General features: G+C 40.4%; 3 protein-coding genes across 3 annotated transcripts; all 3 read right to left on the reverse strand.

Annotated features, from left to right (window-relative positions):
• Positions 1–156: 156 nt before the first annotated feature.
• On the reverse strand, positions 157–30,430 carry LOC122647188. Its single transcript, XM_043840645.1, has 5 exons — positions 30,292–30,430; positions 22,846–23,340; positions 1,468–1,559; positions 419–582; positions 157–330 (listed from the first exon to the last, which is right to left on the reverse strand). Exons 2-4 carry the CDS (start codon positions 23,221–23,223, stop codon positions 480–482), a joined length of 573 nt encoding a protein of 190 aa, XP_043696580.1. The 5' UTR covers positions 23,224–23,340; positions 30,292–30,430; the 3' UTR covers positions 157–330; positions 419–479.
• A 20,278-nt stretch (positions 30,431–50,708) lies between these two features.
• LOC122647190 lies at positions 50,709–51,401 on the reverse strand. Its single transcript, XM_043840648.1, has one exon. The coding sequence runs from the start codon at positions 51,399–51,401 to the stop codon at positions 50,709–50,711; it is 693 nt and encodes a 230-aa protein (XP_043696583.1).
• Positions 51,402–53,359: 1,958 nt separating this feature from the next.
• Positions 53,360–54,877, reverse strand: LOC122647191 (tryptophan decarboxylase TDC2-like). Its single transcript, XM_043840649.1, has one exon. It carries the CDS (start codon positions 54,875–54,877, stop codon positions 53,360–53,362), a length of 1,518 nt encoding a protein of 505 aa, XP_043696584.1.
• Positions 54,878–72,089: the final 17,212 nt, after the last annotated feature.

Consider the following 72,089-nt stretch of genomic DNA (forward strand, 5'->3'; position numbering starts at 1 on the left):
AGCTGTTTCTGCATAAGATCCACCCAAAAAGACATTTCTTCTGTTCCTCTTTCATGAGTAACACAGGTTGCAGCCCTAGGGACAAAATGGACAAGAAATTCTCTGCGTAGACTCAAATCCTTAATTGAATGATAAGCCTGGTGTATCGGAATGAAATCAACAAGCATGTCCATCAATCTACCAGTTATATCTGGTATTGTGGAGAAAAACTGAGAGCAAGAAACTTTTGCTGGTCCAAGTTTTGTGATTGCAGCAATGCAGGTCAGCGCGAGCATAAGAAGTGAGATATCACTAGCATTGCCTGAACCCTTAGATAATCCTTTCCTGCATCTGGTGATAAAAGATGTCTCTTACACAATTCAATCTAACTCTATAAATGTAAAAGCTTACAGATGCAACAACATAAACTGTTACATACACTGTAGTAGCTGCAGTAAAACGAGGGTCCCTTTCAAAATGGTTCACAAAAGTTGTCACAACTATTGGAAGTTGATCAGACCAAAACCAGTCATATGCTTCAGGTTGCTTGGCTGAAATTCATCCTTAATTAGGCTCTCCAAAGAAGCACATAAGCACAATAAACTGCATTAATGTAACAGGTATCTTGCATTAGAAAGCCTATATCCATCAGAAAACTAGATAAACAGAACAATAGTGAAAAATAAGCAACTAAAATGATGAATAAAATTAACAGCACTAGGATGTTACGTCAGGGAATGGCTAATGCAAATCTACAAAAAACATTTCCAGCCATGCTACTGCTTCTCAGATACTCAGGTTCTGATGGGATTCTAGAATCCGATTTCTGAGGTTGGAGAAGCATAATTTGAGAACCCTACTCTGAGGCACATGAAGCATTCCACCGAACCTTTGATGGGCACCAGAAGCTCCCTTCAGTACCTCGATTCTCGCTTCTTGGTCACTCAGTTTCCAGAATCTGTGCATGAGAAGGAACACAAACATGCCACTTGAACTGTCCACTCTCCTTCTGGCCCAGAAGCGAGAATCAGGAATGTGCCCCAAGATCAAAATAAGAATCTAAAACATTGGTAACTGCATTGCCTTTTGTAGTTGTTTTACAGCAATGTGTAGTTATATACTATTAAATGTCAACCTACATTATCACAAAGATTTTAAAACCTAGATATGTTATAATATAGTAACTTCATATTTTTATAAACAAACTAGAAAACTATTAAAGTAAACAACCTGATTTGTAAGTATCAACAAGACATATCTTCACACATTGAGAAGAGAGCGTTATCTAGAAGTTAAGTGAACACATTCAGGAGAAGGTTGCAAAGGAAATCAAGAAGCAGACACAAAAACGGAGAGCAATCATTGGCAAGCCTATGGGTAGTTGTATAAGTAGTAATTCATGTCAGGCTCCAACAATGCAGAAAATATACTGAAAATATTCACTCAGAAACTTAGTGCATATAACAGCAAAATAGAAGGATAACTGACCTCCGTTGAACAAAAATGTTAATATCCCTGTCTCTTACTTCTCCTCTGGATGATATCTCACTCACTGCTTGCAATAAGGAAAATACAGCAGCCTGAGAAAATAAATTCATGAAGTTTCAGAAAGGCTAAATATTCTTCAAGGTAGCAATGTTAAATAATTAACTTAGCCACATCCTAAAGCTACATAAAGTATCAACACAGAGTTAAAAATCCAACACTCATTAAACTTTCCTATGCAAAAAGATGAGTCTAGAAAGATATTTAACATTGCTCAACAGGAATATAGAGAAAAAAGAATTATATACTGAGAGAAAATAAACATTAACTCCAGAAAAGGAAATTCCTAATTGATCTTACTCAGGTTTTTGTTTTTCTTTTGATTTAGAAGGTAAATAAGAATGTTGGAGACAGACATTAAGTCTATGTAAGAAACAGGGAAGTGTTAACAATAATGTCAGTAGGACATGTAGAATTGCCTGTTATGTTGCTATATAATGGGTAGTTCAGTCATACAAATTATCAATTAGGCAATAAATGAAGTATCATGTATTAAAAATAACTTACATTTTCAGTTCTATAATTCTCTCTTCCGCTTTCTCACCCAACACCCACCCTCTTACTCAATCTCAAACCATAAATCCTAGGGTTTGTCTTTTTGATACCACCTTCACCATTAAGAACATGAACACAGTGACTAATTGCAAAGAAACATATGGCTGTTTTTTGGATTATGGAGATTAAGGGCTTGGAGCAATATTTGGATGCTAAATTTAGGGGAGAAATTTCAAAAATAGGAATTCCACAAGATATAATTGTTAAACCGTGGGGTGTTATTGATGTATATCACGATAGGGGCCTATCGTGGAAAGTCTTCTAGAGGTAGTGTTTTAGTTTATTTGTTTCCTTCTTTGTTTCTCTCCTAACTAGACTAGGATACTAGGATACTTTGTTATTTTCCTAGTTTAATTAGGTAATGTAGTCCTAGATAGGTAGGAGACCTACTAGGAGCCAAACAACAGGATCAAATAACAAAAGGGCCTGCTGGTTCGAATGGACAGCACTAGGATTTAGGTCCATTCCTAGGGTTAGGGGTTGGATATTGGGAAAGGGATTTATAGGGTATTAATGGGCAGGTCTAGGGGGTCAATATGGTATAAAAATAATAGGATTTGGGAAGGTTTTAAAATTCTGCAGTTCTGGACAGAATTGTATTGCAGGTTTTGGGTTTTAATGGAGTGAAGGAATGGAGGGGTTGTAGTGGAGACTAAGGGCTACGTCTAAGGTCGAGTGTAGGGAGAGGTGTGGGGGATGTAGGCTGGAAGTAGGGTTCGAAATTAAAACCTAAACCTGGAATTATAAGGGAGTCCCAGTTGAGGTAGGAGTGCAGGTTGAATGGAAAATTAGGGTTTGATAAAAGGAGGGGGGTGTGGATTAGGTTAGAGGATGAGGAAGGGAAGGATATATGTGGAAAACTAAGATTACTTACTGGTTTGATCTCCTTCAGAGGCAGTAGCAGCAGCAGCAGCTTGAAGAAGCTCGATTGAATAAGAAGAAGGACCTCCCTATCTACAAGATGCAAGGAGTTGATCGGAGTCCACCAATCCCTTCACCTTAATATTACCCACAAGGTAGCCTTGATATTACTCACAAGGTTCACTCAACAGAGCAGAGCAGCAGCTATAGCAGCAAACAAAAGCTTTTTCATTAATTAAATTCGTGTCCAATGCTGGCCTCCCTTACAAACTTATATAGAAGATTCAAAAATAGACTTAGACACTAAAAAGGAATGGCCTAACCCTATTCCTAACCTATTAGGTAACTTAAACTGACTAGGAAACTAGAATACTAAAGGAAATAGACTCAAAACATGGCTGGACTTACTTACATCACATGACCACTTAAGTTGTCACATGACAACTTAACCAAGTCACATGATCACTTAAATTGAACCAATTGGATGCAACCAATTTCAACCGGTTCAATTAAAAAACATAAAAATAAATTAAGTATTGGGCTAATCCCGTATGCAACCTATATACCCATATTTTAGGCCCATAAAAGTGGCCTATTACATTAGAAACCCATGGGATCAAAGGCCCAACATATATGTAACCCAACCCTAGACTTCTTCCCAATGAAACAAGCCTTATTTGATGATGAATCTGCATCATTAGGTTGCTGTTTGACTTCTAGTATATCGCTCTCTACCCTTTGTAATTATAAATATAATACGATAGTGGAGAGGGGTCTGCATCGGCTGTGAGTTTTCTCCTACAGTCTCCTCTCTCTCTTTCTTCAAAGTGGTTACTGATTACTGGTTTTATATTCTGATATTGTTACATGGTACCAGAGCTCATATAACTAGTAAACCTCCACTCAAAAGCTGTTTTGATAGTCTATTCAAATGCTACTCTCAGTTCTGGTTGCAGCACCTTATGCTGTCTACATATTTTTCTTTGCCCTAGTTAATGATGATATGAATATAAACTAGGACAGTCTATGTCTTATCCAGTGCTACTCATGAAGATTTATTGACCCATAAATCAGCCTTCATGCATATAATGGTTGCAGATTCCAGTTCTGGAATTTTTCTTCACTCACTCGAGATCTGAAATTATTTCTCATCCAGCCAGGTAATGTTACTATTTTTTTGAGGACAGATTGAGTTCATATACAGGTACACTCGATCCCAATATTAGGACCATCGTCTGCTCTGATTTTCTGAAATCAGTTTTCTACTATATAGTTGTGGAAGATCTTTTTAGGTCATATTTCTGACCAACTGCTACTTCAATTGGTTCTGATCTAACCAGCTGATCAGGTTCAACTTTTGGGATGTCAATCCCCTACCCTAAGTGCATCTTCGATTTTATTTTCTTGTCTATCTGACCTGCTGATCCTGGTTTATATGAACAAATCTGAGATGTACGGCCCTGTTTTTTGGGTGTGGTTGCTACCGGCTGCTGTTTTCATCACAGAATGCTACCCGAGTGTGTTACTAATTCCTTTGACTGCAGCTTTAGATGCTATCCTTGATAACTATTTTACCTGTGTGCATGATGGCTAAACCTAAAGTACCTGTTGACAATGTTCATATTCAGATTCAGATTACAAGTATTAAACTTAATGGTGTATCTAAAACTACATGTTATGGGCTCAAGCTGTCCAAGTCTACATCCATGCCAAAGGGAAGATGAAATACCTTACTTCTGACTCTCCATCTGCTCATTCGAAAGATCCTACTGCTGTTGCAGCCTAAGAAGAATGGATGTGTGAAAATTCCATACTCAAAATTTGGTTGTGGAATAGTACGGACCCTGCTATTGCCGCCAACGTCATGTTCCACACTACTGCAAAAAGTGTTTGGGATGACTGAAAAGAAAACTTCTCTCAAGAGAAGAACATATCCCAAACCTATGAGCTTTATGATTAGATGTTTAATTTCAAGCGAGGGGATAAGTAATCATATGAGCACTTCAGCAGCTATAGGGGAATTGTTGAACAACTCCAGATCCATCAACCTCTTACTACTTATCTGGAGCAATTGAAACTTCAGCGCGGTGAGTTCCATGTTGCAAAATTTCTGGCTGGTCTCCACTCTGACTACCAATCTATTAAAAGTCAACTCCTTGGAAGTGAAAAAGTACCTTCATTAAATGAAAGATTCTCTCATCTTCAGAGTTTGGTTACTTCACCAAAGATACAACCCTCCCCTACTCCTCGGGAAGGATCGGCTTTTGTTGCTGGTCGGGGATAAGGTTCCTCCTTCTCTGGTAGAGGCCGTGGCCAATGGAGAGGTCGTGGTACAAGTGGACAGCAAATTGACAGGACTTCTTGACAGTGTACTTTCTGTGGCGAGCCTAATCATATTGTTGACACATGTTGGGCTAAACATGGTTGACCAGATTGGGCAAATGAGTTATTAAACATAGCTATTACTAGCAGTTCTATTGAGCGAGTGACTTCTGGTGACAACACTTGCATCTGCATTTGGGGCTTCTTCCACTGTTTCTCTGCCTCGAGATGATTATAATCAGTTACTAAAGCGTCTACAACAACTCAAGACATATTCTTCCGCTTCCACAGCCACTTTAGCACACACAGGTAACTTAGGCTTCCTTACCACCACTCAGTGGATTATTGACTCCGTGGCATCTTCCTATATGACTGGTAAGTCAGACTTATTCTTTTCCATGTCCTCCGTTAAAAATTCTGCTCCAGTTATCCTTGCTGATGGATCCTCCACTCCTGTAACAGGTCATGGAACGGTTTCTCCTACCACCACTATGACACTGTCGTTTGTTCTTCATGTTCCGCAGTTACCACTTACCATTAAGCCATTTGTCTGTTAGCCAAATTATTAAGTCACTCAACTGTTCTGCCACTTTCTACCCTTCTTATTGTGTTTTTTAGGACCTTCAAATAAGGAGGACGATTGGTAGCGGACTTGAGGAAGCCGACTTATACTATTTGGATTGCACCAGACCGCCAACTATGGCTGCTACATGTACTAGTAGACCCTCTCCTCTTCAATGGCATCATTTCCTGGGGCATCTATCCTTGTCCAAGCTTCAGTCGATGGTTCCAAGTTGCAAATTGTCTCCTGTCTTGAGTGTGAAGCCTATGAACTTGGGAAACATCATCGGTCATCATTTCCCTCTCGTAGTGGGTCTAGGAGTTGGTATTTATTTTCCTTAATTTATTTTGATATTTGGGGTCCCTGTCGTGCTAGACTACCAGTAATAGATTAAGCTATTCTTATTTTGTTACTTTTAGGGATGATCATTCCCAGTTGACTAGGATTTATTTGTTGAAATATCATTTTGAATTTCTAACTATTTTTTTTAAAAAAAATATCATGAAATAAAAACTCAGTTCGATGCTTCCATTAAAATTTTTTATTCAATAATGCTCTTGAATATACTCAGTAGAGAAACTCTGTTTGAAGCTTCTTTTAAATTTTTTATTTGATAATGCTCTTGAATATACTCAATAGGGAATTTCTGAGTTTTGCTTAGCCAATGGTATGATTGATCGAACAAGCTAATCATATACTTAGGGTAGTCGAACGTAAAAATAGGCACTTGTTGGAAATTGCTCACTCACTTATGATTCATATGCATGTTCCTAAAAGATTTTGGTGCAATGTTGTCCTCACTGCTTGTTATTTAATCAACCCGGATGCCCTCTTTGATTCTAGATACATTAATAAATTATCCCCTGGCCAGGCAAATGTATTTTCTTGGTTATTCTAGGACTCAGAAAGGGTATGAATGGTATGACCATGTTACTTATTGGTAGTTTGTAACATTTGTTAGTGTTGATATCACATTTTTTGAGAATACATCTTATTATTCTTTACTTGTTGCTCCTCCAACACCCTCTACCAATACTGATTGTACCCCACCCATTCCTGCTTTTGTTCCCTTTGATGATGCTCTACTGCAGATATATCAACGGCACAAGAAGATTGTGCCTTCCACCTCAGCTCTAGTTTGTACCAAGCCTACCATACAGTTATCATGCTACTGAGGCCATCATCGACTTACCAATTGCTCTTTGGAAAGGTACTCGGTCTTCCACTCAAAAATCCTTGACAGCCTATCCTATAAAAAATTATGTGTATATTACATCTTCCATCTCCTCTTCATGACTTTGCTCTTTCATTGTCTACTAACTCTATTCCTAAGAATCATCATCAAGTTTTATCTCATCTTGGGTGGAAAGTAGCTATAGAAACGAAATGGGTGCCCTGTTGTCTCGACATACATGGACTTTGGTGGATCGGTCTCCAGGTAAAGCTTTTGTGCAATATGGTGGGTTTACACCATAAAGTACAATCCTGATAGCTCTGTTGAACGTCTCAAGGCTCAGTTGGTAGCAAAGGGATATACTGACATTTGATGTTGATTATTTTGAAACCTTTTCTCCCGTTGCTCGTCTAAATTCTGTTCGTGTACTAATCTCTTTGGCTCTGAATTTAGACTGACCCCTCTATCAGATGGATATAAAAAATGCATTCCTATATGGTGATCTACAGGAAGAAGTCTATATGGAGCAACAACTTGGTTATGTTGCTCAAGGGGATAATTCAGCCAAGGTATATAAACTACACAAGGCCATCTATGGGTTGAAGAAATCACTTAGATCTTGGTTCGATAAGTTCAACTCCGTTATTACTTCTTGTGGGTTTTCACAGTGTTACACGGACCATTCTGTGTTTGTATGACGCCAGAGCTTTAAGGTGGTTGTATTGGTCATCTATGTAGATGACATTTTCATATCTGGGAATCATACCTTTGGGATAGCAGAGGTAAAATGTTGTCTACATAAGCATTTTCAGATGAAAGACTTGGGTGCCAAAGGTATTTTCTTGGCATTGAAGAACTACGGAGTAAGAAAGGTGTTAGTATATGACAGAGAAAATATGTGTCAGAAGTTTAGAACTAGTTATGGTGAAGACTTTGAAGATAAGCACCGGTATAGATGACTAGTAGGAATGGAACAAGAACTTGCTGAAATCTAATATCTTGCTATTTTCAAAAGGTGAGACGAGATGGAAGGCGAAATGGAAAACTACAATGTTTCGGTAGAGATCTCGATCTCAGTTCGACCAAGACTGAACCAAACCCCTTGGTCTCAGTGCTCTCGGTTGTCTCGACAATGAAGCTCCAAGAAACTTGAAAATTTTGGTTTTGATCCCATTTTTCAAAGATATGTCAACAATCATCCAATTTGCAAGATCTACAACAAATCCAAAGAAGTTTGAAGAAGATTTGAACATTCCAAGGTAAACCATTTTTCCCCCAATCTCTTTTTTTCCAAAAAATATGTTCAAATCTTGGTGGTTGGGTGTCAAGTTAATATATGTTACACAACTTTGGTCAATCTCTGAGTCATATCTAGAGGCTAACTTGCTCCGAAACTATGGCTTGGAATCATAGAGGTATATGTTAAGATTGACGTATTTTACACTTTTACATTTCTAATGCTTATTTAAGTAATTAAGTTGTTTTTCATTAATTGTATGCTTTGATTGCTTTCTATTACTAACTCATGCGTAGAATAGGGCCTATTAATAGTTTAGTATGTCGTAGCCTACCAACCTAGGGTCCAAAGTCAAACTCCTATTTGGACTTGGATTTTGGAAAATTTGATAGTGCCATTGTGTTTAAATGGCTCAAACTGTATACCCAATTTCAAGACCAAACTAGGTCAAAAACCCCATGGAAACCATCAAACGAGTTCCAAAAAAAAAAAAAAAAGTGCACCAACTTGCAGAGATCTCAGCCCAACTCTATTTTTTGGCTGCGCGAAACCAATACCAAAACCGAGTTCTCGAACCATGCCAGTAGGAAAGCTTATTTATCTGACTATACTAGACCAAACATATCCTTTGTTGTCAGTGTAGTTAGTCAGTTCATGCAGTCCCCAAAGAAGATTCACTGGGAAGCAGTGTGTTGAATCTTTAAGAATCTGAAAGGGGCTCCAGGCGCCCTCATCAAAGTGTTGATTTGGTAAGGTTCTCTAATGTTGAATGGGCTGTTGCTGATAATGATAGAAGGTTTACTACAAGTACTGCACATTTGTTGGTGGTAATCTAGTCACCAAGAGAAGCAAGAAGCAAGCAACTATGGTTAGGTCCAGTGCTGAGGCTGAGTATCGAACTATGGCTCATACTACAGCTGAGTTAATGTGGTTGAGGTCGATGCTTCAAGAGTTGGGTTTTTCAGTGGCTCAACCTATAAAAATGTTTTGTGATATAACCAAGCTGCTATCTACATTGCTAGCAATTCGGTATTTCAAGAGAGAACCAAGCACATTGAAGTTGATTGTTATTTTGCGAGAGACGCAATTATGAAGAAGCTGATTGTTACTCCTTTTGTTTCCTCCGCTGATTAACTTGGTGATGTTTTTACCAAGCCTCTATTTGGACCTGCTTTCCGGAAAGCCTATTCCAAGCTAAGCATGGGTGGCTTCTATGCTCCAGCTTGAGGGGGAGTGTTAGACTGTGGGGTGTTACTGATGTATACCACGGTCCACGATAGAGGGAGTAGTGCTATTGTGGAAAGCCTTCTAGTGGTAGTATTTTAGTTTATTTGTTTCCTTCCTTGTCTACTTCAGTAAAGCCAAACTCTTTTCCGCCAAAAGCGGATCAAACTCAACCCCAAGGAGTTGTTTATTTGTATTTGAGTTGTTGTTTAGCTCTATAGTTTAATGAAAAAGTCCAAAATCATCTCATTTATCACGGGGGGAGCAAAGACCCAGATGATCTTCTGATCGTAGACCACCCTCCCTGATCTCATGGAATAGCCTAAATTGAATGATCGAGGTTCAGAGCTTGGTAATTGAAATCCGTCGAGATCCTTGTGCAGTTAGACAGAAGGTAGACAAGTTAGAGAATGCCCTCAAGAATATCAAGGGCATGAGGTGTAGGCAGGGTTTAAAGTATCGGTACGTATCGTATTGGCCGATACATATTGGTATTGGTCGGTACAATACAATACATACCGATACATTTCTTTTTTTACAAAAAAAAATGGACCGTCTCAGATGGTATCAAAATACGGGCCCTTACGATACTATGCAATCGATACATATCAATACCATCGATACGTCCGGTAAAGGGTTTTGTGGGTCCTTTAATATGTATCGGTATGTATCAATACATATCGATATGTATAGGCCGATACGGCTCAATACATACCGATACCATCGATACAAACCATAAAAAAGCCATTTTGAGTCACAGACTCGATACAACACACATTCTGGAGGAAAAAAGAAGGGAAACACTCAAGTGAGAGTCTGTTTGGAGTTGGGGCTTCTAGTCAAGGAGTCCTACAACATCATCCTCTACATCATCCAACAAGTTGATATCAGAGATTGAAGGAGAATTCACTAAAAAAGGTAGGTTTTCTGAAAAATGGTAAAGACACACATGGAAATACACTTTTTTGCTCCAAAACTGTATTTCCATGTGTATCTTGGCCATTTTCATGCATATCTGTGGTGTACAACACGTATCTCCTATACGATACGATACATCCCTTAAAATCACCTTTCTGATACGATACACGATACCCGATACCGATCCTTTAAATAGTTAAACTTGCATTGTTTTAAGCATCTTAATGTATCCGCCGATACTAACCAATACGTATCTTAGTTTTAAGGTACCGATAAGATACCTAAAAGAAGAATCAACTGTATAGGGTCGATACGTGACCCGATATGGTTGATTCTTATCGATACACTTGATACATCACTTATAAACTATATAACTTAATCAATGACTCAAAACACTTACCAAGAGCTCCTGTATGACATTGTAATCAATTTTGTTTTGGCAAAATCAACTTAGTTCCTTGTTTCTACTGGTAAAAGCAACTCTAGTATTATTGATTTCATCATCTAAACAACCTGCAATCAAGGATTGAAACCAGATTTGGGCAAGAACAGTTTTATATCAAAACTTTGAATTTTTTTTTTGTTTTTGTTTGCAATAGATCACTAGGTTAGCAAAAAACAACCTGAATGATTGCATCAAACTTTTTTCCTTTTTTTTTTTTTTTTTCCAATAAGGCGTGTATCTAAACCTTAAATCTTCCCCAGACTGAAAATGACATTTTTTTGTATCAGTATAGGCAAGAAACTTCAACTTTTAAACATAATCAATTGAATGCCCTTGTCTCGTCATTCTTTGTTCTCCTCTTCATACATGATATATTTTACATATTATTTATTTATAGTGTTTTATGCTTCAAAACTGTATTTCGCATGTATCCTAAACATTTCCATGTGTAACTTTATTGTACCTTGCCTCTCTTCTATACAATATGATACATCTCTTAAAATCACCTTTCCAATACGATACCGATATTTTAAACCTTGTTTTTGAGTGTACATTAGAAGCCCCAACTCCAACAGTGTGAAAAAACTTGGATAACTGGAAGATTTGAGACTCTTAGTACTCAGTTTCTCCTCTTTTTTCTGCCAGAAATCAGAATCGAGTTTGACTCAAAATGGGGTTTTTATGGTTTATATCGAGATGTATCAATAGTATCAACCGTAATGGTATGTATCAAACCATATCGGTATGTATCAAACCGTATCGGGTGATACATATCTATACGTATTAATACACCGATAATACCCTTTTATTGGATGCATCGTTAGTATCGATGCGTATCATATCAGCTCGTATCGGCCGATATAATTCAATACCAATCGAGACGAAGTATTTAGAGAGAGAGAGAGAGAGAGAGAGAGAGAGAGAGATCAGTATGTATCGTATCGAGACCGATACCAATACGTATCGGATGATCCGAAATGATACGGGCAGATACTATAAAGCATGTATGTAACCCAACCCAAGGCAGCCAACACTTGAGGAAGATAAGAACTTTCTTTACATCAAAAAAAATAATCTTTAACCTAGAGTCTATACTATGATATTTATGTACTCTTTGAGTTGAACTACAAGACCCAGTGATTTACTTATTTGAAGAATCAACCCTTCTTGATTCACCCTTTGGAAAAGAATGCAGATTTGCAAACCTATGTAAGACAATCTTGTGCGCACCATCTCAATGTAGTCTCTTTGGGAATTATTATAGAACTAAAAGTCTAAAACTCGCGAGATCTCGACGAATTTCTCGGTATTTCAAGACCTCGAGACGAGATCTCATGCGATACAAAAAATTACCCCAACTTGAGCAAGATCTTGACCCGACCAAGATCTCAACCCAAAATCCTTTATATGAGCCAGATCTCGACCGAGAGGTGAGATTTCGGCGACATCTCGGTGGTTTTGGTCATCTCGGTGGGAAATCTTGGTATACAGACATCTATCCATGCAAACCTTGGTATACAACACTTATTTGACACTTATTTATGCTTAATATCATTTACTTAAGATATTATTCATAAATAAGCAAATACCCCCTATTTGAATCCAATAAAAATAATTAAAAAATCAAATTCCAAAAAGAAAAAAAAAATTCAACCCCCTAATTAAAGAACAAAAACTGGATTTTGGGCGGTAGGTGCAATTTTCAACTTTCTAATGTTGGAGTTTTACTCAAATCTAAAAATTCCATAAATCTTAATATGTTAAAACATTGTTAAAAATCAAAAGGGCGGTTAAATATTCATTTGTTTTGATGTCCAAAAAAATATTTTCATTCAGAGCGTTTTTGACAGCATTCGCGCACACCAAATTAAGTTTGACCGGAACATAACTCCTTCAACATAAATCACAGTTAAGAAATCTTGGACTGATTGGAGAGCATTGTTTTGAAATACAAAAACAGTCACTTAAATGGCATTAGGCATAAAAAAGTGTTTGTCCTGGTTTCTGGCATAACTAAGTGTCTGTCTTGGTTTCCCACTAAGTGAAACTCATATTTGGACTTTGATTTTTCAAAATCTGATAGTGCCATTGTGATGCAGATTCATCACTCAATAGGGCTTGTTTCATTGGGAATAAGTCTAGGGATGGGTTACATACATGTTGGGCCTTTGATCCCAGGGGTTTCTAATGTAATAGGCCACTTCTTTGAGCCTAAAATATGGGTAAATAGGTTGCATACGGGATTAGCTCCCATACTTAGTTTTATTTTCATACTTAGCTTTTTATTTGGTGTTTTAAATTGAATCGATTCAACTAATGGTTTAATTTAAGTGATTTTATTAGTTTTTCTTTTAGTTGTTTAGTTAGGCTGGATTAGGACTCTAATTTGAGTCAATTTCAGTTTTCTACTCAGTTTAAGTTAGCTAATAGTTTAGGGATAGGATTAGGCCTTCCTTTTTAGTGTCTGAGTCTATTTTTGAGTCTTCTATATAAGTTTGTAAGGGAGGCCAGCATTGGATACGAATTTTGATTAATAAAAACTCAGCTTTATGCTTGCTGCCTTTGTTGCTGCTATTCTCTCCTATGAGATCCAGTCTTGTGAGTCATATCAAAACCCCCCTTGTGAGTCATATCAAGGATTGAAGGACTGGAATCCCCAGTGACTCCTTGCATCTTGTAGATCAGGAGGTCCTCTCTTAGCTCTTCTTCAATCTGCTACTGTTGGAGATCAGTGTTATTCAAGTAAGTAGTTTATTTAATTCTGCAATTACCTTCTTCTTCTAATCCTCCAACCCTAGCCTTCACAATCTACCCAACATTCCCTTCAGTAGACCACTTCCAAACCCCCCCTCCATCCATCAAACCTAGCCCTCCATTAAATCTGCAACTTCCACCTTCGAATCATAGCTTAGTTTCTAAGCAACCATCATCCCACCATCAGATCTGTCCCAAATTTTCAGCATACATCCACCACACTCCCCCCTACACTCGATCCTACTTTCAGCCCAATCAGACCACTCAAACCCTAATCCCCCTCATCTCCCATAAAACCCAAAACCCTAAAAACCATTCTAAATTCTGTCTAGCCCTAATTAACCATCAAAACAACACCAAAGCCTGATCGAACCACCCCCCAACTGCCAGCTACACTCGACCAGAAACCCAACCCTAAAGCCCTTTCCTAAACCCTAGAATTAGCCTAAAATCTGAAACCTAAAACCTTAACCCTAACCCTAAAACTGCAGAAACTTCTAAACCTATCCAAACCCTACTTTCTTTATACCATAATAATCCCCTACACCTGCATACTAAAACCATATATAAACCATACCTGAATTCTTAGACCTAACCCTAGTTTTACCCTAAACAGACCACATCTGTAAACAGTTACAGAATTCTGATTTCACCTGGTTCCTATTAGGCTTTGTCTATATAGGACTACATTAAATTGGTATCAGAGCTATGGCGGAGGGAAGCTCCAACCAAGCCTCGAAAAACCCACCTCCATTCATTTTTAAGACCCGAGTTTGTCTACCCAATGGGAGCACAGCCATATTAATTGTTGATGAGAGGAGACATAACAACATTATTTCACAATCCGTGGTGGATATGTTGTCCCAGTCAGGAGAGATTTGCATCATGCCTACAGGTCAAGTCTTTGTTGAATTTGAGCATTCCTCATACTCCGACGGCACTTGGTATCAGCCGGTACCATCTCCAAGGAGCGTTATTGCAGTAGGTTGTAATTGGTTGGACGAGCGACAATGTTGGATTGAACTTGAAAACAACTCGTGTGTCCTACCTGATCGACACTATCTATACCATTGTTTTACTCTAAAAAGGTTACAACCAAAGGTGACCACATCGACAGTACAGCCACGGGGACTACTGAACATGTCAACTCAAACACAAGTAGCATCGACTATGTTTGAAGTTTCACCAATGGCGGATGCACCAACAAAAGATTCTACTAAGGCAGTTTGTGTTGAAGAGATTCAAGAACCTATAGCTAAAGAAATTCAAATAGACCAAGCTGCACTAGTAGTTGAGATCATGGTTGAGAAGCTCGGCCATCAAATTGATGTGGAGGTCCAAACACAATGGTAGAAGAAACTACTGAAGAGGTCTACACTGAGGAGAACAAAGTAGACAAGGCTGAGGACATGGAAGATGAAGTGGTGATTGAGAACACTCCACAAGAAATCACCGGCATCCAAGATGTTGTTCTTGAAGAGGTCGAGCACATAAGAGTTTGTTATGCCACTATGGCTCTTTGAAGAGAAAGCTCCAAGCCTTGAAGACTACATCCCTAAAGTCTACAAGCAGCCAGAATTCTGCTTGGGAATGGTCAAAGCTGCTACTCACATGTTGTTTCCCCCTCATCACTACAAAATTCGAGGACGAATTTTTTCAAGATGGGGAGAGTTGATGCAGATTCATCACCAAATAGGGCTTGTTTCATTGGGAATAAGTCTAGGGTTGGGTTACATACATGTTGGGCCTTTGATCCAATGAGTTTCCAATGTAATAGGCCACTTTTATGGGCCTAAAATATGGGTAAATAGGTTGCATACGGGATTAGCTCCCATACTTAGTTTTATTTCTGTACTTAGCTTTTTATTTGATGTTTTAAATTGAACCAATTCAACCAATGGTTCAATTTAAGTGATTTCATTAATTTTTCTGTTAGTTGTTTAGTTAGGCTAGATTAAGACTCTATTTTGAGTCTATTTCAGTTTCCTACTCAATTTAAGTTAGTTAATAGGCTAAGTCTATTTTTGAGTCTTCTACATAAGTTTGTAAGGGAGGGCAGCATTGGATACGAATTTTGATTAATAAAAACTCAACTTTATGCTTGCTGCCTTTGTTGCTGCTATTCTCTCCTATAAGATCCAGTCTTGTGAGTCATATCAAGACCCCCCCTTGTGAGTCATATCAAGGATTGAAGGACTGGAATCCCCAGTGTTAGATATATAGGCCAGAATACCATAGGCTATGGTATTCTGGTCCTTTCCTTATTCTCTTATGTTTATTCTTTCTTTTCCTTTGTTTATACTATGTAGGGGCATATTTGTCCATGTAATTTTGCTTTATTAGTATAAATAAAGGGCTTAGGGAATCAAATTGATTCACTTAAGCATTAACCAATTCTGTTTTGATAACATGGCATCAAAGCCACGATATGTCTGATCTGTTTTCAAAAAACCCCACCCTCCCATCGTGTTATCCACTCTTTCCCTTCTCTCCCGATCTTTTTTCTCCCCCTTGTCCTTGCTTCTTCTCCTTCTCTAAGGGCAGCACTGCAGAGGTGATCAGATGATCTAGTTTTCTTTTTTCATGACCTATTATTCCTGTTCGATGGCTGCTGCTGGTTCTTTCCTGCGGTAATTGGAGTTTCCAATTTTTTTTTGAAGATCAGGCCCTGTGATTTATTGAGACTGTTTCTCCCTATATTGGAGACCTTCTGCGACAATGGACTGCTGCTATCAAACTTCATACAGGTGCTGAAGACCCCTTCTCCCATGCGATCTCTTCCTTTCAGGGTTTTTCTCCAACAACACCCTGTGCATTATCGATATTGGGACTGGGGCTGATTGTGGCTGCTGTTTCACTTTGGATTTTTTTTTTTTTTTCACCTGAGCCATTCCCTGCAGGCTCTTGGACAGATTCAGACAGGCTTCTTCTGCAGCAAGTTTTTTTTGGGTTCCCCTCCCCACATCGATTTCTCTTTTTTTTGGGTTTTTTCTAAAACCTTAACACAATCGATCTTGGGGGGGTCTCCTCTATTGCTGCTGCATTTTTTGGGAGTGTGTTTCTCATCACAGAGGGGCACTCAGCTCTGCTCTCAGTCCTTGGTTTAGCTTTTTTTTGGGCTTCTCTACATCACAGCCCTTCCCAGCACTATGGGTGACTCCACTGATATTTCGACTGCCACCTCTGATCAAGGTAACCATGATAAATCTGATTATCGTGATCTTCATCCTAACCCTATCAAGTTAGATGGTAGCAACTACCTGCTATGGTCTCGATCTGCATCTTTTGCTATTGCTGGAAGGGGCCTCACTGGCCACATTGATGGCTCTATACCTATGCTGACTGCTCCAGGTGCTGCCCAGACTAGATGGCTTGCCAACAATGGTATTCTTATGCCCTATTTGGTTGGCTCTATGACTTCAGACCTTGCACAGGGATTTCTCCTCCTTGATACGGCTTTTCTCAGATTTGGTCTGCCTATAGGGAGACATATGGACAGCTTGGTAATGAACTAATGATGCTCCGGTTTATGAACTTCGCAAAAAGGTCCTTCATACTACTCAAGGGGAATTGATTGTCTCTAAGTATTATGCCACTCTTTGCAGCCTTTGGCAGCAATTGGACCATTTTTCGGATTATCACCTTGATACACCTGCCAACGTAGCTGCATATAAAAAACATGTTGACAACATCAGGGTTTATGACTTCCTGGCCGGGTTGAATGTTGAATATGACCAGATTCATGTTCAAGTGTTGGGCCATTCTCCTTTTCCCACACTTGAACAATCTTATGCCCTGGTCTCTTCAGAAGAAAACCGCCGGACTGCTATGTTACATCCTCCTGTTTTTGACAGATCGGCTCTCCAGACTGCTTCCCCGGCTCTTGCTGCACCTATTGGTACTTTATCTGTTGGTGGTTCTACTTCTGGCCCTGTTACTTGTGACCATTGTCACAAGCCTTATCACACCAAGGACAAGTGTTGGAAGCTTCATGGGAAACCAGCTGACTTTGAAGCCAAGCGGGCTGCCAAGAAGAAACCGAAAGGCAAGGCAAATCAATCTGAAACTGTTCCTACGGCCCCGGCTACAGACATTGGTCTATCCTAGGACGATCTACAGGCCTTCCTACGTGTGCTAAGGTCTTCCACTACTGCTGCTGCTACTGCCAATTCCTCTGCTCCATCAGCTTCAAATTTTGCTCGGTCAAGTATCCCATTTGGTGGTCATTGTGCTTCTGTGGCATCCCATCCCTGGATCATTGATTCCGGGGCTACAGATCACATGATTGGCTCATCTAGCTTTTTACATCGCTATTCTCCCAGTTTTGGGAAAGACAAGGTCAAAGTGGCTGATGGTTCCCTTTCTTCCTTATCTGGAAAAGGAACCATCAACTGCACTTCCACCCTTCCTTTGTCTTCTGTTTTACATATACCTAATTTTACTCTAACCTACTTTCCATTAGTAGTATTACTCGTGATCTTAACAGCAAGGTAACCTTTTTTCCTTTCCATTGTGTTTTTCAAGATCTGGCATCTGGGAAGACGATTGGATTGGGTAAAGTACACGGTGGTCTGTATCTGCTTGATGATGGTCGTCTCTCTCCACCGGTTCCTTCTCCACTACATCAGAACTCCTTGGTCTCTTCTGAACTTTACCACTGGCACTCTAGATTAGGTTACCCTCCATTAGGAATTTTAGCCGATTTATTTCCATCTTTGGTCACCAAATGTAATAAGGATAACTTTTTTTGTGAGGCTTGTGTTCTGGCCAAACAGACACGTACAACTTATTCTTTATCCAATAAAAGGAGTTCTTCTTGTTTTCATTTGGTGCATTTGGATGTTTGGGGCCCTAGTCGTAAGACCTCTATTTCTGGCCATCGTTGGTTTGTCTCATTTATTGATTGTCATTCTCGAAATACTTGGGTTTATCTTATTCAAACTAAAAATCAAGTTTTTTCTTGTTTTCAACATTTTCATAAAATGATCCTGACCCAATTCCAGACCACTCTTAAGGTTTTACGGAGTGATAATGGTTCTGAATATAAGGAATCCCAATTTCAACAATACCTTGCTGATCATGGGATTATACATAGACTAGTTATGTTGATACCCCGGCCCACAAAGGTGTGGCTGAAAGGAAGAATCGCCACTTATTGGAAGAGGCAAGAGCATTAATGTTTGCTCGACATGTTCCCTCCCAATATTGGGGTGATGCTGTTCTCACTGCCGCTTACCTTTATTAATAGGTTACCTTCACGGGTTCTGGATTCTCGTAGCCCATCTGACATTTTACTTGGAGATTCGTCCTTTGTGGTACCTCCCAAGGTCTTTGGCTGTGTCTGTTATGCTAGGGATACTAAGTCCCCTGGCAAGCTTGAACCCCGTGGGTTAAGGTGTATTTTTTTGGGTTATTCTCCAACCCAGAAAGGTTGCAAATGTTACCACCCTCCTATTCGTTGTACTATGGTCAGTATGGATGTGGTTTTTCATGAAACCCTTTTCTATTATTCTTCCCCACCTCTTCAGGGGGAGAGTTCTAGTGAAGATGTGGTTCATACTCTTGGGTTTCCCCTCCCTTCATCACCTATAGCTACTGACTAGCCCTCCCCGGCTGCTGTCCAGCCTCCCGTGGCTGCTGTCCAGCCTCCCGTGACTACTGTCCAGCCCCTCGAGGCTGCGGTCTAGCCTCCCGTGGCTGCTGTCCAACCTCCCGAGGCTACTGTCCCTTCACCTGAGGGGAATCCATCATAGGGGGAGATCATGGAAACAGGTGGTGGTAATATTCCTATTCAGGGGGAGCTGACTCCAGTACAGAGGACCATTCGTAACTTTCAGAGGACCATTGACAATTCCGCCATTCTCACTTATAACCAGAGATGTTCTAATAGAGGGCAGAATCAGTCCACTGCAGCACCGATACCCATCCAGTTGCCGCCTCAGGATCCAAATCCTCCTTCTGGTGAGCTTTCCTCTTCTGATCTACCCATTGCACATCGCAAAGGTACCAGGACCTACACTTTACATCCCATTTCCCGTTTTGTTTCTTATAGTTCTCTTTCTCTTTCTTTTCGTACCTTTGTTTCCTCCCTTTCTTCTGTTTCCATTCCTAAAAATTGGCAGGAAGCATCTACAGATGGGAAGTGGAAGGCAGCAATGTTGGAAGAAATGAGAGCATTGAACAAAAACAATACATGGGATCTTGTAGCTCTTCCTCTAGGATAAAAACCAGTGGGTTGGAAATGGGTGTTTGTGGTCAAGCAGAAGGTAGATGGTACAGTGGATCGGTACAAGGCACGTCTAGTTGCTAAAGGCTTCACTCAGACATATGGCATTAACTACCAGGAGACTTTTGCACCGGTAGCAAAACTCAATACTGTAAGGGTATCACTATCCTGTGCAGTGAACCTTGGATGGGATCTTCAGCAGTTGGATGTAAAGAATGCCTTCCTCCATGGTGAACTAAAAGAAGAAGTATATATGGACATTCCTCCAAGTTTTTCAAGTCCTGCTACCAAGGGTAAGGTGTGTCAATTGAAGCGTGCACTCTATGGCTTGAAGTAGTCACCTAGAGCTTGGTTCGGTAGATTTCACAAGGCTATGCTTTCAGTGGGCTACCAGCAAAGCAATGCTGATCATACCTTGTTCATCAAACGTGTGGGTGATAAAGTTACTCTCCTCATAGTCTATGTTGATGATATTGTAGTGACCGGCAATGATGGTGATGAGATCAACAGGTTGAAGTTGTTCCTCGGCCGTGAGTTTGAAATTAAGGATCTAGGGACTCTGAGATATTTTCTAGGGATAGAGGTTGCTCGCTCTTCAAAGGGCATATTTCTGTCTCAAAGAAAGTATGTCCTGGATCTACTGCCTGAAACAGGGCTGCTAGGGTGTCATCCTTCTGACACTCCCATAGAAGCTACGACAAGACTCCAGGAAAAAGAAGGCACACCAGTTGACAAAGGTCGTTATCAGCGGTTGATGGGCAAACTTATCTACCCGTCTCACACTCGACCCGACATTGCCATTGCAGTTAGTATGGTCAGCCAGTTTATGCATGACCCTTATTCTTCTCATATGGAGGTAGTCCTTTGCATCTTACGATACTTGAAGTCTGCTCTGGGACAAGGGATAGTTTTATCTCCCAATGGTCATCTGAAGGTTGAGGCATACACTGATGCGGATTGGGCTGGTTCAAGTGATAGGAAGTCCATCTTTGGATATGGTCACCTAGCGTAGTAAAAAATAGAATGTGGTAGCAAGGTCCAGTGCTGAGGCTGAATTCCGTGCGATGGCTCATGGTATCTGTGAATTGTTGTGGCTTAAGGGGCTGTTGCAAAATATTAGGGTTGCTGTCTAACTTCCAATGATGTTATATTGTGATAATAAGGCTGCCATCAGCATCGCTCATAATCCTGTCCAACATGACCTTCCTAAACATGTGGAGGTGGACAAACATTTCATCTAGGAGAAACTTGAAGTTGGACTAATCTGCGTTCCCTATGTGAAGTCTACTGATCAGCTGGCTAATGTATTCACGAAGGGGCTAAGTGGCAAAGTGTTTCATCCTTTTCTAGCCAAGTTGGGCATGTGTGACATTTTTGCACCAACTTGAGGGGGAGTGTTAGATATATAGGCCAGAATACCGTAGGGGTATTCTGGTCCTTTCCTCTTGTTTTATTTTCTTATGTTTATTCTTTCTTTTCCTTTGTTTATACTATGTAGGGGCATATTTGTCCATGTAATTTTGTTTTATTAGTATAAATAAAGGGCTTAGGGAATCAAATTGATTAACTTAAGCATTAATCAATTATGTTTTGATAACACCCAGTGACTCCTTGCATCTTGTAGATCGGGAGATCCTCTCTTATCTCTTCTTCAATCTGCTATTGTTGGAGATCAGTGTTATTCAAGTACGTAGTTTAATTAATTCTGCAATTACCTTCTTCTTCTAATCCTCCAACCCTAGCCTTCACAATCTGCTCAGCATTCCCTTCATTAGACCACATCCAAACCCCCCTCCATCCATCAAACCTAGCCCTCCATTAAACTTGCAGCTTCCACCTTCGAATCATAGCTTAGTTTCTAAGCAACCATCATCCCACCATCAGATCTGTCCCAAACTTTCAGCATACATCCACCACACTCCCCCCTACACTCGATCCTACTTTCAGCCCAATTAGACCACTCAAACCCTTATCCCCCTCATCTCCCATAAAACCCAAACCCTAGAAACCATTCTAAATTCTGTCTAACCCTAATTAACGATCAAAACACCACCAAAGCCTAATCAAACCAACTCCCCCCCCCCCCCCCACTGCCAGCTACACTCAACCAGAAACCCAGCCCCAAAGCCCTTTCCTAAACCCTAGAATTAGCCTAAAATCTGAAACCTAAATCCCTAACCCTAACCCTAAAACTGCAGAACTTCTAAACCTATCCAAACCCTACTTTCTTTATACCATAATAATCCCCTACACCTGCATACTAAAACCATATAAACCATACCTGAATTTTTAGACCTAACCCTAGTTTTACCCTAAACAGACCACATCAGTAAACAGTTATAGAATTCTGATTTCACCTGGTTCCTATTAGGCTTTGTCTATATAGGACTACATTAAATTTGTGTTTAAATGGTCCAAAATAGGCTGAGTACCAAGTTTCAGCCCCAAAATAGGTCTAAAACCCAGTGAAACCAGCCATCGAGTTGAAGAACAAAAAAATACCCCAACTCGGAATTTGGTAGGTCGAAACCTGTACTCGAGACGAGTTTTACTTCCTTGGGTATTATATGCATTTCCTTCATGTGCATCTTTGTCCATGATCTATGCATCTATTGCATGCATTTGTGACATTTAATTAATCAGACCATGGTTTAGTTATTAATATATGAAATCATGAGACATGGTGTTTTAAAGCATCTGAAAATAAGAATATATAAGACTTGATTTTGGGGCATTTCCGATCACATTCCTAATATTCTGCCAATCAATAGATTTAAGGAATCCTTGATCAAAATCAGAACTTGAGTCCAAAATTTAAAAATAATCCACATATGCCTTAAGAGACACAAAAACAATAAAACTCAAATTTATTCAGACAAAATTGTTGTATGAACATGATCACCTTGTGGATCGAAAATGAAAGATATAGCAACACTATGTTATTTTAAATGCAGGATGCATTCACAAAAAGCCAAAAAGTAATAAACATGTTAGTAGCATCCATGTAACAGACAAACTGCCAAAGGGTATAGCAAGGCAAAACCTGATAAGATAGTGCTTTCACCCACGCATTCCTATCTACACCAAACCAATCAGTAGAAAACCAAAAGATCTTCGACAATGAGCTCTGTTCTCTGATAGCCAACTCAAACACCCTGGGTGCATCATGTAAGGATTGAATCAGTCCATCGTTGTAATCTTCACCTTCCAAAGATTGACGGAGTTTGATCCTCATTTCCTCCACATCACTGCTGGAACTTTTTTGGGGTGTTCCATTGACTGTTACACCATCATCAACAGATGCAAATAACGCACAGTGCCCAACCCTACTTACTTCATAGGAGAATGAATTGCGTGCTCTAAAGCCCACCAATCTCCAACTATTACTGTGTTTATCATACCCAAATAGGACATGTCTCATGCAACATCTCTTCCTTGGATTGCGAAAGTCGCATGGTAGACTTCTTACTTCAGATCCTCCTTTTTGCAGAAAAAATGAATTCTAATTGTTTTTTGTGTAAAGCATGGACATGGAGAGCTGCACAGACAAATCAAGGATGAGCTGCAAGCATGGAGATGGAATATAACTACAGCATAGGCATATATCAGGGCTGTCAAGAAATGTTATTGTGGACACATTTACACCATCAACAGAATAATTACCTCAAGATGCTGAGATGGCCTTTGTATTACTCACCACATGGGCCACAGATGCTAAAAATCCAGTAGTTTAAAACTTATTTATTCCCAGTGTATATAAAGACTCACATTGAAATTATTACATGAATACTCATACACAGCATTGATAGAAATGGAACTAAGGAAGTCACCAATAGAATGGTGAAATAAGTTTAGTCCTCCAGTGCTAAGGATTAGATTAAGATACCTCAATGGCAAGACTAATGGTTATTTTCTCCCTTTGTTGCATTTTTTACTTGTTAGTGACAGTAATTTTAATTGTCAGTTTATCGCTTCATGAAGTTTTCCTTCATTTATTTCCTAAAAAACAAGGGCGTCTAGTTATTTCCGTATATTATTCACAAACATTGGAGTAAATACATCCATATTTTGTAGAATCCAAATCGTACATAATTTCCTATATGACAAGAATCCTCTCCAACAAGAAGCACCAGAGGTCATTATAGTATTGTTAAAAAAAAAAAATAAGAGAGGAAGCAAAACCAAGTCAAGATGATACGGATCTCAATTAGACATTGGGTTACTTAGGTTACTTAGAGATAATAATGTAATTTGTTCTCTTTTATCATTATCTAGTCAGAGCTGTTAATAGCAAGTAGGAGTTAAAGTTTGTTTCAGTTATTGACTCCAAGTAAGAGTCAAATTTTATTCCAGTTTTATTTTGGTTTTCTTGTTTGCAACTCTTCAAATAGATGCTTGTAGTCCATTGTTGAGGTTGATTTTCTCTGCTTCTCAGGTCTGATTTCTTCCATGTCTCTTTTCCCTTCCTCCTTCTACTCATTCCTAGTTCTTCTATGTCTACTATTGTTTTTTCCCTTCATTGTTACACTGATATTCTGTCCTAGATGGTACCTGGAAGGCTGCAACCAACCAGATCTGAATCGAACTCAAGCCAGTCCTTACGGTTCCTCCTGAAATTTGGAGCGAAGGTCATACACCTTAGAGCGATTCACACCCTGGAGTTTCATTCCCAGATTTCTCATTCTACCAGGAGTTACTGCCTTTCAACTGAGATTTTACCTCTGACTACCACTAGGTTCAGTCGCAGAAATTTCCCATAGTCTCATATCTCATTTTCTGGTCTGATATTGCTTGCATCTAGTAGGGACCTGAGTTATGAATCCAATCTCCAAGCTCCAGCTTGGTTGGATGCTTATTGGTTGAGTTTCATCACTTGAAGCCAAGAGACATTGACGTTGGTACAAATTCTAGAGGTTGAAGAAGACAACCTAAATCGGGTGATTTATTCAAGAGGCTTTCTACTGTAATGCCATAAATACCCATGTGCTTTTTGTTAATTCGAAGTCTGTCCATAACTTATAATTGCTTCCAACTCTGTCCCCATACAAAAAATATAGAAGACCTTTGTGTCCTAACCCACATCCACCTTCCAAAGTAGCCCTTTACAACTACGGTTATTTACCAAATTGGCATTCTCCCTTGCTACCTTTGATATATTTATAGAACTGCCATTATTTATCATATTTGAGTTATCTAACATTTGGGGGTGAGCCCATATCAACCCCTTCTTCTTGCACCAAAGATCGTACCATTTCCGAAGGAACTGAACTTACATCTCTTTTCCATTCCCATTCAAAAGTTCTAATGTGTTTCCACCCCCCCCCCCCCTTTGAGAGAAAATTTCCATAGGCCCATATTTAACTATTCATTTTTCTTTCTTAAGAACAAAGAAAAGGATGAAGCAGAGACTACAAAGCAACGTTCAATCAGAGGGAGAAATCTAGACATGAAAATCTTCGGCCAAAATAATGGAGCCCCAATACTGAGTATAACAAAGTCATGCCTCCATAGCAATGTTCAAGGTTTCAGTGAAATTTCGCAAAACATTGCAAAATATTTTAGTTTTGTAAGATGTCAAAACAAAACTCTATGCGATATGTAAAAAGTGCAAGGTTTCGATAGAAATTTCGATAATGTGTGTGGTTTCGGTATGGTTTGGACCAAAACGAGACAAACCTTTAATATAAAATGTATGGATTCGAACAGAATGAGTCGAAATTTCGACCCATTTCATTGGTTTTGTTTGTGGAAACTTGACTTTTCATAATTTTTGCCAAATCAGTCCCCTACAAGTGTGGAACAAGTTGTTAGGCAGTAGTGGAACGCATCAAAAGCAAAAATTTACTACAATTGTGGAAGTTTTGTGTGAGATTCAAAGTTGAAGGTATATTACTTTTCCTACAAATGAATTTTGTCAAAAAAATCGGATAAATACTTGGCGCCTTGGCGGTTGGCGTACAATGTATACTAAAAACCTAAGGTCTGAAGTCAAACTATCATTTTGGGTTTGTTTTTATACGATCTAAAGTATCCACTATGTTTAGAGTGCCTAAAATAAGGTTTCCTAGAAGTTTTGGGACCTAATTTGGCCATTTGACAGAAATTTCATGGCTTCACGAAATATTTCCAAAACCTAGAACCTTGCTCCATAGACACCCAAAATGGAGGACCATGCAACTAAGAAACCAAACACTTGGTGAATCACTTTATTTATTTGAGCAGATTTGTATCAAATAATCTGATGTTCTACAAAAGTTTAGCAGCAGGCAAATGGAAGTAGATTCTGTAGATCTGTAACTTTATTTGAGAATGCAGTCACCTCCATTCTTCAACAGTGAGTCTGAGATTGCCATGGGGAGCCCAAACTTACCATGAAATGGGAACAAATACTAAGAGAGAAGGGGAAATTTAGAACATAGTTGATGACTTGATGTTATCACCATCTGATTGCATAGGTAGCCCACGTTTGAATTTACAGGCCGCTTGAAATAAGATGATCAACTGTGACTAATTCATCCCCCACCAAATGGTGAGTCATAAGAGATATGAATATAGAGCTTCATATGAAATGGGCAGGAAAGGTAAAACACCATCACACAACCAAAGAATGTATTGAAGAAAGATATTAACTGAAATGTGAACCCACAAGTTCACAGACCTCCACCTTCTGTCCCTCTCTCTCCCATCCACCTGGACCTTATCAAGCATTCAAGCCCAGAGAGTAAGGATGCAAAAGAATCCACCACCCAATCATTTAAGTTATGCCACAAAATTTGCAAACTTCAACAGACCAGCCGTTCTCCTCATAGAAATCCCAAAGTGGTTAGGAAAGCATTGGGTTTTCCAAACTTAGACCTGGTTCAATACCGCCACCTTCTGATAAGCTGACAATAGGTCATGTGAACCTCTCTAGTTTCCCATCCAAAAGGCCTGAAACAACCCATGCTAGCAATGACAGGTCCTCTCCTTCCTGCTAGAACACTATTCCCATTTATCCATCAAGGCATTATTCATCCTTATCATCGAACAGACACCACTCTTATAGACTCATAAGTTAAGGCCCAAACCACTAAAACTGTATATCCCAGAGTTAGTGATAAATTATTCCATATAAACTCCTCCTGTAAGGATTCAAATGCACTCAGAAAGAAAGCTCAGTATGAGCAATAACGGCATGATGTAGATTGAGAGATTTGATAAAGCAGTTAAAAGTGAACATCAGATTTGCCCATTCTGATAAATAACCCCACTATGGCAGTGATGCAGGTGCACTACCTTGGATCGACCCAAACCCAGTTGAGTATCCAGATGGAGATGAACTGGGTCCAGAATGAGTTTTTGGAATTTAGCAAGATTTTAAGAATTTATGTTATTTGGGGAAATAATGTCTTTTAGTTTATTTCATTCTGTTAGCTCCGTAGGATATTTGGTTTCACAATTCCTTCTTGGTTTCCTTTTTTGAATTAGTTTCCTAGTTAGAGAGTTAGTCTTATTTTTTGGAGTCTTTTAATTCTCTTTATATATGGTGTAACTACCCATCATTGAATAGATTTGAAAAGATGAATTGAGTCTGTGTTTGTTAAGAGCCTACGTGGCTGATTTTGTGCATTCCTCCCCCCCCCCCTCTTCTTCTTCTTCTTCTTCTTCTTCTTATGCGTTCTTCTCTCCCCTACAACTCTGATTTCTTCCAGGCTTCCCTCTTCTCCTAACCTACCCGAAAATATCCACCGTTTTCTTTGTCTATTAAGCCTCACAGCTATGGGACTTCTTATCAGTCCCACAGAGAGATGAGAAGTGAGGGAAAGAGTGAAATTACAATCTCTTCTGGAATAGAAGACCTCCCATCCACTGACTACAAGACTGCAACCTAACACCCGAGTTAGCCTGACGGTCAGCTAAATGAGTCGCTTCCCTCTTCACATGATGAAGAAGAACTATCAAAATATTGAGAAATGTGGGCCCTCCATCAGGCAGCCAATTCACAAGTATTATTAGAAGACAAATTTCGGTCAACTTATATAATGAAGTATCTATGATAAGGGACAGAGCAAATGCAGGGAAGAGTAGGACCTTCCCAAAACAGATGCATTCACACAGGTGTCACTGAAGAAGCTAGCGACTCTTGATCAAAGTGAAAGAAAAGGTTTCTTGCTGACCACAAGATGTATCTATGTTTCAAGGCTGAGGAGACTATCCACTATATGTTTCTTGAATCAGAGTTGGAAGTAGGTGTATAGTCGTATTATTTAGGTCTGTTTGGTTATGGCTGGGTCCCCATCCTGCAGTGAAGTATATATTTACAAAGTAGCCAGATATTCAGACATCCCCTATAGTTAGTTTTGTATGGAAAATGATCCCTCGAGAAATTTGCTAGATATACTGTTGAATGAAAGAAATAGAGAATATTTGAACATAAGATGAGAAGAATCTCGCAGTTATGAACAGATGTTGGTAGTTGGTTAAGGACTGGGAGTTTGTGAAGCAAAGAAGTTAGAATTTTGAAGTTGTCCCAAAGAATGACTAAAACAGCAACTGGCAGAGCATTTTGGAAGTATAATTGTGAACTACAGATACGTATATCTAAAATTCTTTATTTTTTGTACTTAGCTGCATAATTCACTAGTGATGCGGAACCGGGTCACAAAAGCCTATTTGGGTTCGCCATGGGCCCACCCAAGTGTTAAACAACTCAAACACCAGGGACGATGACATTCTCGTACTGATATGGAACAATATATGACTCCTTTTAAGCTAACAATGGAATCAGGACATGTAGGTAAAGAAAAATTAAAGTTCAATGACTATCTTGGAACAAACTTTTACAAAAAACAAAGGGACAAAACATAATTAATATAGTAGAAGGGGTAGTTTCAGTAACAAGATTAAAAGGGGTTAAAGAGAAGACATATCGTGGGGGTTGTCTTCAACCTCCAACCAAAAACTGGAGGCAGAAAACCAGGGGGAAGGGAGCGTATTTCAGCTGTGAGATCTCAGACCCAATCATGGAGAAATTTCACGGTAAGCTTTCTAAATCGTACTCCTCTTGGAAGTAACTAATATTGAACCCAACGGGCCAAGAAATAATAGGGTATTGATTTCTGCAGCTTGATGTAGCGGAAGAACAGAACCAGAACTGAAGTTCAAGTTGGAACTTCCAGTCCAGGCAACTGGTCTCAGATTAGGCAACTTGGATCGCCCTAGTGTAAGTAATTAAACCCCTATATTTCAGCTCGAATTGATGGAGTCCCAAAGACTTCAATCCAAGGGTTTAGGGCTGCTACAGACATAGTGCAGAATAGACTGACAGACAAAGAAAAGAGAATAAAAGAAATAAAAGATAAAAGAGAAAGAGAGGGATCACATGGAAGAAAGGGGGGGAGTTCACACAAGCCAGCAGGCTTCAACCAAACAAACACTCAATTCATTCTTCAAAATCTATCTATATCATCGGTTACAAATCAATATATTAAGAGAACTCCAAACAAGAAGTATAAATCAACTCAATTAAGGAAATTACTATCTCCCTACTTCTGTAGCTATCTCAAACAAATAATTAAGAGATTACATATCACCCTAACAAAGAAAAAATCTAATTTATCCTACCAGACCCAAATCCCAATTCGGGCCCAATTCTCGGTCAGAGCTCTCAAACAAGTTCGTTCAAGTCCAACGAATTGCTCCTGCATCAACCAGTATACATGTTTATGCAGAATTATCCTTAGCTAATGAAATTCTTATTTCCGTTTTCAATCAAAAAATAAACAAAGAAAGGCTTTTCTATGCTTAACTTCTTACTTTAATTGCGGAGGCTCGTATAACCACGATAATAATAGTCTTCATCATTACCACCCAATAATGTGATCGAATCCTTAATAGCAATAATGCTCGCAGCCATTTACTACACAAGGTTTGTCTTCTTTCTACTCTGATCCCCACCCACCAAGAAAACAAATAGGGGAGGGGGATAACTACAACAGCAACAAGAAGAAGAAACCCCCACTCCTGCTGTAGTCAATATAAACATATTAGCACATCCACAATATTGTGGCAGGTCTGGCTTAGAAACTAAAGTCTGGAGCCATGAAAGTAAAATCATAGGTCCTCCTGAAAGCTCCTGCCCAACAGGTTCGAATTACAACTTGATACATTCTGTTAAAATTATTTTCAATTCGATGGGCAGCCTAGAGTTTAACTGAATGTGAACTCATGATGATCATACAACCGCAGCCATTATACAGAAAATTCCATCAGAACTCCGCCAGATGTAATAAATGTATGTTAGTCGAGAAGAAAAAGGGGAAGTATTTAAGTTAAACCAATTGAATTACAACCTACCGTACGTTTGCATGACCTAACTGAATGGAGCTAGACAAAGGAGAACCAAATTACCGTAAAAAAAACATTAAAGCAGAGTAGAGATTAATAATCAAAACTAATAAAAACCCATAGAGGAAACAGAATCGAACAACAAGGATGAGAGATTTTGGACCTTGAATATACGAAGCTCTGTTGCGGCAGTTTAATCGCCATGTACGAGTGCAAGAACCCAAAAGAATTCAAAGAAAACTTTCTAGAGTTCTATTGAATGAAGATAAGTCGGAGATATTGAACAAGCTCCGAGTCTCTGACTCGAATGGATTATTCGAGCTCTAAATTCCTGGACGGCCCACCTAGGAAGTGCTTTCTGCACGGCTTAAATATACACCACACATATCCACACTCCGGTCCCTGCTACGCACGAATACACATGAGGACCATATCGTATTTAATCAATACCATATCTTCTTTATTTAATAAAAAAAAAAAAATCACATTATTTATACACGTGGCAAAAAGATAGTCATACAGAAGATCATTCAAGGATGGATTTTACTCCTCTCCATTTCCCAATCTATTATTTCTTGTAATTTCTCCCCTGAAAACACGACACGTGGCATAATCAAATCTAATGGTTTGTATTTAAAATCCAATTTTTATATCCTAACTAACCCTGGTTACACCAACCCCTAGACTAACCAGAGTTGGTGTAACCAAACCTACCCCTAAACCATGGTTAACGTTTAGATTCAAACTCATAGCCCTAGCTCGTTTGCCCCCATCTTTCTCTCTCCTATTTGCCTCATTCACATTAAAACCCGCCCCCATCTCGTCGGAGACGTCGAGGGTAAGCAGAACTCGGTCACCCCATCTCGCCATAGAAGGTGCTGCTCCCTTTCTCTGTGGAGCACTCTTACGTCGGCGCAAGAGCACGCGACGGAGCACCCTCACGCAGCCTCTGGATTTTCAGGCGATGGCTCTTTGCCTCTACAACTTCAGGCAACATCTTCCTCACTCTGCCGGAACAACCTCAACTACTGCGAAGAAGCCGGAGAAAAATCCTTAGGTGGTGAGTGCAAATCCGAACCCTTTCCCCTGTTTTTTTATTCCTTTTCTTTTTTGCTTGTCATCTCTGACGTCGACATGGATTTTTCTCCTCTTCTTTACTTTACTGTAGACATATACCCATTGTATTCTAGGGTTTCCAGTCTTCCTTAGTAATCCCATCGCATCTTTTTGATCAAAAGTTTTGAGCGTCATTCTTTCTCTCAAATTCCTTTATCCGTTTGTCATTCCTTCATCCTGGAGCCATGGCACCGAAAGCTAAGAAAAGACTACCTAAAGCTGCATCCTCTTCCTGAGAGAGTCATACAAAAATAATTAAAAGAACAAAAAATGAATTAGGAAGACTTCTATTTTAGCAAAATCCAGAAGAAGATGGAGAAAGTGGAGAAAAAGTTTTTCAATCCAAAGAAATAAAGATTAGAAAATGGCTCCACGCTTCTGTGTTCTCTTCCTATCGTGATGTTCTAATCTTCTTTAATGAGCTGTTTTGTTTATGCATATTGTTGGAGGAATTTTGTTTCACTGCTTTTTGCAATTTACAGGATTGATATTGGTCTTTGGTATGGTTCAATTGAACAATTGGCACCCTACGATTGGGTGCCCTTCCCCTAAAAGAAAAAAAAAACTTATCAGGCTTGAAACTAGTCACTATACCAGATGCATGAGGGCTTCTCTAATTTTATGGTGTTAAATAGGCACAATACTTTATTTGCTCACCTGTTTGTTGGATGGGATTTTGCTTCTGTTAATATCTTGGAGGATTGGTTGATTTGTTAGGGTTGGTTTGGGATTCTCAATCATTGGTAAGTTAAATAAAGAGTGTAAAATATATTTTTGAAACTGCTAGTTTTCCATTTTTGAAACTGCAATTTTTCCATCTAGTGTTGAAAGAATGCATTTTATTTGATGGTTATATCAACTGTTTGTTCCCAAGATGGTAGCTTAGACTTTGATTTTGGTTCCTTCGTTTGACTAATGATCTTTATGTCTACAAGATGGTGGCTTAGACTTTTTCTTTTTTATTTTTTATGGATTAATTTGGATCTGGTCTTTCAGAACTGGATGTAATGGTGAAATAGTTCATCTATTTTATGAGGATTGGATGATGAGTAGATTAGGGGATGCAAAATGAGAATCTGAGACTTGTGATTTTCCCTAAAAGTGGAATGGTCATTTTGCTGGTCAATTGGATGTATTGGTATTGCACTTGGCGGACTAACGAACGGTACCACGATTGGTGGATCCGATCGTGCGTCCACTCACAGTCTCCTCCGAGATTTTAAAGGGTTTCTTCTCTAGCTTAAAGCTTGGAGTGCCCCAAGCTCTCAGGGATGGGGAGGGGTGTCTAAGCCTTCCTAGGGTCACTAGATCCTGGGCTCACCTCATAGATCCAAGATCCTACAAGGTTTGGTCTCAATTGAGTCCAAGGGTTAGGTTTCAAGGTCCAAAACCAAAGGTTCACCAACCATGACTGCAAATGCAGCTCATGGGAGCTCAAACCAGGTCTAGGTCAGCTCCATTAGAGCTCCAACTAGGGACCGAGCTCCACCTTGAGTCCTGAATGGAACCCTAGGTTAGCCCAAGCTTAAGGAAATCATCCAAAATAGAAGGGAAATGGATAAGTATCAAGCTTGGGGTCTTACCTTGGTGAGATCCTTCCAATGGAGAAGTAAAACCCAAGGCTAGGTGAGCCCTCTTGACCTCCTCCCTTCCTTTCCATCTCTTCTCCTTCACCTTCTTCTTCTCCCTATGTCCGGTCAGCAAGAGAAGGAGATGTGGGGCAGCTAGCCATTTTGGCATAGCTCCCATCTTCTTTCCTTCCCCTCCTATTCCTCTCCCGCTTCTACTTCTTCTCTTTCCTTCCTCCTCCTCCTTCTTCTTTTGTCTCTTCTCCTCCATGGTTTGCTTGGGAGGGGGAGAGATAAGTGAATGGGAGGGGTTTCCTTATCTTTAAGGGGTAGAAGGGCCTTAGGTTATGTTTGGTTAGGGGTCCTTAGAATGTAGTTAAACCCTTAGGCTTAAATGGGTTTTGGGTTAAGTCTTAGGCCATGTTTGGTCCATGTCATAACCATTAGGTCCATTTAGTTAGTTAGGTCATGTTCTGGTTGGGTCGAAGCCTTATTAGACCTATTAGCCCTTAAGCCTTGTTTGGTTTAAGTTAGGTTATTAAAACCCATTATTTAATTAAGTTAGGCTTTGTGGACCCACTTTCATGGCCCACTCAACTAACTAATGGTAAGGGCAGGGGTCCAAAGGTTCAATTAGGGTATCTGGGACACGGGGGTGTGGGTCCCATGAGAGAAATTACCAAAAGGACAAGCAACAGCACGAGCGGATTCAGTTCGAGTGAGTCTGTTTGTGATTTCGGTGCTGCTATCAAGGCCCAAACTTCAAGGAAAGTTGTGGGGTCTTGACCCACACTTCCAGGACTTCGAGGGAACACTTATAATAATATTGTAAGTCTGAGGTTACAGGTGTTGGCCAGTGCCACTGTGGTATTGTCCCTTAGGTAAAGGTCTAAACTGCCCCGGGGTATAGGGGTATATTTGGGGTGCGGGTGTAACATCCCCCCAACATTATTAAAAATTTCATCCTCGAAATTTGAGGCAACCCGGTCTCAAGGGTGAGGGTTCATTGAACAATAATACCCCTATTTACCTAGTACATCGGCTGAGTCAAAAGGTCGGGTCAAGATGAGGCAGTGCCTACATGACATAGCAAGTCAGATTCTACCATTCCTTGCTCCTTAAAGCGTCATATCACTATAGGGGTATGGTTCACAATAACCCTGGCTCCAATTGATTTTAGAGCCGGTGGTCACAATATACCAGTAGGTCAAAGCGGTATCACCCAATCTGGAAAACCTAGGGAATTTTCTGTTCCTTGTGGCTTAATTTAGGGTATAAGGCACCACTCTGACTTTCACTACTTTGGTCACACTTGGGTTATAGGACTCAACCTGTCCAGTCCCCATCATAGGGTTCACCTTCTGAATGCTTTCACTTCTGGTTATCTCATTACCTCACCCAACTTTAGAATGATTTGGAATATTGATGGAAACTCTTATTGTTCACTCCCAGTATGGAGGGAACGCATTTGGTGATCCATTACCCCATTCATATCTATCGTTGGAGAAGGTCTTGTTACATCCTTCATTTTCAGCTTTCAAGGCCTTTAAACCTATCACACAGTTACTTCATAGGGAAAAGTCTATTATGGTTCTCTTTTGAGAGTTAAACAACCTCCAATGATTTTGGTCTGAGTCAAATCATTTTAATAAGTTTTAAAAATTCATTTACCCAGCCATTGCTAAATTCATTAACTATTTTTTTCCATGATCAACATGACCAAGGGTCTGGGCTTAACTACGCGATCATAGTAAGGCCAAGGTAGGATTTATGCTGGTAGTACCAGAGAATCACTCTAGTCACACAAGTCTAAGGTCCTAAGGATATATATATATATATATATATACATATATATCATACCAATACATAGGCAAAAATTTAAGAATTACATTCATACTCCTATGGACATATCTGTCATCTAGGTCAATTCACAAGAACAAAAGTCCTCGGGTACAATTTGCTAAGTCTTTTTGGAGGGTTAACTCGCGGTGTAGGACTCCCTCCATGAGTCTAAACAAGGTTTGGATGAACCAAGTAAAATACAAATAGAGTCGTCACTAATTTAAGGTGTCATGAATGACCTCCAATACACGTGGCCTTTATGGCTCCTTTAAATGAACCAGTCTAAGCCAGCCTATTACTTCCCTTTCTTAATACCTACCCACAGGTTTAGGCTTCCTATCCATAAGGTTTGGGTGCTTCAAATCACAGGGTCTAAGGATCTTCATCCCCAAGAGTAACTCTCCTCTCTTTTAGGTAAGAGGGAAATCACGACGGTCATTAATGCCTGTCATTTTTTATTGGTTGGCTAAGTCGGATACAAGTTCTAATCCCTTCCGATTCAAGGTATTAAATGGATTTAGGTGGCCCCCATAATTGGGTCACGCAATAGGGGTGTTCAATCTAGGGTATAGGCACCAAATCAACATCTATGGGTGTGGTCAAAAGGTCTCAAAAATCTGGGCTCAAAGTCCTAAAATAAATTGAGCGGACTCATGAGCGGTATTAGTACTCTGGGTCCGTTCGTGGCTCCTCTATGAAGTTAGGGAGAGTGGACTAATGGGCGGATGCGAAGCGTGAATCCGTTCATTTGTCCATTCTCAGAAGGTCGACGGCCTAGGGGATTTGAATCGAACAGATCTACGGATGGACTCATGGATGTGGATCCGTTCGTTGATCCGGTTAGCTTTAAAATGATTAAAAATGCGGGGCGGATTAACAGGCGGAATCACGATAAGTGGGTCCGTTCGTTCATCCATTCGTAGAATTTTAACAAAAACAGAGCCGCGAGTTTAAAACTCATTTTTGGCTCCAAGAGGAAACATAACCGCAGGGGGGGAGAAAGGCTCTACAGGATTCCCTTGGGTGGATTTCTTGAAATCTCAAACCTAAAAAATCACTCCTCACTTAATCAAGGTAAGATTTGTCTTCTTTTTTTTCTCCTTTGTGTCTTTTCATCTTCTCTTTCCTTTCTTCTTGGATTTGTGATGAATCATTCCAAGTGTGTGATCATGTCTTGATCTTGTTTGCACCTTCATGGCCATGTACACCAAGTCCATGCCAAAATTGATTTAGGCCAAGTTTTTTTTGGATTTGAAACAGGCTCTATTGATCAATGGCACTATAGGGGCAACTTCTCACTTGTTCATTGCATCTTTTATAGATTTCAGAAGTCTTTGCAAGCAATTTAGAAATTGTTTACTATGTTTAGTTAATTTACATGGATTGGTTCTAGGCTTTGATTGGATAAACTCTTCAATTCCTTCATGCCTTGAAAAACCCTTCAAGTTCATGTTTAATCCATTGTATGCATCTAAATTTCATAGATTATTATTCCATTGTCTTATCCTCAAGTACATACTCTTATTCATATTGTTGTTAATAAATCCTGAGTATTTATCCCCTTTTTCCTCAAGTAAATTAGTTCTTATCTCTTGTTGGGGTACTTCATTCAATCACTTGCTTGTTTGGCGTCGATTGGAATATAATATAACCAAAAGCACACATTGGTTGAATCAACCTCACTTCTTCACCTCCACATACTAGGGATTTCACATAAACTTCATGTGCGAGTTTATCTTGTCTCTTTCCCTTTATTCCTAACACATTTCCAATGGTATCCATATCATACATTATATGTATACAATATTCATGTATAGCCTTCTCTTTAAACCACTTCCATATTACTTAGGCATTTTATTTCTCTAATTCTATTTGCCAATTATATGCCATTATTCCAGTTTGGCTTACCTTTGCTACTTCCTTTGATGGTGTCTTGTATGTAGGTAATCTAGCCATGACTCCCAAAAGAAAGAGGGACCTTGCCATTGTGCCTTCCATCCCTACTGCCTACAATGTACACCGATTTACTTCAAAAAAGACAGAGGGAATCTTTAGAGAGAACTTGTATAATAGAAAGATTCTTGTGGAGAGGGATGTGACAGTAGAGGAGTTACTGGCATACAAGGTAGGTCCCAGGTTTGAGGGATTGGAGTGGAGCAACATGCTGGTTTAGGACGAGTTTTATTACTCTACCTTGGTCAGGAAATTTTACTCTAACCTATTACTGGTTAAGGGGGAGGATGATGAGTTCAAGCTGACTTCCCTAGTGAAGGGAGTTGTCAGTAGCTTTACTACAGCGGAGCTGGGAATTATCCTCGATATCTCATCAGAGGGTAAGAAGGTGGATTATCCTCCAGGTAGTCATCCAGACAAGTGTTTACATCTAGATGAGGGCAGGGAGTTATTCAAGGTTCTGACAAACGACAAATATGAGGAGAATATTGATCTGTCCAAGTTTCCTCCCTCTTAGTGGGTTATCATCTTCATTGCCAGGACCAATCTGGCTCTTTCTAAGGGACACAGCACTCTTCCTCCTTTGATGTCTGCAGTCCTAGCCCACTCTTTGTACATTGGCCAACCTATTTGCCTACCTCATGTGGTCATGCAGCATATGGCTCGTGCAGTACTGAATCCTGCTCACAAAAACACTCTGCCCTATAGTCGGCTGCTCACTAGGATCTTCTTATTCTTTGGGGTTAATCTAAATCGTGAGCCTAAGGAATCAAGCACTGAGGGGCCTATTGGGTTTAATGCATTGTAAAAGATGAACTTGTACTATGATTATGATAGTGCAGGGGAGCAAGTTTAGTACAGGAATGGTAGAGGGGCCAGAGATGATGATGAGGATAGTGATGATGACCTTGAGTTCATGGGTTCTGGACCATCTGCAGCAGGGTCTTCAGGTGCACCAGGGGGAGGGAGTGACATCTTGATGGCCATCAGGCGACTGAACGTGAGGGTAGCGGATGACTTCGATGGGGTCAAGAAGCAACTCACTACCCAAGCTTGGCATCTTGACGCCATAGAGCGAGGAATAGATGACATCAATGCCTTCCTAGGTCGCGGTGGTGGTGACGGTGCAAATGACTAGCCAAATTCTTTCCTCCAGCAATTGAAGTTGTTTTATTAGTTCTTTAGTTTCTTGCCTTGATGGATATTTGTGGAACTATCTTCTTATCTTGTCTTGCCTTTAGTTTTCTTGCATTTCTCTTTTCTTTCTTTTGATTAGTTCGTTTGAACAATCCGGGAACCTTTGGAATTAGTGGATGTATATATTGATCCTAGGTGGTTAAAATCAGGTGTTTTGAGTTGGATCTGTAGAATCTTATGTTTTAGGTGGGAAAGGGTACAGTCATGCCCAAATAAGAGTTTAGAACAATTTAGAATAGTTGTAATTAGCTTTATATATATATATATATATTCTATTAACTTATTTCTTCTTATTTGAATTATTGTTGGTGATCGTGGGTTGGTTTTATTTGATTCATTGTTTGTTATGAATCTTCATATATATTTACCCATCTATTACCTATTTAAGACCCAACAAGTAATTGCATAATTATATTTAACGGCCTATGTTTCAAATACTAAATCCCATATTGCCTATTATCATCTAGGTTCCTGTTTCCACTCCAATCAGTCTTCTTCCTATGTCTGCACACAATCATTTATGTTCTTAAGATTTATAATTTATAACCTAATTGTGGAGAGTAAATCAAGAGGTTACACCGGACTATGGTCAGTGTAGAGCATCATTGCTCTGATACCACTCTGTCACGCCTCCTTCCCGATGTAAAATATTTTACCACATAGGGGTATGACTGGGACAATCACACATCAATACCTACCAGGATCACAGATATAGTGTCCCGAGCCACAGTCCACCCTGTCACCACAATATGATGACAGAAAGGAACGTACCAAATGGAATTAATCATTTCAATCACAGATTTAGCGGAAGCGAAATTAAATCAAAATATGTAAAATTATAGAGCATCGGTTCTCTAATAATAACATATAGTATAATTTCAATGTTCGTAACCATTCAATCTCTCCTAATAGGTAAACATACAATTTATACATGATTGTGGATAAATACAGAAATTAAATAATAAATAATTGCCCTAAGGGCACCATTCTTGAGTATACATCTACATCCAAGTCACAGCCATCGACTCCACTCGATTTCCATCCAACGGTGCTCATCAAAAGGTTATCTGCATATCAACTAAAAAGGGATTGTACAACGGGGTTAGCTACACTAGCTAGTGAGAAAGCAAAGGGGAATGCACATACATCATACAATTAGTATTAAGCAGAATGATGCATGCTAATGTCAGATTCATTTTTCACCTAGCACACAATTCTATCGGTCAAGTATATGCTTGTGACAGCTCGGGAGACACTGAGGATCACTTATCCTATCGCTCCAATGAAACCTTAATTATCATAAGGGGACCTACGTCGGTAGAAGCCATCATGACCACCCAATGATAGACCCCGATAGCCATCACTACCCCTGTCCTGACCTCTCCCACCTCCATAGATCACAGGTGCTTAGACTATCTAACACATAAACCCCTGTTGGTAAGGGTCGTAGCATAAGGGAACAAGCATCCTAGCCACATATATACTATATGCAGGTCCTATCGTCCCGAGAGGTATTCTGGGTGCATCAACGTCCCATTCCATCTAGTACCCGGGTACCAGTACGGCACGGCACAACACATATAGTTTAGGATGACATATAGTAGTTTTTATAATTTAAATAAATTTGGGTTCTGGTATCGGCACACCCGACACCGTAGCCCGATACAATAGGAAGAGTAATATCGCAATCATAACAGTTCACATTGGGTAATAATGCAATGCACACAATGCTTATAATTATATAATAGATGCTTAAGATTGTCAAATATATATATTCAAACTCAACAAAGTCACCCAGAACCCACTCACCGAACTCGGGTATCACCCGACGTGGTTGACATGAATCTCACTGGCACACCGGCTATCCATCGAGTTGGGTAACCTAGAAATACAAAAGCCATCATTAAAGCATGTACAGAAGGGTCCCATGCTAGGCCCCCAACGTTAAAATTAGATTTCAACCAAGACAACCCGAGCGGACTCACAGACGGTTTCAGCAGAGGTGAGTCCGTCCCTGACTCCGTTCAGGCCAAAAGTGAAAACAGAGCGAGCGGAGCCACAAACGGAACATCATACTTGGATTCGGTCGTGTATCTGTTTGACACCTGAGACACCTAAAAGGAAGCGGATCAATAGGCAGATGTGCTTCTTGGGTCCACCCCTACATCCGGTCGATCCCTGAGACATACCCGAGAGCAACTGGCCTCGGGCGGATGCAAGCAGCGTGAATCTGTGCCTTCGTTCGCTCAGGCCACCTCACAGGGTTTACATTGGGTGGACTGACGGACAGTATCATGATTGCTAGATCCGATCATGCGTCCGTCGATAGTCTCCTCTGAGATTTCAAAGGATTTCTTCTCCAGCTTGAAGCTTGGAGTGCCCCAAGCTCTCAGGGACGGGGAGGGGTGTCTAAGCCTTCCTAGGATCACTAAATCCTGGGCTCACCTCATGGATCCAAGATCCTACAAAGTTTGGTCTCAATTGAGTCCAAGGGTTAGGTTTCAAGATCCAAAACTAAAGGTTCACCAACCATGGCTGCAAATACAGTTCATGGGAGCTTAAACCAGGTCTAGGTTAGCTCCATTAGAGCTCCAACTAGGGACCGAGCTCCACCTTGAGTCCCAAATGGAACCCTAGGTTAGCCCAAGCTCAAGGAAATCTTCCAAAATAGAAGGGAAATGGAGAAGTATCAAGCTTGGGGTCTTACCTTGGTGAGATCCTTCCAATGGAGAAGTAGAACCCAAAGCTAGGTGAGCCCTCTTGACTTCCTCCCTTCCTTTCCATCTCTTCTCCTTCACCTTCTTCTTCTCCCTATGTCCGGTCAATATTTTGGCATAGCTCCCATCTTCTTCCCTTCCCCTCCTATTCCTCTCCCACTTCTACTTCTTCCCTTTCCTTCCTCCTCCTCCACGGTTTGCTTGGGAGGGGGAGAGATAAGTGAATGGGAGGGGTTTCCTTATCTTTAAGGGGTAGAAGGGCCTTAGGTTGTGTTTGGTTAGGGGTCCTTAGATTGTAGTTAAACTCTTAGGCTTAAATGGATTTTAGGTTAGGTCTTAGGCCATGTTTGGTCCATGTCATAACCATTAGGTCCATTTAGTTAGTTAGGTCATGTTTAGGTTAGGTCCAAGCCTTATTAGACCTATTAGCCCTTAAGCCTTGTTTGGTTTAAGTTAGGTTATTAAAACCCATTATTTAATTAAGTTAGGCTTTATGGGCCCACTTTCATGGCCCACTCAACCAACTAATGGTAAGGGCAGGGGTCCACATGGTCCAAAGGTTCAATTAGGGTGTCCGGGACACTGGGGTGTGGGTCCCACAAGAGAAATTACCACAAGGGCAAGCAACAGCACGAGCGGATCCTCAAGTGGATTCAGTTCGAGTGAGTCCATTCGTGACTCCGGTGCTGCTATCAAGGCCCAAACTTCAAGGAAAATTACGGGGTCTTGACCCACACTTCCAAGACTTCGAGGGATTACTTATAATAATATTTTAAGTCTAAGTTTACAGGTGTTAGCCAGTGCCACCGTGGCATTGTACCTTAGGTAAAGGTCTAAACTGCCCCAGGGTGTAGGGGTATATTTGGGGTGCGGGTGTAACATCAAGTGCTATAATTGCCAGAAGATGGGGCACTTCGCTCGTGATTGTACTGAAGCGAAGAAGGTACCATTTCTAACCCTCTCTCCCTGTACGTTTGTGTGTACGCATGTTTTGGTTGCCCAAACCTAATCTAACTGGATTGTGGATACAAGAGCAACAAGACACATAGCACGTGATCGAGGGGTGTTCGTAGTTTATAGAAAGATTCCAGATAGCACCTAGAACATCTATATGGGGAATGGCACGAGTGAAATAGTTCAAGGAGTTGGTACTTATCAGCTCACCTTACACACTGGGCGCATTTTACTACTTCATGATGTGCTATATGCACCAGAAACCCAGTATAATCTACTTTTCATTACTGCACTTTTAACTTTAGGTTATTCCTTTATTTTTTATAGTGACTCTTTTGAGATACATGGTGGTATTTTTAAATATATCAAACTTAAGAATGGTTTTGTTAAATTAAATTTGATAATTCCTACGATTTACTCTTCATCTTTTGTGGTTAATTTTGATATTAGTTCGGATTCGATTATTTGGCATGCTAGAGTAGGACACATAGGTTGGGATAGGATGGGACGGCTAGCTAGAAAAGACCTTCTTGGCTTACTCGTGAAAGTCAACCTACCGACATGTGAGGCTTGTTTAATGGGTAAGGCCCACTGGAAGCCTTTTGGAAAGGCTAAACGGTCAACCCAGACCCTAGAGCTTATCCATTCGGACATCTGCGGACCAATGAACATAAAGCCACATCATGGTGCTTCCAATTTTCTCACCTTTATCAATGATTACTCACAATTTGGTTATGTCTATCTAATTGCTCACCGCTATGAAGCGCTAGATTGCTTCAAACGATTTGTAGCAGAGGTTGAGAATCAACAACGAAAGAGTTTAAAAACTCGGTGTACTGACCGAGGAAGTGAATATTTATTAGATCAATTTAAAGAGATGTGTAAGGAGAAAGGAATCACTAGACAGCTCACTATTTCCCATACCCCGTAGCAAATGGCATAGCGGAGCGGAGGAATATGATGCTTTTAGATATGATTAGATCGATGATGATGCAGGCTAACCTCCCATTATCTTTTTGGAGGGATGCTATGTTGACTGCTACCTACATCCCTAATCGTGTGTCATCATAGTCAGTTCCTTCCACTCCTTATGAACAGTGGAAAGGCGCAAAGCCCACTTTGGGGCATATGCGATCATGGGGTTGTGTAGGATATGTTAATAGTACCTCCCATAAGTTTGGAAAACTTGGCCTTAGAGCTAAAAAGAGTATCTGTATAAGGTATTTCGATACCTCGAAAGGCTATATAGTGTACGGTGAATATCAAGATGGAGGGATGACAGAGAGTGAGTCTCATGATGTGGATTTTATTGAGATCGATTTCCCCAGCATTAGTGACGCTAGTAGAGATCTTGATCTTTTTTACCTAGAGATTGATGAAAATGTTTCACCTACTCTTGGCGAGGGTGAGGAATTAATAACTCTTCAAGAGGTCGCCAGAGAGGGTGAGACTGATCATCAGCTTAGTGGGAGTGCGCCACTTACTGACAGCGCACAACCAGAAGGTTAAGAACCCTCTACGCATAGGAGCACACATGGACACGTTCCCCGACGTCATTTTAAGATTGAAGGGGATGCTGCCCTCGTTTGTGTTCCCAGGGATGAGGATGAGCTAGCTTCAATAAGTGAGACACTCTCTTCTCCAGCTAAGGAAATGTGGCAAGCTGCTATGGAAGACGAGTTGAGTTCTATGAGTAAGAACCAAGTCTGGGAGGGATCGTTATCCTCTCCTATAACTGCATGGTGTAATACTGCATTGTGCGGTGTAGCAGAGGCCATGTGGCACAGCGGGCCCCATATGGTGCATATGGCCTCTACAGTCACTGCACGATGCAGTACTGCACCGTGCAATAGCTGCATAGGATAAAAATTTATCTGGAAGTTAATTAATCTTCCACCTAGGCGTAAGGCCATCGGGAACAAGTGAGTTCTGAAGGTCAAGCGAAAGGCAGATGGATCAATTGACAAGTATGAGGCACGTCTTATGGTAAAGGGATATACTCAAAAGGAGGGTATAGACTATGATGAGACGTTCTCCCCTGTGGTGAGAATGACCTCCATACACCTCAGTCTAGCCATTATCGCAAAGTTAGATTTGGAGCTTTACCAAATGGACATTAAAACTACTTTTCTCAATGGAGAACTGGACGAGGAGATCTTTATGGCTTTCCTGTGGGCTTTGAGAAGAAGGACATCAGTGTAAAGTATGCCGTCTCCAACTTTCCATCTATAGCCTTAAGCAATCGTCCAGGCAGTGGTACATTAGATTTCACCATGCCATTACCACCGCGGGTTTTGACATGATTGAAGAGGACCACTGTGTGTATGTTAAACGGTCCAAGGCAGGGTTTCTTATCCTATCCTTATATATTGACAACATCTTATTGGCTGAAAATGACATTGAAATGATTGTCGCCACTAAAGAGTGGTTGTCCTCGACTTTTAAGATGAAGGAAATGGGTGAGGCCAACTTTCTGTTGGGCGTGAAGATTGTGAGGGACCGCTCTAGGAGACTTCTTAGTTTGTCTCAAGAGACTTACATAAAGAAAGTCCTGGAGCGATTCCATATAAATAACTCGAAACCCATTGATACTCCAATGGATAAGGCATGCACTTTGAGCTTAGACCAGTGCCCTAAGACTGATGAAGAGAGAAACCAAATGTCCAAAATACTCTATGCGGCGGCAATAGGTAGTCTAATGTACACGATGATTTGCATGCGTCCAGATATATGTTTCACTGTTGGCATGGTTAACCGTTACTAGAGTGAGCCAGGACCAGTTTATTGGCAGGCAGTGAAGAGAATCCTTTGATACCTATGTGGGACTATAGACCTCTCGCTTACCTTTAGTGATTCCGACTTGAGACTAAAAGGGTATAGTGATTGTGATTGGGCTAGTGACAGAGACGAACGCAAGTCCACTTTGGGGTATGCATTTGTCCTAGGAGGCGGAGCTATTACTTGGAGTAGCAAGAAACAGACCTACATCGCCCTATCCATGATGGAGCCGGAGTACGTTGCATGTTTAGCAGCAGTTCAAGAGGCCGTTTGGCTCAAAAGGTTCTTGTAGAGACTTAGTGTTTCTGTTCACTCAGACGATGTTGTGCTTATACATTGTGACAGCATGGCAACGTTGACATTTGCGAAGGACCCCAAGTTTTATGGTAGAGCCAAACACATTGACATACGGTACCACTACATTCGAGACATGCTCACACAAGGTGAAGTTGTTCTGCAACACATGTCCACTAGCAATATGTTGGCTGACCTTTTGATAAAGCCGATTGCTAGAGGTGTTTTTCTAGTTCATGTTAGAAACCTGGGACTCAAGCAGATCTGATGTGTATTTTTCGGAACACTTTTTATGGATGGACACTTATTAGTATTTATCTTACATTTATTAATGACTATTTATTTGTTTGAGCAATTTTGTGTGTATACATTCATTAGTGTAAAGATGTCACTAGACATTGAATCGACCCGCTCACATGGGTGATTCGCCTTGGCACTTAAGAATAGCGAGCGAGATGAGCTCATGAGCATTTGTACTTGCCAGCGCCTTAGTCGGAGCTAAGATGAGACCTTTGCTTGGTCCAACTTGGAAGATACCACACTTCTAAGTAGCCTATTAAATAGTCGGATGTGAGATTCTAGGCAAAAACCATGAGGGTGATTGTGCTAGAAACTCAAGTTAGGTGCTTGAAGCAGTGACTAGACTAAGATCCGTAAGGCGTTTATGTTTTCGTGAGTGACATTTCCATCTTAGTGGGAGTTACACCATAGCATGCATATCATACGGCATGTGCTTAAAATGACTGATGGTGAGAGTGACTAAATGGATCCCTACTTTGTCACTGTGTGAGACACGTGAATTATATTAATCCCATAGTACCCTTATCACCTGAGACAATGTCATGAAGAGGACATCCAATGACACTACTTTGACGTTCTCCCTAGGATCATGGATGATGTGGTCCAACGGAAAATGATTGGGAAAGCTGTTGGGGATAATTGGATTGACATGAAGGGCTCAGGGAAAGCCATATGATATTACACCTTTGTTTTGTGACTCATTGCCAGGGTGACGTGTCGTATTTGTGATCGACGTAGTCATGAATACATTGCATACAAAGGGTTAGCACTGCTCATCATGAGGGGTCGAGAGTGCTAGATTTGGTGTAAGTGGGTCGTTTGGGGTATTTTGAGATTGTTTATGAGTGATGTACTATGTTGGCCAGATGGAAGCTTGATATAGTACTCTTACCGTGTATTATCTCGTCAGGTCGCATGCCCCATTTCCTATATGAAGGATAAACACGGAATGAGAGAAATTTGAAGGCATACTTAAACTTATGTGCCCTATGTGGGCGAGTGGGAGATGTTAAATGATATTGGGCCACGGGCCCGGTCCAGACCGCCCACAAGGGGTAGACTGGCCGAACCCGCATAGGGGAGAGGTAGCTGGTCACTTAAGTGATCAACTCCTCTCCCCCCTCTCTGTTAGAGTCCCAGTTGGGGATCTAAAAGGGGTGGTCTAGGGTTTGGCTTTATATATCTAAGATAGTCCAAAACCCTAGAGCAGTGCATAAGAAATTATTCTCTTCCTCTCTTCAAGTCCTGTGTTTTTCTTTTGGGTTTCTATCCCTGCTGTCTAGGGATTTGTGGTGTGGATTTCTCTAAGGAGAAACCTGTAGAGATTGTGGAGCTTTGTTCATGTGCTCGTAACCTTAGTTAGTAAAGTCGCGTATCATACGCGTATTATCTGCGCCCGTATTTTTAAACGTATAATACTCCCGCCCCCGTATTTTCCGTATTTTTTAAAAAACGCGTTTTTAAGCAAGCGCGTATTATACTCGTATAATACGCGTATTATACATTTTTTATAAAAAAAATTACCCAAAAGATTAGAATTTAGGAAACGATTTCACTTTCCCTTTCGTCCCTTTCGATTTGCGTTGAACATCCAACCGTAGGTCTTGTACTCCATCTCCAATCATCCTCGCCATCTCCGTTCAACAAAGCGGCACTTAAGTCTTGTACTCTTCTCTTGTTTCTCTGGTCTTTCAACTTGCTCATGTCATTTTCAGGACAATCTACATTCATTTCTTGTAGATTATTGATATTTTGGTATGTTAAATGATAATCTTAGAGATGTTATATAGCATATTATATTATTGTGTTTATTTTAGTTAATAAAATCATGATATTATTTTGTTTATTAGGTGGTGAATGCATGTTATATAATGAATATATGTCCGTTTTTTTAAAAGTATTATTGCCGTCTATGCCGTATTATACCCGTATTAAACGCGTACCGTATTATTACCGTATGCATTTTATGAAGCCGGATTTTTGAAAAGTATTATTACCGTCTAATCCGTTTAACTGCCGTACGTATCCGTTCCCGTTCAATTGCCGTTCCCGAACTTACTAACTAAGCTCGTAACCATAAGCTTGGCTATTGATCCTTCTTCCGCTACGCTTCCGTACACATTCAAGTATGATCCAAACCCTAGTTTATTTGGATCTTGGTGTATGTTAATCAATAGAAGCCTAGAAAAAATTCTATAAACTTTCCTTTCAGATATAAAGAAACTCCCATGGAGAAACCAACCCACCATTTTGGACTGCGCATGGGGTGGAGTATATTCTTTTATTAAAAAGATAGGAGGAGAAAGAAAGAGCGAGAGAACATATGGATCCATCAAAATTTGAACCACCACATCACATGTGATAACATGTACTCATGCCCTTTTCATTAAAATCCAATTTTAATCTAAGTGGGTGAAGAGAAGAATATCTTCACCCATCTTCTTCCTCCAAATCATAAAACTTTTATATAAAAATAAAATTCTATTTTGCCTATTTTTATTTATTTATGGAGGGAAACAACCATAGTCACACATAGGTCACACGCACACAGGGCCAGCCCACGGGCCGTGCACGGCGTGTCAAGTGCACAAGCTGTGTGCTGGCTGCCCATGGATTGGCTTGGGATACGAACATGCATCTCGCGCTTCACCCTCATATCCATGAAAATTAAAATTAAAAAAAAATAATAATCATCACCCCCAAAGAGTACAATCTTTCAAATTTGGGAAAAACATGATTTTAGAATAAAACAAACTTATAACCAACCACATGGGTAAATTGTTAAAGAATAACAACCTTGTAACTACCCATGTGCATCCCTATAACTAACTCAAGAACAATTTCATTAACTTGCATCCCATACATAATATTTGCTAATAAATTTAATTATGTGATATCCATGGCGAGAAAGGTAGCTCTAATGCCACACTATCAGTTAAATAGCAGTCCATGAGATCGTTGTACTTATGTATCAAACTGGGTTCACAAATATTGGAAAGTTTGGGTTGCCCTAGGATGCCCTACATAAATTTTAGGGATACCCATGGTCGCCCTAAATAAATTTTAGGGTTGCCCATGGTCGCCCATGGGTGCCCTACTCTGACCCAATTAGGATATGCTATGATAAACCATTACCCAATCCATCTCTTACTTGTCCCATAAAATTATGGGATCCCAAGAGAGAGAAATTTCATCTCTTTTCCATCCCATGGAAAGAGGGATCCATCCCATACCTGAATATGCAATGGAAAGAGATCGATTCAGGTTTCTTTTACATCCCATGAATAATCACATAATTAAAACAAAAGGAATTAATAGAAATTTGCTAACCTGATGAACCTCAAGTGTTGCTCCATTCAATAGACAGTGGTTCTTCCTCCAATGAGCACACCAGGTAAACAGATCTAAACCTCCAATGGTGCAACCAACATTCTCCAAGCCAATCCCAGATTCTCTTCTTTAAATCTTCAAGCACAGATCTGGGTTTCCAAAACCCAAACTCTAAAAAACTAGAGAGCAAGAAGAAGGAGAGAAAGATGAGATCAAAGAGAGAGAGAGAGAGAGAGAGAGAGAGAGAGAGAGAGAGAGAGAGAGGGATCGCCAAAATGTGGAGGGGAGCACCAAAATTCACCCAAGGCTGAAAAACATGGTACCCCTTCTACGTTTAGAGTATTTAAATAGAAAAGGCTTCTAAAGCCTTGTTTGGATAAATCCCAGTGAGAGTCAGACACTCTCTCTCCTTATTGGCTTGATTAGTTTAAACCTAGAGTGCTTCTAATTGGTGAAGAAGCAGAATCTAATAGGGAATAGTTTAATTATTTATTTATTTTAATTTATAGATAATTACAATTAACACCATATCCATTAATTAAATAAATAACCAATTATTTTAGCAAATTATCATGTACCAACCCATCATTAATCAACACTATCATTACGGAATCTAGGGCATGTACACCAGCATTGCCAAATGCCATTCCATAGAACAAGTCCATATCGGAGAGTCTATGTATATGATCGGGTGCCGCAAAACTCGATAAAACATTTTAATTAAACTGCATATAATCTATCATTTTATGTAAAATAGGTTTTGCAAAAACCATTTTCAAAACAGCACTGGATCTAGATTTCGATCCGACCATTTACAAACAACCTCAATCTTGGTGGTCCCTAATCGGGCAGTGGTCACCATGTTGAGTAACTCCTCCCACAAAAATGTTTGCACATTCCCAGAACATCGGCTTTGACTCACTTGAGTCTCAGTCATTGGTGAACCAAAGAATGCGGTCATATTTTGCAGTGATAGGGTCCTCTCAGGTATAGGGTCTCGGTGACACATGTCTATCGCATCCTACATCTGGCAGTAATACATGAGGGAATCGACAAAGTAGATTCTTCGCCAATGCCCATCATTATGTGCACTGGCATTCGTACCCCGACATCAACATATTTAGGCATACCCAATGTGACGACCATATGATAACGGTACCCAACCCAAACCCTAGTCGTGACTAACATTTTAAGTAAAACTTACAGACACATAATGCTCAAAATGCTTATATCGCATGTAATAATATTAAACCAAAACGTATAAAATGTTCAATACAAGGTAAACCGAATCGAGCCGAGTTTGATGGACACATAAATCCAATAGAAAATTCTAAGGGTCTGTACACCATGTTTGCACCTAGCACCGACCTCCCCATTTTCTTCAAAATCAGGCGAGGTAGATATGGGCTGTGCCGACCTTCTTGATTTCTTTAAATTCCAATTTGTCAACGCAAAAGAGAGAGAGAGAGAGAGAGAGAGAGATTCATTCTTTGTTTCTTAATTTCTTCATTATTTGCATTCAAGTTAGATTAAATGCAGGCTGCAGTGATGCAGACCCTGACCATGCTGAATGGATAGCCAATGGTATCGACGGCCAAAGTAATCTAGGAGGAGCCTCCCCTGTAAGCGTTCGAGTACCCGCCCAGCCGATGGCTGATCTAAGCTCTTACGATGGAAGGTGGAAGGATCAGTCAGCAATTCGCCACATCAGCACTTGGGCCTCATCAGAGTTCATTGGAGATACAGAGGATCTTCATGCCTTGCGTGATTATATCTCTTACTAAATAGACAACCAATTATGCCATGCGTGGAGGGCTTTAGAACGAAGGAGGATCATGATTAATTACTAAAATAAAGGGAGATTGATTTCAACTTTTTTTTTTTTTTTTTTGGTAAATGAGATTGATTTCAACTAGGCTTGGTGGAGATTTCAATTCTGAGTTTCTTTCTTTAGTTACCTATTTTAAATAATTAATCTCCGCCATAGGATATTTAAGGGAACCGAGATTGGATTAATGGGATCATTTCTAGCATATAAAACGGTTGTAACTTTGATTACAGGAGATATGTTTTACGAAATATTAATAACTTGATTTAGAGTTATCCAGAAATCTTGAAGAACTGCTTTCGTCCTGCGTTTCTCTTTTTCTTTTGCTAAAGATCAGCAATTATTGATTATGAGAAAAGTAAAGGAAATGTTACATAATGGACTTTATATCAGAAAAGACACCAACAAAAAAAGGCGTAAGCCCCACCACACACCCTAAGTGAACTTATAATAGGGCCGGCCCATGGCATCCCAACTTACAATGTGGGAGATGAAACCTGGAGAGGTTGCCAAGAGTTTGATTCTTTTCTTTTTGAGGCATGGTTTGCAAGGGCATCCGCTGCAGCATTAGTTTCTTTATAGCAATGTGTGATTCTCCACTAGATAGAGTCTAGGAAGGGGGAGATAGACCACCAGCTTTGCATGAAACTCCATGGGATCTTACCGGATAGGATAGCCAACACTGTAGCTGCAGAGTCACATTCTATCCAGAACTTGGAGATGTGAAGCTCGCAAGCTTCTTTAATACCCACCATGAACGCTGCCATCTCGGCCATGAAATTAGTTCTAACCGCCTAGAAAGAAGCAAAGCATTTAATTGGAGAGCCAAGTTGCGGTTTCTGAATATACCACCTGCACCCACTGATCCTGGATTTCCAAACGAGGACCCATCGATGTTTAATTTCAACCAACCTGAAGGAGGGTGCTTCCATTTTACTTCCAGGATAGGCTTTGCAGGTGATCTGGCGGTGGGAGTTCGCAGCATTCTAGCAAGAGTTAAATCATGAACTGATTTAATCATTACCCCTTCTGTCTTGGTGCAATCCCTCACTTCTCTGAAACACATTTTCACCACCTGGGAGTGGGATCTTTTAATATTATCATATCTCCTTCTATTTCGTTCCAGCCAAATCTGTTGACAGATAATAACTTTTAGAGGACCCCAAATTTTGGGTAGGGGTGTGAGCCACCAAGAAAATAAAAGTTGGATGGTTGGGAACCCATTCAAGCTTTCATTGAAATAAAGCAAGATTTCCCTCAGAACATCACTTGAGTAGTTGCAGTTCAGAAAAATGTGCGTTCCAGATTCACAAGCGACTCCACAAAGCTCGCACCTTGAGGCCAGGGCAACAGCTCTACGACGAACTTTGTCGTCGGTTGCGAGGGCTCCATACATCAGACGCCATCCAAATGCTGATGTTTGGGGCTGCAGATTATTTTTCCAAATGGCTCAGTCCCATGCCGTAGGCGCTGCCTTGATTCTAATCACCTCCCAGGCTGAAGCAACCGTGAATGAGCCAAAGTTGGTGTGAGCCCAAACATGGTGATCAGACTTGTTGGAAGTTGGGATATCCACGCTTTGGATGATAGTGAAAACATTTTGAGGATTGGAGCTATTGTTGCTGGCAGATCCCAAATGCCATCCACCAAAAAATCAGAAACCGTCACCATGAGAGAGCGTGGAATCGAGTGAGGTTGCATTAGACCTTCCACACTTTGGTATCCAATCCACTTGTCATACCAAAAATTAATTGAATGACCATCTCCCACAACTCAACGTTCTTTGGAACTGTTGTTCCACATTTCGTTTTATTTCAAAAGTGAGTAATTCCAACTCCCGAGACACGCTTGAACGTGCATGCATCATGCAGGCACTGATCCAAATGGATAGCGGGAGAGAGTGAGCTGCAGTCATTCTCTGTTTCCTTTTTCATTAGTTGCATTCAAATTACATTAAATGCAATCTGCAGCCACGCAACCAAATAAATAGGTGGAGAGAGTGAGCTGCATTAATTCTTCGTTTCCAACTTCATTAGTTGCATTCAAATTACATTAAATGCAATCTGCAGTCACTAAGCAATGCAGCTACGGAGTCAAATGGACAGGGAGAGAGAGTGAGCTGCATTCATTCTTGTTTCATTCTTCATTAGTTGCATTAAAATTGCATTAAAATTGCATTAAATGCAATCTGTAGCCACTGAGCCAAATAAAGCCACTAAGTCACATGGATAGTAGGTGAGAGAATGAGCTGCATTCAATCTTTGTTTCCTTCTTAATTAGTTGCATTCAAATTGACTTAAACACAATCTGCAGGCATTCAATCAAATGGATAAGAGAGGATAGGATCCAGAGAGGATTTTGTAAGTCTTCATTCATTTATTATTTATTTATTGCTGTCCTGGCCGTGATCACCATCTTCGGCAGCACAAGAGTCGAAAGTGAGAGGTTAGACCAGGTTGGGAAATCATATTATGAAGCCTGTTACTACTCCAATATCTATTCATGACCAGGCCAATATTAACTTTGCACTACCTCAAACACACTCTCTTGGATGGGTTACTCCTTGGCCTAAGTCTTTCAATTACACTACAGGCCTATGCTGATGCCGATTGGGTCAGTTGCCCGGAGGACCGCAAGTCTACTTCCGACTTTGTCATATACTTCGGCATTAATATGATTTGCTGGAGTTCAAAGAAGCAAAAGATGGTCGCCCGGTCGTCCAGTGAGGCTGAATACTGGGATGTTACTTCCACTGCCACTAAGTTTGTTTGGCTACGCTCTCATTTGGTATGATACTATTGGTGCAACTTACTTATTCGATAATCCTATTTTTCATGCACGTATGAAACTCATCGAAATTGATTTTGATGTGTATGCGACATGATAACCACCCACCAACTGCTGGTTTGTTATATGTCGACTGTTGATCAAATAACGGACATTCTTACTAAAAGTCTCTCCCGTCAACGGTTTACATGGCTCAAGGGCCAGCTTACAGTTGGCTCACCCCCACTGAGCTTGAGGGGGGCTGATAAAGGATATAAAACTAACTTAGCCACGTGTTATAGCAACTTGTACTTGTTAGTTTTCTATTTAAGATTCCATCATTTGTACCTTGTAAATATATGAGACAATGAATAATAATAACATGAGATCATTTCATAACACTCATCACATGATTGATAAACGAGAGTCTGGTTACAAATTCTGTCTGTAATTTTCTTGGTTAGAAATAGATGCACCCAAAAATAAAAGGAAACATACAAGATTGCGGCCAATACGATCTTACAATTTCAGGAAGAGTTATTACAATTAAAATAGGGATTCACTGAACTCCTCTGTAAATCCACGATATCATTTCATTCCTAATTCCTCCCCAAGCACTGCATCAGCTTCTTGCTGAATGACCTTCCACGCTGCAATGACGTGGCGCTCCTCCGTGAATGTGGCTCCCACTGCAAACCTAAGCATGTACATGTCACCAACGATCGAATGTATCATGTAAACTCCACCCGTAGAGTTGATCCGCTCTAGTAGCTTCCTATTCAACAACTCGACCGCCGTTGCACTTCCTCCGGTTCCGGGATCGGGTTTCAGCCGAAAACACACCAATGCAAACCGTCGTGGAACAACGATCTCAAACCGTGGATCAGCCCTCACGAACCCTTCGAACATTTTCGCCATTTGAATATCCGTCCGGATGTGGGCTTGGAGGTTTGCCACACCACAGCAACGTAACACCATCCACAGCCGGAGCGCACGGAACCTCCGCCCGGTTCCCACCTGCCAATCCTTGTAATCCACCACCGATTTCAACTCGCTGGGTTTGTTCTTCAGGTACTCTGGGTTAGTACTTAAGGTTTTCATTAGTAAACTCGGAGATTTGACCCACAAGCAGCAGCAATCTAGGTGAGTGAGGAGCCATTTATGTGGGCTGACACTCAACGAATCGGCTCCTTCGATGCCATCGAGATACTGACGGAACTCAGGACAGATGCATGCGCTGCCAGCATAAGCTGCATCCACGTGGAGCCACACGCCGTAGTCTTTAACCACGTCTGCCAAAGATCCCAATGGATCGATGGCAGTTGACGAGGTGGTCCCCACAGTGGCACAGAGGTAAAGTGGATACAATCCAGCCACCATGTCAGCTTCTATTGTTTTACGGACAAGAACGGGGTCCAGAGAGAAATCGGTTTCAGCCGTCGTGTGTATTAATCGTATGTTGTGAGGGGAAATTCCAGCAATCCTGCATGCTTTTGTGTACGTAGAGTGGGTCTGGTCAGAGGCGTACACGACAAGCTTACCAAAGTTCTCCTCTCCAATGCGCAAGAGCTCTCGATCTCTGGCAGCGACGACCGTGCAGAGTATGGCTTCACTGGTCGTGCCTTGTATGACACCTCCACCAGTGCCTTCAAACATGAAGGATGTTGGCAGCTTAAGCATTTTAGCAAGCCAGTCCATGACGACTGTCTCAAGCTCGGTTGCGGCAGGCGAAGCGAGCCAGGTGAAACCGACCGAGTTGAACGAAGTGCACAACATCTCTGCCACAAAGGCAGCTGTGCTCACCGTTGCAGGGAAGTAAGCGAAGAAGTTCGGGCTAAGCCAATGGGTCATGCCAGGGATTATGTCTCTTTCCACATCCTTCAGTACAGCTTCAAACGGTTCAGGGTTGTAAGGTGGAGCATCTGGAAGACGGTCACGGAGATAACCCGGTCGAACCTGGCTCAGAACCGGGTAGCTCTCGATACTTTTGTAGTAGTCAGCGATAAAGTCTACAGTCTGATGGGCTTGTTTTCGGAATTCCTCGGGATCTAATTGCTTGAATTCACTGTGTGGAGTTAGGGCTAAGTTCGTGCCGAGACTACCCATTTGAACCTAGGAGCCAAAATGGAATTGAAAAGAGGAAGAAGGGTGAAAAAAAAATTTTCTTTTGTTTTTAGAGGTGAGATGGTGAGAGACTTATATAGACAGAGATTTGGAAAGGCTGGATAGATTCGACCGGCTTAGATACTACCTTTTCCTTTGGTCCCCCAACATGTTCTTTTTTTTTTGGTAAATTTCCCCCAACATTTTCCAAAGATGGTAACCCTACACTAAAGAGGTGTCAGTGCATTTGATATAGAGTATGACCTGTTTACTGTTTCGTGACAGATGTAATGGCAAAGAGCCAGAGATGATTAATTGATCCCAACTGAGCCATGGAGTCAATATCTCAGCATTTATTAGTTCTTCCCAACGGGCAGATACAGAGAGGAGATCACGGATAAGGGTGTCAATTTGTTGTATTTTTTATGTTTTTAAGAAGTAGTTTCAAAACTTTCATTTTTTGAAATGTTCTTTTTGAAACTTATATTTCAAATATGAAAAACTCTTTTCTTCTATTTTGTTTTGATTTTATTGGAAACATTTGTATATGTGTGTGTATGGTGGTTTGAACCAAGGACCCATTGTGTAAACTTATAAGGAAACTTGAAAAGGCTTGAGTACTTCTTCAAGTTTAGTCCCATATTGCTTAGGGACAAATAGAAAAGTGAGCTAATATGAGCTCATGTAGCTTACAAGGGACATAGGGTTCTAAGGGAAATCTCCCTTGTCCCATGTTTGAGGTTGGGATCCGGGGTGCTTTTCACACACGTGCGTGCACGCTGAGCCCAGTCGGGCCGTGGTCGAGGCGAGGCCAAGCGGGGCGGGTGTGGGTGTGGGTTCATATGATGTATTCTTTTTGGTGAAATACATGCACATGCACCCTTCTCCAAAATGGCATCATGCATATGCATTGTAGTACGTATACACATACCTATACGTAGAGAGGTCTGTATATGGGGGTGTACATGTACAGGTGTGTAGAGACACATCCCATACGTATAGGTACTAGTGGGCCTATATATACAAATGGGCTTTGGGCTTCAAAGTATACAATTCGTGCAAGTGTTTTTCTGTGCTCTTCAAATAGTGTGCTCTCTGCATTCTGTTTGTTTCTTTTATTCTTCTTCTTCCTTTCAGATTACTGAGTAATTACCTTCGGGTACTCTGTATTGTTATCACTCTTGGGTGTTGCCAATTGTGATTAAAGTGGTTTTATCTTGGAGGTAGAACACCAAGGTCAACTCGGATCTGCACATATAGGGGGGCGTTCCACACCTTAAGTAAAGTACTCTCTGTACGACTCCACTTGGGTTCCTGTTTGCTGCTTTGGAAGAAACAAGAAGACAGTCATCGTTATACTGTAAGTTGTTTTATTTTTGTGTTTATTTTGATATTTCATTCGGGTATATATATATATTTATATACAAGCAGATTTTGTCAAATCTTTTACCGATTGCTTAGAATCCTATTTCTAACAAGCTAGTCAATTTGGGACCAGAACTGAGGACTGCCCCACTAAAACCTGGTGCTTGACCGTTCCATTTATATTGGGAGCTGATTTTAGTACCAAATAATAAATGGGATGGTATTGGGATCTAATTTTGATATCGAATAATAAATGGAACGGGACGGTTCTGGGATGGGATTCCTAATGGTACTAGTACCGAAATACCGATAAGGTATCGAAACAATTAGTACCCTTTGAAACGGTATATTTTTTGTTCTTTTGTTGAAGTTTTATGGCTGTAGTTTGATGTATTTGAGTGGTATTTTCTTTTATAAAGGTTTCAACTAATGGATCTTTAATTCTATTTCTATAATATCATTTTTTGTTCTTCAGTTCCTTCTACCCTCATGTCTTTAAATACCCAGATGGCCCTTCCTTTTCACCTAGTAACCTGCTAATCTATTTGACCTACCATTCTTCTTCTATTTTTTTAACTACTTTTGTCATTAAAATAGTAAAAAATGAAAGCACCCCCCGCTTCTTCTCTCTCCCATTTTTTACTCCAGTAGTTTTTTTTTCTTCAATCTCTCTATTTAATTAATTTTTTATTCAACATTTAATCCTCATCGTTCTTCTTCGAACAGATCATGGTTCTAAGTATCGGTATTGTATTGCCCGTATCAAGGGATACGTATTGGTTTTGCTAGTCACCAATACCGATACCTTGCCAATACTATATTGGTAGCACGGTAAGGACAAGGGGTAAAATGGTTAGAATACTCATTTTTTAAGGAGATTCAAGGGTAATTTTGTCCAATACAGCCGATCTAGGCTGATATCGTATCGGTATCGTATAGGTTTTGTAGGTTACCGATACCCGTTGCGATACCGTGGACTAAAACCATGGAACAGATCAATTCTCTTCAAAGCACCCCACTTTTTCTCTCTTCTTTTTATTCAATTTACCTTTCTGTGTTTTTTATTTTTTATTTTTTATTAACCTACAACGTGATTCTCGAGTCGTCACTCTTCTTCTCCCTCTTCATATTCGCAGAAGCTGAAAGCAACCCTCCCTCTCCATTACAATTGATCTCTACATGACCATCTTCATCTCTCCTCAACCTCGCAGCCATGGGATAGAACGGCACAAGATCAATCATCGGATTGTCTCTGCCTTCTTGTCAATAAAAAATTAATTAAATAGAAAAAATTGAAGAAAAAAAAAAAAAAAAAAAAACCCGAATGGAGTAAAAATAGGAGAGAGAAAAGCTTAAATTTGATCCCTGGAGCCTATAGCTCTCTCTAACTGTGTTTATAAGGTTCCTATCCAGTTATTGCTACTCAGAAAATAGTCCTTTTATGATTTATTGAATTCACTCCTAATCTGCCAAAGTGTACTATTGACCAATTCTGAAGCTTTGCTTTGTAGATTAAATATTCTATGGTCGATTATCACTCCTTAATTGTCTTAGCTGGCAGTTTGGATGAACCCTAATATTTGTTTGGCATTTTTTGTTTTTTTGTTAATGTGCACAAAGTTTGATTTGGGATTGGATGCTAATTGGTGGTTTCATATTGACCTCTTGTAGATTCCCACAAAATGATCCAAATGAGTTGTTTTAGTTTTTTTCATCCAGCAATGCTTGTGGATGAGTCTTTAACTCAAATAAGTAGAGCACTTAGGGATTCTCCAAGAGATGATGGTTCAATTCCATCAAGATTCAGTTGAATATTCTTATGTCTAATTTTCTTATGCACTTGAGTCGCTGAATATAGATTGTTTCTAATCGGGGCTTGTGAATAGTGGTAAAAAAGACAAGAAAAAAACTGGGACAAATTGTTTCCCTTAAAAAACCCATTGGTGCTCATTATATTTTTCATTTGTGTATGATAAAGAGACATCATAAGATTCAGTTGGGTTGGTAGTTTGTTCAATTTACCTCACGTTGTATATAATGAAGTTGAGCTTGTATCATTTGTCAAGGTCAGCACCATGAGCTTTTTTCATTTAATTTTGTTTTGTGTATTCTGATTATTGACCAATATAGCCTTCCATATTCGGCCCTCCCAATTCATCTCAAACTCTCCTACCAGCATTCCTATCTTGTACCGATGTCTTCCCATTGTGCCCTATATGTGATAGGATACAAACTCTGTTATCACATGTAGGATCCCACTCACTTTGGATCTCTGTTGTACTCTATAAAAGCAATGTAACCGATCTACTTTAATATCCATGAAACATATTTCAAATCTCAGATCCGTTATGGTATCCAGAGCCTGCTAAGCTCCAACGAGCGCTCTTTTTATCTTTTCTTTCGTTTCTTCTTCTTTTCCCCTTTCACGATGCCAGACGATGAGGGCACTGCCGATTCTGGAACGACCTCTTCCCTATTTGTTGCTCCATCTCTACAGCATGCCCACCACTATATTTCCGTCAAATTGAGGTCAAAGAATTACCTGTTCTGGCGTACACAGGTTGAACCCTTCTTTGATGGGCAGGGCTTATTCGGCTACATTGATGATTCTACTCCCTGCCCGAGCGATCCCACTGCCGCTGAGACTTGGCGCCGTCAGGATGCTCTCATACGCAGCCTTCTCCTTTCTTCTCTTTCTGAGGACGCATTTCCCTTGATCCTTGCTATTTCCACCGCTCCCTTTATGGTCTCAAATAGGCACCACGGGCTTGGTTTCATCGCTTAACCAAGTTTCTTCTTGATTATGGATTCACTGCATCCCGAACTGACTCCTCTCTATTTATTTTTCGCCACAGCACCATTGTTTTTTATGCTTTGATTTATGTTGATGATATACTTGTCACAGGCAATTCTCCAGCCCAGATTACCCGGCTGCTCCATGGTCTAGCTACTAAGTTTTCTATTAAAGACCTTGGGCCATTGCACTTCTTTTTGAGCATTGAAGCCACTCCCCATCGTAATGGCCTTCTCACACAGGCTCGCTACATCGAAGACTTATTATAGCGTGCAGGGATGTCTGACTGCAAGCCGATTTTAACCCCCATGGCCGCCACTATTAGATCATCCACAGCACGGGGTGCTCCGCTTTCTGATGCGAGCCACTATCGCTCTATCGTAGGCGCTTTACAATATGTTACCCTTACACGCCCAGATGTGGGTTTCTCAGTTAATCGGGCTTGCTAGGCTATGCATTCTCCCACCGAGGACCATTGGAGTCTAGTTAAGCGCATCTTGTGCTACTTGAAGGGTACCAGCTCTCATGGCCTTTTCTTTGATCACTCCCCGTCATTCACCCTACAGGCGTATAGCAATGCAGATTGGGCCGGCAGCAGTTCTGATTGCCGTTCCACCGGAGGTTATGCGATCTTCTTAGGGCTGAATCTCATCTCTTGGCAGTCCCGTAAGTAGAAAACCGTCTCCCGTTCATCCACTGAATCTGAATATAAGGCCTTGGCTAATGCATCGGTAGAGTTAATTTGGCTCCAATCATTGTTCACTGAGCTTGGTCTTCCCCAACCCGCACCTCCAATTCTATGGTGTGACAACATTGGTGCAACCTATCTCTCTGCCAATCCGATTTTCATGCTCGCACAAAGCATGTTGAGATCGATTTTCACTTTATTCGGGAACGGGTCGCTGAAAAACAGCTTCAGGTCCAGTTCATCTCCACTGGGCCAAATTGCAAACACATTGACCAAGGCTCTTCCTACCAGTCAGTTCTAGTTCTTATCGGACAAGCTAAAAATCCGCTGCTCGGACTATTCATCTTGAGGGGGTATATTGACCAATATAGCCTTCCATAATTCGTGGAACGCTATATTGGCTCTCCCAATCATCTCAAACTCTCCTACCAGCATACCTATCTTGTATCGATCTCTTCCCATTGTGCCCTACATGTGATAGGATACAAACTCTATTATCACATGTAGGATCCCACTCACTTTGGATCTCTGTTGTACTCTATAAAAGCAATGTAACCGATCTACTTTAATATACATGAAACATATTTTAAATTTCAGATCTGTTACTGATTTATCTCTGTATATGTCCACTACATATGATTTTATAAAAGGAATTCATGGACCTAGTCTAAACTAGTTGAGTGCACTGAGCTTCGAGTGAAGTGTTCTTTACCGACTTATCTTGTCTTCTCCTCACGTGGTTTCCTAGTGCAACCAAATCATCAAAAACAGTTTTCTATATAATTTTCTATTATATTTGTCATAATATAAAGCATCTTGAGATTGTTGCTTTTTTATTTTGAATAATATTGAACTTGTTGCTTTGATAGAGAATATAGGTAAGAGTAGTTAGTTACAAGGAACGCCTAAAACTTTAAATAAAAAACATGGCGTACTGAAAAAGCTTCACGGTGACAAACATGTTCTCACAATTTAGCCACAACTACACCCCTTGTGATTTGTGAGCCAGGGAGTTACCAGATGAACAAAATGACTATCAATCTGAAAATCAAGATTAATCCACTCCCAAATCCATCACCATGGGGTACATGTCAGAAAAACCTACTACCAGAATCTGCCTTCTCTAAACAGTCCATTCATGACCAAAAAAAAAATGTTGTGTGGATTATTGCCTTAACTAATTGTTACGTATAGTTGAATAAAAGGGTCTTGGTGGATTCGAACCCTCATCCCTTTAAACATATTTGACACATGCCTCATGTTCCAAGTGCTCTTACATATTGGGTAAAAGACCCATCAACTTCATATTTTCCTGCTTTCTTATGTTTAACCTAGTATTTGAACAAAGTATAATTAAAGTTTCACCCATCTTTCTCTGTTTATTTTGAATATCTTTCCTTTGGGGTGTCAGCTTCCCAGCAGCCCATATACTCAAGACACATGGGAAGATAGTGACAACCAACTAAGATTAACCGTCAGTCTAGCCGTCCGGAGTCACCGGATTGACCATGAACATCTGTCCTCTGGGGAGTCGGAGTGCTATTTCTCTGTACCAAATGTGGCATCATGTTAGTAATAGATGGATTTTGAGCAAGGACTAGCATTTTGAGCCTTCATCGTCTATGTGACGCAGAGAAGGCCCCTAGGACTTACGTCCGCAGGAAGTAAAGAGGCCCAGCACGTCCCCATATCGGCTAGGATATTTCTAGTGGGTTATTTCCAGCCCTTTTTAGGCTAATTACTTAGTTAATTAAATTTAGTTTCCTATTTTTAATTGGAGTCCTAGTCTAGTTATGTTTTCTTAAGTCGCGGTTGTAATCAACTTAAATAAGTAGTTTGATTAGGATTTGAAGTTTCCTACACAGAATACGATTCAATTGTGTTGCTTTCTATTTAAACAATGTAAAAGCTTAAAGCCTGAAACTCCATACGATTTATAGTATTGTATTGCGAGAAAGATCTATTGAACACCTTCCTTTCTCGGATTTCCAACACATGGGATATCACATGTGATATGGACTCAATTGCATTTGGTAACACAATCGGATTTCCATCACATGGGATATCACATGTGATATGGAATCCATTACATTTGGTAACTCAAATCGGATGGGTGCTGATGGGTGCTATTGTTTCTCCTTCCATTTCAAGTGGTTTCCATTTGTATTCTTTCCATTGCAGTTGTACAATATTGGGTTTCCATTTTCTATATCACCCAATATTGGGTTGCCTTTCTTACTCTTGGTTGCACGGCTGGTATAAATACCTCATTTGGTATTATGAATAAGATTAAGGATTCACATTCCCTTAACATGGTATCAGAGCCAGAAAAGCTCCATCGAGCTAGCATCAATTTTTTTTTCAATGGCCGGTGAACAAGACCATGCTGCCGATGGCAGCCCACTTTCACCCTCTAATGAATCTGGCAGTCTTCTTCCCTTATCAACAACTATCTCCCCTCCTTCTTTGAGCCATGCACACCACTACATTTCTATAAAGCTTACCTCGAAGAATTTCATATTTTGGCAGACACAAGTGGAACCATTTCTTGATGGCCAGAACTTATTTGGCTACATTGATGGGTCAATCACCATGTCCTATAGATCCAACTGAGGCTGCGACCTGGGGAAGACAGGATTCTCTAATCCGAAGCATGCTTGTCTCCTCCCTCTCTGAAGAAGTATTCTGTTGGAATTTTTCCAAATAATAGATGTGGGATTTAGTCCCACATCGGTTATGGAGAAGTGTTTCCTTTCGTTTATATATGATTGTGTGCTATTATCACATGTTATGTTTGGAAAGGGTTGTACGGTGCATTTGCGAGCGAGGACGGTGACCGTCCGAGCGCGTGCGCGTGCGTGAGGCGCAATGTGGCTCTTTGATGGCGCACTTTGCACTTCGCATCATCGCAGTATGTCGCCTTAATCTTTTCGAGATCGATGGTTTCTGATCAAAGGGTGCTTAGGTTCGATCCAACTGTTGTATCGGTGGCTGATCAAAGTGGGGGTGCAACCCTTGGTTCAACGTTGAGCCCAATGGTTGCAGCTCACACGTATAGCCATGAGAGCCCAGCCCAATAGACATGACCTGTCAAGGGTCAAGCCATATGAGCCAATGGGTGTGACCCATCCGTACAGGCCCTGTGGGCCTATAAATGGGCCACAAATTCTCTCGATCCAGGATCATTAAAAAATCTCACGATAGCTTCACAGTGTTCTTGTCTCTCGCAACCGATGAATGATCGCTTTGATTTATCTTGGGAGGCAGGTTTGCTGCAACCCTTTGCAGGAATAGGAGGGTGCAAATACTGTCTTAAGGACAGAACGACCTCGTTCGACTCAGGCCATCTTTCTATCCTCTTCTTTTTTTATTCCAGATTCTTAACAATTTTAAGACAGTAATTACTATGGAGAAGATCGACAACAGTGATGAAGATACCTGGGAACGAGATCACCAAACTGGATAAGTTTGATGGTTCGTTCTTCAAGCGTTGGAAAGGGAAGATGTATTTCTTCCTCACTACTTTGAAGATTGCACATGTTCTGAATGAAGAGAAGCCAACAGCACCAACCAACACCACTGGAGAAACTTCAAGTGGAGAAACACCAATACAGAAACAATAGTGCGAGAAGTGGGAACAGGACGACTGATCATGTGCAAGGGCTACATTCTCAATGGGTTATCAAACACACTTTATGATGTGTATGAGCCCAAGTTTACAAACAGCACGTCGAGAGAACTATGGGAGGACCTTGACAAAAAGTACAAAATTGAGGATGCTGGCAACAAGAAGTTTCCTATAAGTAAGTTATTTGATTACAGAATGGTAGGAGATAAGTCTATTAATTCACAAACTTATGAGTTGCAAGATCTCATGAATCAAATAATCTCTGAGGACCACTCTCTTGATGAGTCTTTCCAAGTATCTACAATTATCTCTAAGTTACCTTTTATTTAGAAAGACTATCGGAAAGAGTTGAAACAAAAGAAGGATGCAATGACTATGCAAGAGTTGATTAAGTATATCCAAGTTGAAGAGAATTCTCGCAAACTAGATAAACTTGAATTGGAGGAAAAATCTCCAAAGGCTCATGTTATAGAAAATGCATCATCTAAGGGAAAAAAGAGAAAGTTTGATGGAAAAAGAACTGTTTCGGATAAGAAGAAGGGTAACTTCACTACCCCTAAAGCGGCTTGCTGGAAATGCTGAAAAGCCAGTCATTTCAAGAAACAGTGTAGAGTTTATCTCAAGGAGAAGCAACAGAAGGACCAAGCCAACGTGGTTGATAATGATGATTGGACTGCTATGATATCTGAGATATATACAGTGGATAATGATGAGGAATGGTGGATTGATTCCGGTGCAACCAAACACGTTGCCAAGAACAAAAATCTGTTCAAAGTTTATGATCCTATAGCAAATGGACAAGATCTCTTTATGGAAAATTCTTCAACTGCTAAGGTCATTGGAAAAGGCACAGTGGTACTGAATCTCACCTCCGGAAAGAAGCTTACTTTGAATGATGTACTTCATGTTCCTGGTATTAGGAAGAATCTAATTTCTGTAAGCTTGCTTGACAAACATGGATTTAAAATCATGTTTGAGTCAGGGAATGTCATAGTGTCCAAAGGGGGAGTTTTTGTTGGGAAAGGATATGCATCGAATGGGATGTATAAGTTTAATATGATTAATGGAATTTCATCTTCTGCTTATATCGTTTTTAATTTTGATATATGACATTCTAGACTTGGCCATATTAATTATAAGTGCATGAGAAATATGATTAAATTAGGATTATTACCAGAATGCACATCTTCTAGTCAAGACAAATGTTCTGTATGCATCAAATCTAAAATTGCTAGGAAGTCTTTTAAAAAAGTAGAAAGGAATACACAACTCTTAGAATTGGTACATTCTGATTTGTGTGAGTTGAAAGGTATTTTAACTAGAGGTGGTAAAAGATATTTTATCACTTTTATAGATGATTGTTCAAAATATATTTATGTATACCTATTAAGGACTGAAAATGAGGCTTTGGAGAAATTCAAAATCTGCAAAGCCAAAGTTGAAAATCAATTAGATCATAAATTAAAATCTTACGAACTGATAGAGAAAATGAATACTTCTCTACTAACGATTTCTGTGAAGTTTATGGAATTATCCATCAAACAATGACACCCTATAGTCCTCAACAGAATGGAGTAGTAGAAAGAAAGAATAGGACTCTAACAGAAATGGTTAATACACTTTTACTTATTTCTGGATTACCAAAGAATTTATGGGGGGAAGCATTAATGACTGCTTGTTATATACTTAACCGTATACCCCATAAAGAGACTAATATCGCTCCCTATGAATATTAGATGAAGAGAAAACCTTCTCTTGGATATTTCAAAGTATGGGGATGTAGAGCATTAGTAAGATTAACTGATCCTAAAAGACCTAAATTAGGTGAAAAGGCAATTGAATGTATTTTCATTGGCTATGCCCACCATAGCAAAGCCTATAGATTCCTAACGATGGAATCTACAGAGACCGTTAGCTAAAATACAATTTTAGAATTTAGAGATGCTGAGTTCTTTGAGAATTCATTCTCTAGGAAACAGAAGAATGAAGATACAAACAAGGAGGATCAGGATACAATACAATCAAACTCTGAGAATAATGAGAGTGTTGAACTAAAAAGAAGTAAAAGAGTTAGAGTAGAAAAATCCTTTGGTCCAGATTTTTATCAATTTTTGATAGAAGAAAATAGAAATGAAGTTATATATTCTTGTGTGTATAATATTGAACATGATCCATTGACTTTTCGAGAAGCCATGAATTCTCAAGATTCTGCCTTTTGGCAAGAAACTATAAATGATGAAATGGAGTCTCTCATGGGTAATAGAACATGGGTTTTAACAGATTTACCTCCTAGATTTAAACCTATTGGTTGTAAATGGATTTTTAAGCGAAAGCTTAAAGCTGATGGAACCATTGATAAATTTAAAGCTAAGCTTGTAGCCAAGAGCTTTAATCAAAAGGAAGGTATTGACTATTTCGATACATATGCTATACATATGCTCCAGTTGCTAGAATTAGTACAATTAGATTGTTAATTGCTTTAGCATCTATTAATAAACTTATTATACACCAAATGGATGTTAAAACTGCTTTTATAAATGGAGATTTAGAAGAAGTTTAAATGGAACAACCTGAAGGGTTTGTTTTGAAAGGTCAGGAAAATAAGGTTTGTAAACTAGTCAAATCTTTATATGATTTAAAACAAACTCCTAAGCAATGGCATGATAAATTTGACCAAAAGGTTATAGCAAGTGGATTTAGAATAAATGAATCTGATAAATGAGTTTATTCTAAATTCAAGAATGGACATAGTGTTGTAATATGTTTATATGTTGATGATATGTTAATCTTTGGTACTAATTCAAGCATTATAGTAGAGACAAACGTTTTTTTCTCTTCATGATATGAAAGATATGTGTGAAGCAAATATAATTTTGGGAATCAAAATTGTTAGATCCTCTGATTGTATTTCTTTAACACAGTCATATTACATAAAGAAAATATTAAAGAAATTCAATCATGAGGATTGTAAACCAGTTGCTACCCCATATGATCCTTCTATTAGATTAACTTCTAATGAAGGGAAGTCTATATCTCAATTGGAATACTCTAGTATCATTAGCAGTTTAATGTATACCATACAGTGCACTCGTCCTGATATAGCTTTTGCAGTTGGTGTTTTGAGTAGGTTTACTCATAACCCTGGATAAATTCATTGGAATGCAGTTTCTAGAGTACTTAAGTACTTAAATGACACAATGAATTATGGATTAAGTTATAAGGATTTTCCCACAGTACTAGAAGAATACACAGATGCTAATTGGATTACAGGATCCGATGAATCAAAGTCCACAAGTGGTTAGATATTTACCTTGGGTGGAGGATAAATTTCTTGGGGATCCAAGAAACAGACTGTGGTTTCACACTCCACTATGGAGTCTAAATTTATTGCTTTAGCAATGGCAGTAAAGGAAGCAGAATGGCTTAGGGACCTATTAACAGAGATTCTTCTGTGGCCTAAGCCAATGCCTCTATATCAATATCTTATGATAATTAAGCACCATTATCAAGGGCATATAATAAAATTTACAATGGAAAGTCAAGGCATATCAGTTTAAGACATAGCTATGTAAGAGAACAACTCATCAAAGGAGTTATGACTATTAGTTATGTACAGTTAAAGAAAAATTTGGCTGATTCCTTTACAAAAGGCCTAGGTAGGGATGTGGTATGGAAGACTTCTAGGGAGATGGGTTTAAAGCTTTTAAATGAGAGGTAACCTGCAAGTGGAAACCAACTAGACACTAGACCAAAGTCTACTCAACTAGTTCAATGAAAAAACACTTGTAGTAATAACCGGTTATGCGCTCAATTAGTAGAGATAAGATCTCTTGACATCTCAAGGTAGTGCATGTTTGTATGGAGAAACTGATAGAGGGTAGGATCAATCATTTAATGAGTCTATGTCTTATAGAAAATGTAAGTCATACAATTGCATTTTAATAGATTCACCTATCTAAGTGCAGAAAGTGGGGCCGCTTCTGTGAGATTTCAAGCATGTCTCTAAGGCACTTATGAAAACCTAAGATGAAAGCACAATGCCATAAATGTGCGGATATTATTGAAACTATATTCAAGTAAGTCATATGTCTAGTATATTAGATTTGTCGCTATAAAATACTAAGTTCAAGGCTTCGGCTACTTCGATTTTGACAAGTACTAATGTATTCTGATAACATAAAGGTTCAAGTCGAAAGACACCTTTATGTAAGTATGATTTAAAGGTATAGAGAGGTTATTGACTGAGACTCAATTATTTTAAAAATTGGGGGAAATTATTGGAATTTTTTCAAATAATAGATGTGGGATTTAGTCCCACATCGGTTATAGAGAAGTGTTTCCTTTGGTTTATATATGATTGTGTGCTATTATCACATGTTATATTTGAAAAGGATTGTACGGTGCATTTGTGAGCGAGGACAGTGACCGTTCAAGCGCGTACGCATACGCGTGCGCGTGCGTGTGCGTGAGACACAATGTGGCGCTTTGATGGTGCACTTTGTACTTCGCATCGTCGCAGTATGTCGCCTTCATCTTTTCGAGATCGATGGTGTCTGATCAAAGGGTGCTTAGGTTCGATCCAACCGTTGGATCGGTGGCTGATCAAAGTGGGGGTGCAACCATTGGTTCAACGTTGAGCCCAATGGTTGCAGCCCACACGTACAGCTATGAGAGCCCAGCCCAATAGACATGACCTATCAAGGGTCAAGCCATATGAGCCAATGGGTGTGACCCATCCAAACAGGCCCTGTGGGCCTATAAATGGGCCACGAATTCTCTTAGTCCAGGATCATTAAAAAATCTTTGATAGCTTCATAGTGTTGCTGTCTCTGCAACCAGTAACAGTCCGCTTCATTTATCTTGGGAGGCAGGTTTGTTGCAACCATTTGCAGGAATAGGAGGGTGCAAATACTGTCTTAAGGATAGAACGACCTCGTTTGACTCAGGCCATCTTTCTGTCCTCTTCTTTTTTGATTTTAGATTCTTAACATATTCCCACTGGTCGTTGGCAAGAAACCAGCCGTGACATTTGGACCACTCTAACAACGGCTTTCTCCTCTCCCTCTGAAAGCCGATTGATGTCCCTGAATATGGCATTAACTGATCTTAAACAAAAGACCGATGAGTCTGTATCCCTTTTTCTCCAACGTGCAAAATGCATTGCTGATGAGTTGTCTGCTGCAGGTCATCCCTTACGCTCAGGCGCATTTAATCTTCACATTTATCAGGGACTTAAGCCTGAGTTCAAGACTATGGTCTCCTCCTTGCTTACTCGAACAAATCCAATCCATTATGATGACCTGCATGCCATGTTACTGGGCCATGAATTTCTTCATGGTTCTTCTCTCAAGAAGCTTGCGATAATAGATGCTGCTCCTACTACTAGCCAAATCACTGCTAATAATGTCCAGAGATCATCGACCTTTAGCCCAACTGGCCCCTCTCCACCAAACCGTGGTGGTCGTGGAGGCTGGTGGGGTCGTGGAGGCCGTGGTGGTGGTCGTGGCCATGGGGCCCCTACGGGTTATGGAAGGTTTTGGTGCACCATTTGCAGATGCACCAATCACTCTATTGATAGGTGTTTTTATCATCCCCAGGCTGGTTTCCCTACCACATCCAACTACCCATACCCCACCACCTCTATGCCTACTGCTCCCCACACCTTTCCAAACCCGACCACACATTTCCCATCTTACCCGCACTCTAATCCACCTATCCTACCCACTCCCCATCCATCGACTGCATTACCTTGGTACCCTAACATGGGTGCCTCTCACCATGTCACTCCGGACCTTCAGTCACTTTCCCAGTATGATGAGTACACTGGTTTTGACCAATTGCACATTGGTAATGGTAAGGGGTTAGAAATATCTCACATTGGTTCATCTTCCCTTCCCTCTTTATCTTCTCAATCATTTTATTTACATAATATTTTGCATGTCCCTTCCCTATCTAAGTCTCTTTTATCTATGCAAAAATTTTCTAAGGATAACAATGTCTTCTTTGAGTTTCACCCTTCTCATTTTCTTGTGAAGGACCAGGTAACCAAGGCAACACTGCTTTCAGGACCGAGTAGAGATGGCCTATACGAGCTCCATCCTTCCCCTCCTCCATTTGTTCATAGTGCTGTTCGCAGTTCCTTTGAAATCTGGCACAATCGCCTTGGACATCCGCATGAAAATCTTCTAAAAAATATGATAAAATTAAATAATCTCCCATCTACTAATTTTTGATTTAGTACTTTGTGTAAGGCTTGCCAACTAGGCAAGGCCAGCTGGCTATCACTGTCCACTACTAGTAGTAAAAGCTTATTTCTATTGGATCTTCCTTTTACAGATGTTTGGGGGCCTGCACCTATCCCTTCTATATCTCACCATAGATACTACGTGATTTTTGTGGACGATCACTCCAAGTTCATTTGGTTTTACCCACTAGTCAAAAAATCGGATGTCTTTGTAATTTTCCCCCAATTTCAAACACTAGTGGAAAGGTTGTTTGGCAGAAAAATCAAAGCCATTCAATCAGATTGGGGGGGCGAATTCCGATCTTTACCCGCTTATTTCTCCAAATTGGGCATCACTCATAGACTTTCTGCGCCACATACCCATGAGCAGCAAGGCTCTATTGAGAGACGCCATTGACACATTGTTGAAACGGGTCTCTCCCTTCTGGCTCATGGGTCTGTACCACAAAAATACTGGCATTTTGCTTTTGGTACAGTCATTTTTTTAATCAATCGTATGCCCTCTTCTGTGTCATTTGGAATCTTCCCTTTCCAACTAGTTTTTCATAAAATTCCTGACTACAGCTTTTTAAAAGTCTTTGGCTGTCTTCGCTACCCTTACTTGAGGCCATACAATCGACATAAAATGGATTACTAGTGCTCAGCATGTGCTTTTCTTGGTTACAGTCCTTCCCACATGAGCTATCGTTGTCTTGACTTGCAATCACATAAGCTGGTCATTGCTAGGCATGTTTGGTTTGATGAAACAACTTTCCCATTCTCAACTATTTTACCTCAACCAGTTTGTTCTCCTTCAGAACCAGCATCTATACCCTGGGCATCATCCTCTCTTTCCCCACCACGTGTTCCATCTTCCTTACCTGTGCAATCGCCTAACCAAGGTACTCATCTATCCACACCATCCCCTATGCCATCGCCTATACACAATAGCCCACCATCACAACCACCACAGGAATCTCCTGTGCTTCACGCCTCTCCTTCACCTACACCATCTCCTCCCTTAAAAACCCGATTCACCTGAACCGTCCCAGGCCCAACCCACATCTCCACCGGACCCTCCTACTAGATCGTTGCATCCTATGAGGCTTCGATCCCACCAAAACCAGCCAAGGGCATTGACATCTACTGCAATTATTACTGAGCCATCTTGTTTCTCGCAGGCTAATAAGGTACCTGAGTGGCGCACATCAATGGCAGACGAATTCAATGCATTAATCCGAAATGGTACATGGTCTCTTGTACCATGCACAGATGCTATGAATCTTATTGGAAATAAGTGGATGCATCGAATAAAAAGAAAAGAGGATGGCTCCCTTGAGCGCTATAAGGCGCGTCTCGTGGTAAAAGGGTTCCACCGACAGCATGGGTTAGATTATAGTGAGACCTTTAGCCCCGTGGTCAAGCCGACAACAATACAATGTGCCTTATCGATTGCTGTGTCACAGGGCTGGCTTATGAGGCAATTAGATGTTCAGAATGCTTTTCTCCATGGGTCATTGGATGAAGAGGTCTATATGTCACAACCCCAAGGCTTTTCAGATCCGTCATTTCCAAATCATGTGTGTAGACTTCACAAGTCATTGTATGGGCTTAAGCAAGCCCCACGTGCCTGGTTCCATCGGCTTTATGTGTTTCTCACTAGTCTGGGCTTCATTGGTTCTTAGACGGACACATCCCTAATTATCCGGCGCTCTGGTGCACACATTTGCTATGTCCTAGTCTATGTGGACAATATAATTGTCACTGGGAGTGACTCACACATGATATCTAGCCTACTCCAGCAACTATCCAATGAATTTTCCATTAAAGATCTTGGGGAGCTGCACTTTTTCTTGGGGATAGAAGTAAATCGCCACCCAAAGGGCATCCTTTTGGCACAATCTAGATATATTTCCGATCTGCTACAACGCACAGGGATGGTTGATTTAAACCAGTTCAGACACCTATGGCATCCACAACCAAGTTTTCAGATTCAGGGGGTGCACCACTATCCGACCCCACAAAATATCATTCGGTAGTGGGTGCGTTGCAGTATGTTACATTGACAAGGCCAGATGTGTCTTTTGCTGTTAACAGGGCCTGCCAGTTCATGCATGCACCAATGGAAGAACATTGGCACTTGGTGAAGCAAATTTTTTGGTATTTGAAAAGCACCAAATCAGCGGGCCTACTCATTGAGCAATCCCCATCCCATTCTCTCCAAGCCTTCACTGATGCAGATTGGGCTGGAGATGGGTCTGATAGAAAGTCCACTGGGGGATTCACCATTTTTCTTGGCCCAAACCTTGTATCCTGGGTAGCTCGTAAACAACGCACTATGGCCCGTTCTTCAACAGAGGCTGAATACAAAGCCCTTGCCGATGCATCAGCTGAGTTGGTCTGGCTAGAATCTCTGTTACTTGAATTGGGGTACCCACTCTCTGGTCCACCTATCCTCTGGTGCGACAATCTTGGGGCCACGTATCTCTCTGCCAACCCGGTCTTCCATGCTCGTAC

Source organism: Telopea speciosissima, unplaced genomic scaffold (assembly GCF_018873765.1).
Source record: "Telopea speciosissima isolate NSW1024214 ecotype Mountain lineage unplaced genomic scaffold, Tspe_v1 Tspe_v1.0013, whole genome shotgun sequence".
In the NCBI taxonomy this organism is placed as follows: domain Eukaryota; kingdom Viridiplantae; phylum Streptophyta; class Magnoliopsida; order Proteales; family Proteaceae; genus Telopea; species Telopea speciosissima.

What these genes read in the sequence shown, in the direction of transcription:
- LOC122647190 (XM_043840648.1), bottom strand. Translation starts at nt 51,401, where the DNA reads ATGTATGGAGCCCTCGCAACCGACGACAAAGTTCGTCGTAGAGCTGTT.
- LOC122647188 (XM_043840645.1), bottom strand. Translation starts at nt 23,223, where the DNA reads ATGAGACATGTCCTATTTGGGTATGATAAACACAGTAATAGTTGGAGA. An exon ending in TGAAAGCACTATCTTATCAG is followed by an intron (nt 1,560 to 22,845) that starts GTTTTGCCTTGC and finishes TTATTTTCTCAG; the next exon opens with GCTGCTGTATTTTCCTTATT. An exon ending in AACATTTTTGTTCAACGGAG is followed by an intron (nt 583 to 1,467) that starts GTCAGTTATCCT and finishes ACATTAATGCAG; the next exon opens with TTTATTGTGCTTATGTGCTT.
- LOC122647191 (XM_043840649.1), bottom strand. Translation starts at nt 54,877, where the DNA reads ATGGGTAGTCTCGGCACGAACTTAGCCCTAACTCCACACAGTGAATTC.